Raw genomic sequence first — 71,477 nt, 5'->3', positions numbered from 1 at the left:
TTAATGGTCTATTAGATTTTATGTGTTAGATTTTAAAGTGCTATATTGGAATCATTTTATGATATATTTATGTGCACTTGTTTGATTTTAAAATGAATAAAGAATTGGGAAAAAAAATATATATAACTTTTGGGGTCTCATAGGGGTCTTCACCTTCACTTTCATGAAGGTCTTACTCCTGATTCTTCCTCAGTCTGGCAAGTAAGTGTCATTGATGTATAGTGAGAGTCACCTTCTAGGGGTAATCAAGCCCAAATGTTCTGCATGCTAGCTCATAGCTCTTCTGTTTAGAGTTGCCATACTAGGCACTTTTCTCCCTTCCTTCTATCACTTTTCCCAGCCTCTCTTACTATGTTTTCCTTTTCCCTTCAGGGTGGTCTTTGGCCCCGAGCTGGTGGTTCTTGGACCTGACGAGCAGTTCACAGTGATTAGTCTCTCCGGGGAGAAGCCAAAACGCTCCAATATCATCAAATCCATCTGCCTTCTGCTGGGACCAGACTTCTGTACAGATATTATCAATATTGAGACTGCAGACCATGCCAGATTACAGATCCAGCTCTCCTACAACTGGTGAGGGTAATGCAAAGGAGGCATCTGTTCACACTCTGATAGCCACCCACCTGTCCTGTGACGTGTCCTTTGTGATGTACATCTATCTGTAGTGCCTGGCACCCCCCCCCCCCTCCAATCCATCTAGTTATATCAGCTGCCCTTCACTTCTGTAACCACCACTGTGAAACACTTTATTTCTTTCTAATTTATTGAAATGTATTATTATAACACAGGTAAAGTAAATAACAGATGAATAAGTAGCACAATTTACAAAACCCACATCATACCCTTTTAGTTCACATTGAGCAAATATCTGCGTGAAACACTTTTTTAATGTTTCCCCTGAAGCCCTTGGAGTGACCTTGTTGAGACTGCCTGTAAGCCCTAACGCTATTGAAACAGTGTAGATTCAGGTTCAATAGGTATTTTTGTACCCCTGAAGAGCTCCCAATCTGAATTTGTACCCGAAACAATGGACTTGTACAAAATTATAAGGAGCTGGAATTTGAACCGGGTTCCCCAGGTTCTCAGCCGGCTGGTCTAACCATTAGGCTGCTTTCCACTCTGTGTAGGATGCCACCTGAGAGGACGCTTCAGGAGTGGATTTAAGCATTTTTTTAGATTACATTACTCATGTTTCCAATTCCTAAGTTAAGACTTTACTTGATTATCAGCGGTCTGTAGTTGTCTGCCCCAGAGAGCTTACTGCCTAGAGAGTTAATTTACTAACCTGCACTAATGTGCAGCTATCTCCTGTTGCACAGCATAGCCGGTCAGTGCCAAAATTCATTGGCTGACCAGCTGAGTCTAGCAGCGAGATAGACCCATCTAAAAAGCAAATCTATCTTTGGCTGCTGTGACTTAGCCAGCCAGTCAGTCAATGAATATTGGCACTGATCAGCCATGTCAATTGTGGCTGAACTTAGCCTGAATATTCAATGCTGGTGACAGGATATAGCCCCAGCACTGAATTTTCAGGTTCAGTGCTGACTGCGGGAGGTAGCTGGGCTGTCTCCCACTGTTTGAATATCCGGCTCAATGTGGCTAATTTACTAGCTAATGCGCAATAATGCAAGTTCTGTGCCTTTCCTGCCTGTTTAAACTATGCTAAATATTGACCTCCCATGATGTTTTGTACTAATTCTTTTTTTCCTTTCCCCATTATATGTCTCTCTTATCAGGCACTTTGACATTAAGGATAAGAATGACCCTCTAGAGGCTGCTAAGCTCTTCAGTGTGCCAGACTTCGTGGGAGATGCCTGCAAGGCTATTGCTTCCCGCATCCGTGGGGCTGTGGCTTCGGTGCAGTTCGATGACTTCCATAAGGTAACTTGAGGCCAGGAAAAACTAGACCTTTCCCATCCCTCTGCCTCCCAAATTAAAGTGACTGGGACATGTAAATTCATTCTCTCTGCAGAACTCAAGCCGCATCATCTGCTCTGCTGTCTTTGGTTTTGATGAGGCTGCCAAGATCCGCAATTCCTTACGCTTCCCACAGAACAACCTGGTGGTGACCAGTGTAGATATCCAGTCGGTGGAGCCTGTGGACCAGCGTACCCGGGATGCACTGCAGAAGAGCGTGCAGCTGGCTATCGAGATTACCACCAACTCTCAGGAGGCTACTGCCCGGTGAGAGGTGGCACGATTGGGGGACGGGGCAAAACATTCCACACCCTGTAGGGTATTTTTTGCCAGTCACTTCTAGTAAGAAGTCTGCTGCAACTTTCTCATCATATGATGTTTTGTCAGTCACACATTATCTAAAAGGAAAGGTCATAGCTGTTTCACTTTTTAGGAATTTTGGGAGACGCATCTTTGAACAGAGGGTTGTGCTTGGTTTGGCATGTGTTAGTGTGTCACAGGAAAGAGACATTTCAGCTTAAAAGCTTAAAATCCTTTTTTTTTTTTGATTGCATATTGATTTTCTTACAGATGGAGTCATGCATCTGGAGTTTCTGTCTGTATTGCTTGTAGATATCTACTTTAAAAATTTGACCAGTAGATATCATTTGCACCTGCTTATTAGTAGGTGCAAATATCCACTGTGACTTTCCTTCTGACCTCTTTCTGCCCTGACTCCATTCCTCTTTTAAAACCTGGAAACTTGTTTATCCAAAGGGGGGGAGGTCATTTTAGTAGGGATTTTCCCATGGGTAAACAGCTATTCATTCGTAGAAAAAGGTTTGAAAATTGCTCTTTTATATTTTAAACATTAGAATGCACTATTCCTTTATCCCTTATGAACTACATAGCCTTGGTCATAATAGTAATGATTCCCAAGCTGTTAGATCCCTTGCAACCCATTCCAGTCTGGGTACAACCCAAAGATTGCGAATGATCTGAACTAGGTTTATTTGGAGGGCCAAGGCTCTGAGAATTAGTTTCTATAAATTGATTCAAGAAAGATGTAAGGGGGGATAAGGGGTTCCCAATATTAGAGCATATAACGTAGCAGTTCTTCTGTGATAGATCCATGAAAGTTAAACCGGTTAAGCGAAGTTCACTCCAGGAGGATAGATGGGCCATCCATTTCAATTTCTAAATTTTTTACACCAGCAGGAGGGGAGCCAGGGGGATCTTCCCAATAAATTCAACTTTTTGTGGCCTTCCCATATTGCATCATAGGCCTCTCCCTTTATCTCTTTGGTGGGAAACTCTAAATTACACCCAGGGATGGGATATACTTTTCTAGATGGTGTGCACTAAAGGGCAGCCATTTCTTGAGTCACATAATGGATGATGAATTCAATAGCTTTAAATTGGGAGAAAGATGATAATTGATTAAGTAGGACCTTCATGAGACTGGCGTTGGCACAAGCCAGACATTATTGGACATCTTTGAAAAAACAGTACACCGAATCCTAGAAGTATTGTTCATGGGATATAAAAATTAAACCTAAGCACAATAAACTTTCAATACTGTATAATCTGATCAGATCTGAATTGATAGCAGAGGGAATGGACAAACTCCAGGATCAATTTACTATCCAACAGTTCTTAGATATGTTTGACAACTTTTTAATATGATGACTTCTACAGATATGCAGGAGACATAGTTTAAATTGTTACACAGAACATTTATTAATAGGGCCCAGAAAGCAAAATAGGCTTATTGTTTATTGAAAGTTTCTCAGAGTGGTTTACATGAACTTCTGTAAAGGTGTTGCAATCAAGAGTTGGTGTCTTCTGAGATGGTTCAACACAGACACAATACAATACAGATGACCAGTGGACTACTGTAAATGCAAACAACTCAGGAGCATGTTTGTCCACTCCTTTTTAGAATGTGTGAATATGCAAAATTATCTATCACTAATAAAACCCTAAGTGTGATCTCTGCCTCCGTGATCCGTAGCTTTGTGGCAGAGTAGGCAGAGATATGGTAGTAGCGGTGCGTGCGCAGATGGCGTTTTTAAGCGCTTTCCTACACTTTCTACAGCTGAGCCAGCGGCAGTTTCTGTGCGCCAGTTGCCCTTTGCACTCTAAACAAAAAAAAGGTACTTGGGAGAAGGGCCATGATTAAAGGGCAGTCAGGGGGCACGGAGATAGACAGACAGTCAGAAATAAAGACACACACACACACACACACAGAAAGACAGGTAGGTGGGAGAAGGGGCACAAGAAACAGACAGACAGTGGCCAAGGAGAGAGATAGCAGACAGATAGCGGCCAAGGAGAGAGAGAGAGAGACAGAAAAAAAGACAGACAGATACATCTATTCTAGTGAGAGGGTACTTTAAAGCAGAGGCAGTTGCACAGGTTGGATGTCTGCAGAGTTCTTTGCTCTTATGTGAAAAGGACTCGGGAGTTCATACAGTCAAATCATCTTTAGTCTCCTGACAGGCAGTCGTAAGGGGGAAGGTGCTTCTAAAGCTTCAATCATGCACTGGATCAAAAAGACTATTGCTTCAGCATACCACCTTCAGAAGATTTTCTCAAAACTCATTCCACGCGGGGTCAGGCGGCTTCCTGGGCTGAATCCTCTCTTGTGTCCCTGGTGGATATCTGCAAGGCTGCAGTTTGGTCTTCTTTGCATTATTTTGTACGTTGCTTCCGAGTGGACATTTAGGTGCATCGAGATGCTGTTTTTTTGGTGAGTGTGTTTATGTAGTGGCCCTTCGGGGTCCCACCCGTGATGGGTACTGCTTTGGTACATCCTATACATCTGTGCCAGTCTGGAGGAACAATAAAGAAGGAGAAATTATCTTACCTGCTAATTTTCTTTTTTTTAATCCCTCCAGACTGGCACAGAACACACACCGTGTTTTGTGTTTGTTGATGTGGAGTCGTTTTTTTTTTTTTTCTCTGGAATGCAGCCTTGTGCTTTTTGTTAGCATTGGTTGCCTGTTCCAATCCTTCTCCAACAGTTGTGCTTTGTTTTGCACTGTTAACTGTAAAACAAACAAACAAAAAGTAATAAAATTTAATATAGACAAAGCTTTTAGTTTTGAGTTCCTGTTTGGCTATTCATCAAAGACTAATTCTATGAGGGACCTCACAGCCCACTTGTACTGTTAGAATTCAATGTGTTCTCAGAATCTACCTTCTGGCAGAAGAGCATAAACCCATCCGTCTGTGCCAGTCTGGAGGGACTAAAAAGAAAATTAGCAGGTAAGACCTAATTTATCCTATGTGATTTAAGTGGAGGGGCTTTCCAATTCTTTGTACTTGATGCTTTCTATTTACTGCTTCATCCTTGCTGCTGGGAGAACAGAAACGAAGAAATGTGAGCTATTTTGCCTGCATTAATCAGGATCTTCTGAAACAGCTGATTGCAAAATGCATCAGGACCCGAGACCCATTTGTACTTATTCACACGTTTACATGCAGCTAAGTTTGGAATTTTTTTTACTTTTTGATGTGGTGAATTGACTTTTTGTCGTTTCATTTAAATATATTAAGTAATTTGATAAAAAGCATTTTATATACTCACTGTTGTGCAATGATTGAGAACTTGAGCCGTTTTCAAAGCTGGGCTTTCTAGTTCACTGACAGGGTGTTTTTACCTTGTAACGGTTCTCTGAGCACAATATAAGTGCGATTTAGTAAATGTTGTAAATATTTTGATATATGCCCAGAGTGTATCCTTTTGTAGATAACCATTATGTCACATATAATCTCAGATTTTAATTCCATAATTCCATCTCAGCATTTGGCTGGCATTTACTATCTGTTTATTGCATTTTCAACCAAAAAAGTAATAATAAAAAAAAACAGAATGGAGCTATTCCACCTCAAGAGCTTCTCTGTCAAATATTTTTAAAGGGGAAGATGTAGCTCTCCTACATGGGAATTTGTCAAACACATCCTGTAAAGAGGAGCGTTAAAACTGTTTTAGATCTCTTTTCTTTTAGGGGAGTGGAAGATAATAATAATGATAACAGTTTATATACCACAGGACCGTGAAGTTCTATGCGGTTTACAATGATTTAAAAAGTAACAGATTGAGTAGTACTAACAGAGTTCAGGTTTAGCGGTCAGTTATTGTGGTGAAAAATTGTACAGTGCAGCTACCTAAGTATTTTAGGAACAAATATTTGTAGTCTTGTGCTTATGCTTTTTGACAACTATTTGAATTGCCTTTAATGGAAGGTTGACTATTTCTCCCTCCACATTCTCAGACATGAAGCACAACGCCTTGAGCAGGAGGCTCGAGGTCGGTTGGAGCGGCAAAAGATCACAGATCAAGCTGAGGCAGAGAGAGCCAGGAAGGAGCTGCTAGAACTAGAGGCACTGAGGTATCTAGATGAAAATTTCTGTTTCACTGCACAGCACTAACTTAAGAATTGTTGCTGCATAGCAATAAGTTCATTTGTGTTTTATCACACCTGTTATCGGACACTACTGAAATTGTGAGATAATTTACTGTATTTGTTTGAGCTCATTGGTGGAAAGAAAATAAGTAACATCCTGTCTTGTGCAGTGACTTAATGATAATCTGCTTTCCTTGCTCTGCTCACAGTACTGTAGTGGAGAGCACAGGCGCAGCCAAGGCAGAGGCACAGGCAAAGGCTGAAGCGGCCTCAATTGAGGGTGAGGGGGCTGTGCAGCAGGCCAAACTGAAGGCTGAAGCACTGGAAATTGAGACGGTAAGAGAGGAAGGAGATACTTGTTACAACCACATTGTGATGTCGTCGGACATAGACATATGGTTAAATTATAGGCCAACTGCCCTGTCTTTTTAAAATTTTATACAAATTGGCATTTATTCTATTTCTCTTTCCCTTGCCCCCGCAGACAGCAGAGCTGGAACGGCTGAAGAAAGCACGTGAGCTGGAGCTGCAGTATGTCAACCAGCAAAATAAACTTGAAGTGGAGAAAGCTCAAGCGCTGGCTGTCATTGAGGTGAAGAAGTTCCAGCAGGTGATAGAGGCCATTGGGCCACAGACCATCCGGGACATCGCACTGGCAGGGCCTGAGTTGCAGGTGTGCTATAGCAGATGGGCTGGGGTGGGCCTGGGATGACACTTGTTAGTGACATGCTGCCTGCACTGGTTTACCTGTTGCTGTTATGGCTTCTCTTTCTCTTTTCACAGGTGAAGCTACTTCAGGGTCTGGGGCTACACTCCACTCTCATTACAGATGGCTCAACACCAATCAACCTCTTCGGTGCTGCCAGTGGACTCCTAGGGGTCCTGCCCAAAATCCTCCCAGGGGAACAGGATAAGCAGGAGTGAAGAAAAGGGGGTTCATAGTCCCAAAGAAGATAGGGGTAGAGGGAAATACAACCAATGTCCTAGTAAGATCTGAAGGGGAGCAGGAAGACCCTTATTCACCCCAACCCCAAAATCTCTTCCTCTCCAATAGATCCTGGATTAATTTTTGCACTTTTTCTATCTTGGGTAGTAAGACCTTCCTTTTACCTCTAAAGATTCAATTGTGCTAGAAGCTTTAGATCCTGCTAAGAAACCAAAAATATATGTCTTGAGTGAAAAGGAAGTATGGCTCATGTAATCAAAACTTTAAAGCATTAGATACATACGAAGGCGTACAGCTGCATTCTAGTGCTATCATGTCCCCACCCTCCATATTTTATTTAAAAGGAAGATTAATATAGGATGCATGTGATGCGCATTCTAGGTTTACATCTAGAAGATTTATAGATCTGCCTGCTAGTGGTAAGCAGGAGAGAGTTTTTTTTATCTATCAAGGACAATAGTGCCCCCAGCTGGATAGAATCCTCTGACAAACCCCTTAGAGGGGAAAAGGAGAGTCTGGGAAACTTACTAGTTTAAATGGATAAATAAGTAGCAGGGCTTCTTTGATCAGGTGGGTAGGAGGGACCTTCACCTCTCCCTACACTACCAATGGATAACTAGAAAAGGGGGGAGAAGCTGCTATGACTGTGGAACTGTGTTAGTTTGTCTTCTGCACCATGCCTTAAAGAAGGAAATAAAATTTCATATTATGGTAACTGAGGTGAGCATCTGCTTGATAATTCTTTGAGAAGGTTTATGGGAGGGATGGGTAGGCAGTGCAAAGAAGCTGTGTCTATTTATTCTTTGTTCCTTCGTTCTTGGTAGCTTGGTTCCCCTGTTAAACACAAGAAGAGCCTTTTGGTTGTACAACCGGAGATGGCAGCTAATAAAACCTCTTAAGAGATGAAGTTTAGGGATTGAAAATGAAAATTACAACTATCTGTTTTTGTCATGTGATTAAATACATCTTTCCTTATCCTACTAGACTAGTTTTGCATATGATGGAGACAGAGAACACAGCTTTGCAGTGAAATCACTATTGCTCTGTATTCTCTCTCCAGTAGATGGTCAGAAGAGCTATGGCAGCATTGGTTGGTTGCCCATCTTCCATCACTGAACCTTAGTATGTTTGCATGTGTAGTACTCTGTAGCTGGTTATGTGCACAGGAGACAGGCCAGAAGGACACTAACAGGTAAAAGGAGAGTAAATAGTACCAATAGATATTCCCCCTTTACCAGTATATGTATTCAGGGTTCTGGAATACTGATCCCCTGAGCTATATGCACAGAAGTAGCCAGCCGCTTAGAGAAATTCTCTCCCAGCTCTTACAAAACTATTAACCAGAAAGAGACAAACTGTTTCTCCCTACTCCTTTCCTCTTCTGACTCCAACTGCCTCTGCTCTCTGTACACTGTTTATCAAGGTGAAAAAAATTCTAACTTTTTCAAAAGAGCCAATAGTAGCTCTCTGCTCATGGCATGTGTGCATGATAGCTTCACTGTTGCTATGACATCAGAGGCCTGCCTGCTGAATCTCTGCACTTAGATAGATTCAGTGAACAGATTAATCCTCTCTCCTCATACATGATTTTGTTTCTGTGTTCTTATCTGTCTTGCCAGCAGCAATAAAGCTTAACAATAAAAATAAGACAAAACCACAAGAACATTATTATTTGACCCCCAGGAAAGAGACTCAGGAGTACTGGTCGACAAGTTAATGAAGCCATCTGCTCAATGTGTGGCGGCGGTGAAAAGGGCGAACAGAATGCTAGGAATGATTAAGAAGGGGATCACGAACAGATCGGAGAAGGGTCATCATGCCGCTTTACCGGGCCATGGTGCAACACCCCCCCCCCCTACCTGGAATATTGCATCCAGCACTGGTCACCGTACTTAAATAAGGACACAGTACTACTTGAAAGGGTCCAGAGAAGAGTGACTAAAATGGTTAAGGGGCTGGAGGAGTTGTCCTACAATGAGAGATTAGAAAAACTGGGACTCTTCTCCCTTGAAAAGAGGAGACGGTGACAGGTCAAAAACGCGCAAGACAATCGCGCGCAGACAATCGCGCGCAGACAAATAAGCGCAAAGACAATTGCGCGCAAGACAATTCAGCGCAGCGACAACTCCGCGCAAGACAATTCAGCGCAGCGACAACTCCGCGCAAGACAATTGAGCGCAAGACAACTCAGCGCAAGACAACTCAGCGCAAGACAACTGAGCGCGCCACTAGAGGCCGCTTGACCATCGGAGGACACGCGCACGTACAGCACGTGAACACGTCATCACGTCAACGTTGACTCTTTGCGTTTTCAACATAAATCACGTGAATGCATTTTCGTTACCATGGTTACGTTATCTCATGATATATATTCTCCGAACACGTCATCACGTCAACGTTGACTCTTTGCGTTTTCAACATAAATCACGTGAATGCATTTTCGTTACCATGGTTACGTTATCTCATGATATATATTCTCCGAACAGCATTTAAATACAAGTCACGTGAATGCATTTTCGTTACTATGGTTACGTTTCTACATTATATATGTCCTCCTTCCTTTCCCGCCTTCCTTTCGCTGCCTGACCGTGTCCGTTATAGGTAAAGATCTGGTTTTGCTGGTACTTGATCTATAACGAATATTTGTCTTGCGCGGATTTATCTCGCCTCTGGTGAGAGCGAACGTCCACATTTCTTCATTTACAGGTATGTTTATATTTACGCTTCACGCGCAAGAAAAGGGAGGGGGGGTATGGTTCATAGACAATTGCGCGCAAGACAATCGCGATCATAAAACTCAGCGCAATTGATCCTCAAGTTTATATAGGTATGTTGATATTTACATTTTCAGTTCTTGTATTGCGCGCAATTGTCTATGAACCAGTGATATTTACGCGCAATTGTCTATGAACCGCGATTTGGTCCCGTATTGTCTATGAACCGCGATTTGGTCCCGTATCTAAACGCACAGGTCCTTAAAAATCTTGTCTTGCGCGCAATTGTCTATGAACCAGTTTATATTTACGCGCAATTGTCTATGAACCGCGATTTGGTCCCGTATCTAAACGCACAGGTCCTTAAAAATCCGCGTTCTGCGCCACTTTTCGGGTCCCTGCCACATTTAGTCTCTGGCTCTGACAGAGTTGTATGATAATTTAACTCTGAAGGATCCTAATGCTTTCCCTTCCCCATGCTAGGATCCGTCAGAGTTAAATTCCCATACGGTGCCGGGTCAAAAGCGCGCCGGCGCGCCGGGTCAAAGGCGTGCCCACCCTATTGAGCGTAGCGCGCGACGCCGCGCCTTTCTAAATTACTGTTTTTAGGGCTCCGACGGGTTCATAGACGATTGCGCGCAAGCCGCGCCGCTCTAAATGACCGTTTTTAGGGCTCCGACGGAGGGCGAGGGGGGGAGAACCCCCCACTTTACTATAATGTGGAGGGTTACGACCCCCAAACCCCCGATAACGCCGGCGCGATGTCTATTAAGTAAACAGAAGGGGGTTCCCGAACAAAACCCCCCATCGGAGCCCCTAAAAACTGTAATTTGGTGCGGTGCGGCGGCGCGCCTTGCCTTAAATTGGCTTTCGTCTTTCGCGCCGTTGTCTATGAACCTTCTCATCCAGCCCTGTCAGGGGCAGGGACCTGAAAAGGGGCACGGAACGCGGATTTTTAAGGACACCCCGTCTTGCGCTTAGTTTTCCCGCATGTTAAAAGAGCGAGAAGGTTGAGGTATGGTATTAAGATTATGTATAATGTGATGATGGATATTAATTGGAAGCATAATTGGATGGAGTTATAGATTTTAAAAGTAATAAATATCTAAAAAAACTTGTTGGCATGAGGTAAAAACTCTTATGCCAGCAACACTAGTATCTGAATATGTTTAATTTGAGGATTGTATCATGATGTAATGATGCAATATTATTGGGTAAGTGCATGAGAAAAAAAAAAGGAAAATATCAGCACAGGAGTCACCATTCAACATATAAGTAATAATTTTAAAGTATCTAGTTTTGGGTACAATTCATTATGTCACATTATCAAAATGGAAAGAACAGTAACAATAAAAAAGGGAGACATTAACATCTTACTGTAATGAATATACACTATTTTCTATTTAAAGATACACTGTCTTATTGTTGGGAGGGTGTCTAAATTATACTATTATCATTCATATTGGGAAAAGTAAGAGTGGGGAAGTGGGTTGGGAAGGGAGGTACTTGATTGACATGTGATGTATTTCATTTTAATGTTTTGATTCTTGTACACATGATGTGTCATTTAAAATGAATAAAGATTTTTTAAAAAACCGAGTGTGCTCACGGTTTATAGTTTTATAAAGGCATTGGGTACCATTTTCTTTTGCAGGTATCATACATAAGAGGATATTCACATTTACAGGTATATGCATAGCTTCATTTTTTGGTTTTGCTAAATTGGAACAATAGGATAGGATAAATAGTCTGATGGTAGGGCTTATTGGGGTACACTTTTAGCCTTGGGTGTGTAGTGAGGGTGATTGTATACAATTGTTGTGGGTCCTTGTTTTGGGCCTCTCTGCCTTCCTTCTGTCTGCGATTAGGTATAATGACGTTCTTAATCCATGATGGTTGGCAAGCCAGATTTTAACTATTACAGGTATGATTGCAAAGGTAAGTACAGACATAGTGGGTGTTGTTTGTTATATCTATGTGCTAACCTTATAAATTTTAGTCTTGCAGTCATGTGCTGAGGGATATGAATTTGCTGAAACCCTAGTGTTGTCTAGAAGTTCAATCTTGGAGGCAACGTAAGTACAGAGGTATAGGGATTTGTATGTCCTATGTATATAATAACCTTATCTAATCTACTACTGAAGGTGACTACAATCAACAGAGGACATTCAAGAGACCACGATCAACAGAGGACACACATCTTCAGTGTTTTGCTGACAGGAATCGCACCCTTGCAGGTATATGGTGTTGTGCCATAGCACTGAACTTTACATATAGGGATTTGTATGTCCTATGTATATAATAACCTTATCTAATCTACTACTGAAGGTGACTACAATCAACAGAGGACATTCAAGAGACCACGATCAACAGAGGACACACATCTTCAGTGTTTTGCTGACAGGAATCGCACCCTTGCAGGTATATGGTGTTGTGCCATAGCACTGAACTTTACATATAGGGATTTGTATGTCCTATGTATATAATAACCTTATCTAATCTACTACTGAAGGTGACTACAATCAACAGAGGACATTCAAGAGACCACGATCAACAGAGGACACACATCTTCAGTGTTTTGCTGACAGGAATCGCACCCTTGCAGGTATATGGTGTTGTGCCATAGCACTGAACTTTACATATAGGGATTTGTATGTCCTATGTATATAATAACCTTATCTAATCTACTACTGAAGGTGACTACAATCAACAGACTACAATCAAGACACCACAGTCAACAGAGGACAGACATCTTCAGTGTTTTGCTGACAGGAATCGCACCCTTGCAGGTATATGGTGTTGTGCCATAGCACTAAACTCTACATATGTATGGCCTAACCTCACCTATTTGACCTTTGCATGTTTTTTTGTGTGCTGGAGATTGGTGGGGGGTGAACATTAAGTTTACATGCATGTTATAATTCTTGCAGGTACTGGTTCAGGGTTGAAGGTCGACTACAGTTCCTGAGGGTTTCATCGATATACTTCCAGTCTTACAGGTATGATGTTCTTTTGAGTAGTGCATTCATGATATAGGCAATTGTATATCAATTGCAAGTCAAAATAGGATAATGTTATTAATTGTATGGTTTCAGGAGTGATTTGACATAGACATGGAAGTAATAACTTCACAGCGTGGGAGAGAGCACTGGGTTAATGAGGGCTATCGATATCGGCGTGACCGAGTGATGGCAGACGGATCCACGTCCTGGAGGTGTGTGCGCCGTGACTGTGTGGGAAGAAGAAAGAGGCTCGTTGATGGATCTTCTGTTGAGATAACGGCGCATGTGCATGCACCCAACAATGCTAGAATTGAAGCTGATCGAATGATGGGAGACATACGTGAAAGAGCTGTGGCTACGGTTGAAAGGCCACGTCAGATCATTCATGGCACAACAGCTGGGACAAGTTTAGAAGCAGCTACATTATTGCCTGCATACACCTCCATGCAGAGAACAGTTAATAGAAAGAGAAATGCAGGCCATCTAGCAATGGGTAATCCCAGGTGCATAAGAGACATACAAATTCCTGAGCCGCTACAAAGAAGCACACGTGGTGAACAATTACTGTTGTGGGATTCAGGTGAAAATGATGAAAGACGCATATTCATTTTCACTACAGAATCTAATCTTGAGGTGTTGGAGCAACATGGACATTGGTTCATGGATGGGACATTCAAAGTTGCCCCCCATTTGTTTGTCCAAGTCTTTACCATCCATGCATTTGTAGACAATCGTGCACTTCCCATGGTCTACGTGTTGTTGAACAGTAAAAGGGAGGAGGACTATGAACGTGTGTTGAGGAAACTGCTGGAAACCAGAAACACGTTGGCACCATTGACAATCTTGATGGACTTTGAGAGAGCAAGTCTGCAAGCTGCCCGCACTGTATTTCCCAATGCTACAGTTTCTGGCTGCCTGTTCCATCTGGGTCAATCATTGTGGCGCAGAATTCAACATGAGGGACTGACCGCCAGCTATAGAGATGAGGAGAGAGTAAGAATGTTCACCAAAATGCTGTTAGCATTAAGTTTTGTTCCTGTGGATGATGTTGCTGAGTGTTTCCAGACCTTGGAGGAGAGTCGACCAGATGAACTGACCCTGGTGTATGACTATTGGGAAGACAATTACATCGGGAGATTGCGGCCAAATGGGAGACGGGTGCCACCTTTTCCTATTCCTCTGTGGAATATGCGCTCCCGTGTGGAAGATGGACTGCCTCGGACCAATAATTCCGTTGAAGGTTGGCACCATGCATTTCAATCCTCTGTTGCATGCCACCATCCAACCATCTTTAAACTCCTTGAACATATACAGCGTGAGCAAGATCACACAGAACAGTTGCTTGCTCGATTCCAGGCTGGTAACCGCGCACCACCCAGCAGTAAGAGCACGTATGTGAGAGTGACGCAAAGACTAACAACGCTGCTGCCAACATATGGTCAAACACCTCTCTTTCAATATCTCCGTGGTATAGCACATAATCTGGAACTGTAGAGTTTGATGTTGAAGTTCAGGTTTTCCTGTTGCTATGCTACAATTGTGTGCACTTTGAGATTTGAAATTTGCTTTGACATGTCCATATGGTCTCCCAAGCACATATGCTGCAGGAACAGGAGAGACACTTTGAAATGTCTATGTCCCCCTCTCCTTTTGGTGGCCCGAAAGCTACAGGCCTGCAAACTGTTGTGCTCAGGATCTCTCCCCCAGGAGTTTCTCTGAAGCCCTCCTCTGACCCCTACCTATCCTAGTATCCACTGCTCTGACATGTGCCAAGCGTGAAGGTTTTTTATGCCGAGCAAGGTAACCCACTCAAGCATACTGTACTCGCTTTGACATTTTCAAGGTGTTGTGGGTGGTGTTCAAAGGCTTTTTCCTTCACGTAGGGAAGGTCAGATGGTGTCTTGGATGGAGCGGCTTCAGGGAAAGCGTCTGTGTTAAGGAAAATTTGAAAAACTTGAAATTGTACATTTCCTCCCTTGTTTTTGGTGGCCTAGAAAGTACATAAGCAGAAATGTCAGTCAGGTGCTGTCATGAGATTCAGAAAAAGACGAGGACCCAGAATGGGTTGACAGGGGTGCAAACCTGATGGTGGCAGTCATGTGTTGGCCTTTGCAGGACCCAGAATGGGTTGACAAGGGTGCAAACGTGATGGTGGCAGTCAGGTGTTGGCCTTTGCAGGACCCAGAAGCAGAGTCCCCCCCCCCAGCAGAATGTCAGTCAGGTGCTGTCTCTGAAGCCATGAGATTCAGAAAAAGATGAGGACCCAGAATGGGTTGACAGGGGTGCAAACCTGATGGTGGCAGTCATGTGTTGGCCTTTGCAGGACCCAGAATGGGTTGACAAGGGTGCAAACGTGATGATGGCAGTCAGGTGTTGGCCTTTGCAGGACCCAGAAGCAGAGTCCCCCCCCCCAGCAGAATGTCAGTCAGGTGCTGTCTCTGAAGCCATGAGATTCAGAAAAAGATGAGGAACCAGAATGGGTTGACAGGGGTGCAAACCTGATGGTGGCAGTCATGTGTTGGCCTTTGCAGGACCCAGAATGGGTTGACAAGGGTGCAAACGTGATGATGGCAGTCAGGTGTTGGCCTTTGCAGGACCCAGAAGCAGAGTCCCCCCCCAGCAAAATGTCAGTCAGGTGCTGTCTCTGAAACCACTGCTCTGCCAATATCTCACTCTCCCACTACTGTTGGTTAACTGCTCTGCCAACTGTTGCTCTCACTCCACAGATGTTGGTTAACTGCTCTGCCAATATCTCTCTCTCCCACTACTGTTGGTTAACTGCTCTGCCAACTGTTGCTCTCACTCCACAGATGTTGGTTAACTGCTCTGCCAATATCTCTCTCTCCCACTACTGTTGGTTAACTGCTCTGCCAACTGTTGCTCTCACTCCACAGATGTTGGTTAACTGCTCTGCCAATATCTCTCTCTCCCACTACTGTTGGTTAACTGCTCTGCCAACTGTTGCTCTCACTCCACAGATGTTGGTTAACTGCTCTGCCAATATCTCACTCTCCCACTACTGTTGGTTAACTGCTCTGCCAACTGTTGCTCTCACTCCACAGATGTTGGTTAACTGCTCTGCCAATATCTCTCTCTCCCACTACTGTTGGTTAACTGCTCTGCCAACTGTTGCTCTCACTCCACAGATGTTGGTTAACTGCTCTGCCAATATCTCACTCTCCCACTACTGTTGGTTAACTGCTCTGCCAACTGTTGCTCTCACTCCACAGATGTTGGTTAACTGCTCTGCCAATATCTCTCTCTCCCACTACTGTTGGTTAACTGCTCTGCCAACTGTTGCTCTCACTCCACAGATGTTGGTTAACTGCTCTGCCAATATCTCTCTCTCCCACTACTGTTGGTTAACTGCTCTGCCAACTGTTGCTCTCACTCCACAGATGTTGGTTAACTGCTCTGCCAATATCTCTCTCTCCCACTACTGTTGGTTAACTGCTCTGCCAACTGTTGCTCTCACTCCACAGATGTTGGTTAACTGCTCTGCCAATATCTCACTCTCCCACTACTGTTGGTTAACTGCTCTGCCAACTGTTGCTCTCACTCCACAGATGTTGGTTAACTGCTCTGCCAATATCTCACTCTCCCACTACTGTTGGTTAACTGCTCTGCCAACTGTTGCTCTCACTCCACAGATGTTGGTTAACTGCTCTGCCAATATCTCTCTCTCCCACTACTGTTGGTTAACTGCTCTGCCAACTGTTGCTCTCACTCCACAGATGTTGGTTAACTGCTCTGCCAATATCTCTCTCTCCCACTACTGTTGGTTAACTGCTCTGCCAACTGTTGCTCTCACTCCACAGATGTTGGTTAACTGCTCTGCCAATATCTCACTCTCCCACTACTGTTGGTTAACTGCTCTGCCAACTGTTGCTCTCACTCCACAGATGTTGGTTAACTGCTCTGCCAATATCTCTCTCTCCCACTACTGTTGGTTAACTGCTCTGCCAACTGTTGCTCTCACTCCACAGATGTTGGTTAACTGCTCTGCCAATATCTCTCTCTCCCACTACTGTTGGTTAACTGCTCTGCCAACTGTTGCTCTCACTCCACAGATGTTGGTTAACTGCTCTGCCAATATCTCACTCTCCCACTACTGTTGGTTAACTGCTCTGCCAACTGTTGCTCTCACTCCACAGATGTTGGTTAACTGCTCTGCCAATATCTCTCTCTCCCACTACTGTTGGTTAACTGCTCTGCCAACTGTTGCTCTCACTCCACAGATGTTGGTTAACTGCTCTGCCAATATCTCTCTCTCCCACTACTGTTGGTTAACTGCTCTGCCAACTGTTGCTCTCACTCCACAGATGTTGGTTAACTGCTCTGCCAATATCTCTCTCTCCCACTACTGTTGGTTAACTGCTCTGCCAACTGTTGCTCTCACTCCACAGATGTTGGTTAACTGCTCTGCCAATATCTCACTCTCCCACTATTGTTGGTTAACTGCTCTGCCAACTGTTGCTCTCACTCCACAGATGTTGGTTAACTGCTCTGCCAATATCTCACTCTCCCACTACTGTTGGTTAACTGCTCTGCCAACTGTTGCTCTCACTCCACAGATGTTGGTTAACTGCTCTGCCAATATCTCTCTCTCCCACTACTGTTGGTTAACTGCTCTGCCAACTGTTGCTCTCACTCCACAGATGTTGGTTAACTGCTCTGCCAATATCTCTCTCTCCCACTACTGTTGGTTAACTGCTCTGCCAACTGTTGCTCTCACTCCACAGATGTTGGTTAACTGCTCTGCCAATATCTCTCTCTCCCACTACTGTTGGTTAACTGCTCTGCCAACTGTTGCTCTCACTCCACAGATGTTGGTTAACTGCTCTGCCAATATCTCTCTCTCCCACTACTGTTGGTTAACTGCTCTGCCAACTGTTGCTCTCACTCCACAGATGTTGGTTAACTGCTCTGCCAATATCTCTCTCTCCCACTACTGTTGGTTAACTGCTCTGCCAACTGTTGCTCTCACTCCACAGATGTTGGTTAACTGCTCTGCCAATATCTCTCTCTCCCACTACTGTTGGTTAACTGCTCTGCCAACTGTTGCTCTCACTCCACAGATGTTGGTTAACTGCTCTGCCAATATCTCTCTCTCCCACTACTGTTGGTTAACTGCTCTGCCAACTGTTGCTCTCACTCCACAGATGTTGGTTAACTGCTCTGCCAATATCTCTCTCTCCCACTACTGTTGGTTAACTGCTCTGCCAACTGTTGCTCTCACTCCACAGATGTTGGTTAACTGCTCTGCCAATATCTCTCTCTCCCACTACTGTTGGTTAACTGCTCTGCCAACTGTTGCTCTCACTCCACAGATGTTGGTTAACTGCTCTGCCAATATCTCTCTCTCCCACTACTGTTGGTTAACTGCTCTGCCAACTGTTGCTCTCACTCCACAGATGTTGGTTAACTGCTCTGCCAATATCTCTCTCTCCCACTACTGTTGGTTAACTGCTCTGCCAACTGTTGCTCTCACTCCACAGATGTTGGTTAACTGCTCTGCCAATATCTCTCTCTCCCACTACTGTTGGTTAACTGCTCTGCCAACTGTTGCTCTCACTCCACAGATGTTGGTTAACTGCTCTGCCAATATCTCTCTCTCCCACTACTGTTGGTTAACTGCTCTGCCAACTGTTGCTCTCACTCCACAGATGTTGGTTAACTGCTCTGCCAATATCTCTCTCTCCCACTACTGTTGGTTAACTGCTCTGCCAACTGTTGCTCTCACTCCACAGATGTTGGTTAACTGCTCTGCCAATATCTCTCTCTCCCACTACTGTTGGTTAACTGCTCTGCCAACTGTTGCTCTCACTCCACAGATGTTGGTTAACTGCTCTGCCAATATCTCTCTCTCCCACTACTGTTGGTTAACTGCTCTGCCAACTGTTGCTCTCACTCCACAGATGTTGGTTAACTGCTCTGCCAATATCTCTCTCTCCCACTACTGTTGGTTAACTGCTCTGCCAACTGTTGCTCTCACTCCACAGATGTTGGTTAACTGCTCTGCCAATATCTCTCTCTCCCACTACTGTTGGTTAACTGCTCTGCCAACTGTTGCTCTCACTCCACAGATGTTGGTTAACTGCTCTGCCAATATCTCTCTCTCCCACTACTGTTGGTTAACCGCTCTGCCAACTGTTGCTCTCACTCCACAGATGTTGGTTAACTGCTCTGCCAATATCTCTCTCTCCCACTACTGTTGGTTAACTGCTCTGCCAACTGTTGCTCTCACTCCACAGATGTTGGTTAACTGCTCTGCCAATATCTCTCTCTCCCACTACTGTTGGTTAACTGCTCTGCCAACTGTTGCTCTCACTCCACAGATGTTGGTTAACTGCTCTGCCAATATCTCACTCTCCCACTACTGTTGGTTAACTGCTTCTCTGAAGCCCTCCTCTGACCCCTACCTATCCTAGTATCCACTGCTCTGACATGTGCCAAGCGTGAAGGTTTTTTATGCCGAGCAAGGTAACCCACTCAAGCATACTGTACTCGCTTTGACATTTTCAAGGTGTTGTGGGTGGTGTTCAAAGGCTTTTTCCTTCACGTAGGGAAGGTCAGATGGTATCTTGGATGGAGCGGCTTCAGGGAAAGCGGCTGTGTTAAGGAAAATTTGTAAAACTTGAAATTGTACATTTCCTCCCTTGTTTTTGGTGGCCTAGAAAGTACATAAGCAGAAATGTCAGTCAGGTGCTGTCTCTGAAGCCATGAGATTCAGAAAAAGATGAGGACCCAGAATGGGTTGACAGGGGTGCAAACCTGATGGTGGCAGTCATGTGTTGGCCTTTGCAGGACCCAGAATGGGTTGACAAGGGTGCAAACGTGATGGTGGCAGTCAGGTGTTGGCCTTTGCAGGACCCAGAAGCAGAGTCCCCCCCCCCAGCAGAATGTCAGTCAGGTGCTGTCTCTGAAACCACTGCTCTCACTCTCACAGATGTTGGTTAACTGCTCTGCCAATATCTCACTCTCTCCCACTGTTGCTCATTTAATTTGAAGGGTGTGTATGGTCTTTCTTTTTCAAAGGTCGTATAGCAAAATGTGTGATTTCCACACATGGTGCATGAACAGATGATACACTTTAAATTGTCTATGTCCCCCACTCCTTTTGGTGGTCCAGACTGTTGTTTCTACTGTTTCACTTAAACTGTCTGTTAATTTGCTCCTGATGTTTTTTCACTGCTATAACCACATCCTTACTCACTGTCACTGATGTTTAACTGCTGTGCCACCTTTAATGGATATATTATTGCACACTTGTTTATGATTTAAAACGAATAAAGATATAATTCAGTATGTTGTACATAAAAGATCATGAATGGTGAACTGAAAGATTTTGTGTTGTTGACACTGCATTTGAACATATGTGTATTACATGTTTATCACATATGCAATATTTTAATAAACATTTACCAATGTTTAAAACATTTTGTTGTTTCTTTATGTTAGTATGACATTAATAACTATGCCATTAAATGTAAATTTGTATTGTACTATCCAACTAAGTAACACGTAAGGACACAATGGAAACAATTAAGTGTTAGAAAGAATTGCAAGTGCTGCATTTAAATTAAAATTTGTTTTTTTTTTTTAACACTTGATGTAAGATTAAAACATGAATAACATTTCCTGAAATCATATTTATTCCGACATAATTAAATACATAATTTGCCATAATACAATAATAAGTCAAGGCTACTGGATTGTCCTTCATCCTATTTATTTGAGGCAACATTGATTTCTAAACTAATAATATATATGGACAATACAATAAAAGATGATCTAATGTCCCAGCCTCAAGATGATAGTGGCAATATTTTTTAGGCCAAAGTTGTGGCCATTGAGATGCATCAATTGAATGCTTAATCTCAATGCTCCAAATGTCTCTTAGACCATGTTTTGTTGTTTTATTTACAAGTCCAGCTATTAAGTTATACCACCTGAAAGCATAAAATATTGTGATTTATTTAGACCAAATATATGTTGCAATTGTGAAAGGTCAAGCAGTTTACTATTAGTTATTACATCCTCTAAAGAACATATCCCTGCCAACATCCAATGCTTCCAAATGAATACATCTGAAGTTCTTCCACTAAATGTACATTTTCTAAAAGGTTTATTTCATCCATTTTCAAGTTCACAATTCCAATAGAAAAATATAATTTTCAATTCCTTCATTTATGTAGGTTAAATCATCTCCTGTACAATTGACCTGGTGGCATATTATCAGTGCAGAGTGACTTAGATTCCATTTTCATGTTAACATTAGGTCACTTAACTTTAGGACAAAGATAAGAATGAACAAACGACCCGATACACACCTTAGGATAATGATACCTACTTTCTGCATTGAGCAGTAAAGCACAGTTACTTACCGTAACAGGTGTTATCCAGGGACAGCAGGCAGATATTCTTAACGCATGGGTGATGTTACACACTACTCACTAGATATTCTTACGTCCCACCCTCCTCCCCGGGTTGGCTTCTTAGCTGGCTTATCCTAACTGGGGACCACGCTCTCCTCCGTCGGGCGTGAAGGCACTCGCGCATGGTGCGGCCAACTAGAACTTTCTAGTTAAAAAGGTCTGTACCGGGGCTCCGTCAGTGACGTCACCCATGCGTTAAGAATATGCCCGACGGAGGAGTGCGTGGTCCCCAGTTTCTTCGTTTCCTCTGATGTTGCGGACCTTGTCCAAACTCCGCAAGGACAACGCCACCATGATTCTTATCGCACCTCGGTGGCCTCGCCAACACTGGTTCTCACTCCTGCTCCAACTCAGCTCCAGGGAACCCATTCTCCTTCCTGTGTTTCCTACTGTACTTACGCAGCAGCATCAGTCTCTACTGCATCCCAATCTGTCTTCGCTCCACCTGACAGCTTGGTTTCTCTCGGGCTGACCTCTCCAGAGAACCTATCTCAGCCGGTCCGCCTCATCTTGGACGCCTCCAGGAAGCCGGCCACCCTCCAATGTTACCATCAGAAATGGACCAGATTCTCCTCGTGGTGTCTCCGGCATCATCAGGAACCCACCTCCTTAGCGGTGGAAACCGTATTGGAATATTTGCTCTCGCTGTCCAATGCTGGCCTCAAAACTACCTCCATCAGAGTCCACCTCAGTGCCATCACTGCGTTTCATGAGCCCATTCTCGGAAAACCCCTCACGGCTCATCCTCTGGTTTCCAGATTTATGCGAGGGCTCTTCAATATCAAACCACCCCTCAAGCCTCCTCCAGTTGTCTGGGACCTGAATGTGGTACTCTCAGCTCTCATGAAACCTCCATTCGAGCCTCTTGCCACAACTTCACTTAGACTCCTTACCTGGAAGGTGCTTTTCCTGATTGCCATCACCTCTGCCAGGAGGGTTAGCGAACTGCATGCACTGGTTGACGACCCACCGTTCACTGTTTTTCACCATGACAAGGTTGTTCTGCGCACCCACCCTAAATTCCTTCCCAAGGTGGTCTCAGCTTTTCACCTCAACCAGTCCATTGTGCTGCCCGTCTTCTTCCCTAAGCCTCACTCGCATCCTGGGGAACAGGCGTTGCACACGCTGGATTGTAAGCGTGCCCTTGCTTACTATCTTGATCGTACCAGAGCTCACCGAACATCCCCTCAGCTATTTTTGTCTTTCGATCCCAACCGTTTGGGTCATCCTGTCTCCAAACGGACACTTTCCAATTGGCTTGCTGCCTGTATTGCATTCTGCTATGCTCGGGCCGGTCTCTCACTGGAAGGAACTGTCACGGCCCACAGAGTCCGAGCTATGGCTGCTTCTGTAGCTTTCCTCCGTTCCACGCCCATCGAGGAAATCTGCAAGGCGGCCACTTGGTCCTCAGTTCACACATTCACTACTCACTACTGTCTGGATGCGTTCTCCAGACGGGATGGACACTTCGGCCAATCTGTGTTACAAAATTTATTTTCCTAATGGCCAACCATCCCACCTCCCTCTTTGTTAGCTTGGAGGTCACCCATGTGTTAAGAATATGCTGCCTGCTTGTCCTGGGATAAAGCACAGTTACTTACCGTAACAGGTGTTATCCAGGGACAGCAGGCAGATATTCTTACGTACCACCCACCTCCCCGGGTTGGCTTCTTAGCTGGCTTATCCTAACTGGGGACCACGCACTCCTCCGTCGGGCGGGAAGGCACTCGCGCACGCGCGGTGCGGCCAACTAGAAACTTCTAGTTAAAAAGGTCCGTACCGAGGGCTCCGTCGGTGACGTCACCCATGTGTTAAGAATATCTGCCTGCTGTCCCTGGATAACACCTGTTACGGTAAGTAACTGTGCTTTCTCTGCATCCCTCTTCACAAACATATGTGATGTATGACTGTATTAATATATTAGGAGTGGAAAATGATGTGTAATAATTACAATAATTTACTCATGACTCCCTGATCTTTTTAAAATTAATAGAATTTTATTGTTCTTATGTGTTTCCCATATTCAAACACTGTAATAGCTTATTTATTTATTTATTTATTCAGATTTCCCATTAACGCTAATTGTGTTTCAATCAATTACTACAAAACTATATACTATAAAATACACACATACTCAATTAATATGTGCATTTCATCACTACAATGTAGTAAAATCTGTTTGACTATTGACCATTTAACACGTGTTTTAGATAACCAATAGCAGCGCTGAAAAGGGGAAATCTCACGATATTCACACAACATCGGTCATGTGACTGGTATTTAAGCTTTGCAATTAGGCCCCCCACCCGCATTTACAAATATCACCATTTATTCAGATTTCCCATTAACTCTGTTCGTCCGCATTTTTAACTTGCGCTCATTATACTAAAACCCGTCAATTGCGCACTGGGAAACTAATCCGTCAATTGCGCGAAAAAGTACTATAACTTTAGTATGATGATATACGTCATCATTATGCACTAATGGAGACAAGCTGATGTCATCACGCGTTTCAACACATATGCGCGCCATGCTAACGCTAATTGTGTTTCAATCAATTACTACAAAACTTTATATTATAAAATACACACATACTCAATTAATATGTGCATTTCATCACTACAATGTAGTAAAATCTGTTTGACTATTGACCATTTAACACGTGTTTTAGATAACCAATAGCAGCGCTGAAAAGGGGAAATCTCACGATATTCACACAACATCGGTCATGTGACTGGTATTTAAGCTTTGCAAAAACGTCATAGATTCACAGAGAAGATGGCATCCTATGTGGGTTTCCGTGGACGTAAGCCCAATTTCTCCGAGCGTGAAGTACTCATATTAACTGAGTACTTCACGCTCAATGCTAAACTGCTTTTCCCCGTTAAGGGGAAAAGACGCAATATAGGTGAAATGGACAGGGCCTGGGGAGAACTTGCGCAGCTGTTCAACGCCCGCGCTATCACACCGCGCTCCGTAAGTATTTATCAAATACATGTTGTTCATAGACAATTGCGCGCTGACAAATTGGCGCGGATAAAGAATTTATTTTTTTGCGCGGAAGGCAAAAATGGATACGCATCTCCTGAAATCGCGCACTGCGTCATCATACATCTGCTGAAAAATTTTGCAGTTGATAATGGTGTCTCTCATGTACTTATTTGATTTAATTAGCTGTATTCCAGTCGGGTTTTCAAAATTTACATAATTATTATGCTTGCAATCTATTTCCATGCACTGCTTTCAATGCATATATATATATCATGTCTGCGCGATTTGTCCACGTGCTATTCTCTATGAACCATATATCATGGCTCACTCATGTCTCTCCATTATGTAATAGGTTGAGGATTTGAAGAAAAAAGCCCGCGAGCTCAGGCTACATCACCCTGCATGGGTCCGGGCTGTCCGCCGCAATCTGTACAACACCCCAGGTATGTTACAGTAAAATATCGGGTGGGTATAAGGTGTGCAGTCATAATATCTGTGTTGAACAATCATGTATTTTAAACGTTGACAGGTCAAAAACTCGAAAGACAATCGCGCGCAGACAAACATTTTAAACATTAACAGTTTTTCATATACTTCTGACACTACATGCATTTATGTCTTCAGATGCGAGTGAGGAGGAAGAGGAGGAGGAGGATCAGGAAGAGGAGGAGGAGGAGGAGGAGGAGGAGGAGGAGGAAGACACCCCTATCCCTGACCGGCCGTTCCTTATCCCCCGCAGACGCCCCACCTCCCAATCCCCTTCCACCTCCGCCCAGTCCCATCCAACGTCCCAACCCCCTTCCACCTCCGCCCAGTCCCATCCAACGTCCCAACCCCCTTCCACCTCCGCCCAGTCCCATCCAACGTCCCACCCCCCTTCCACCTCCGCCCAGTCCCATCCAACGTCCCAACCCCCTTCCACCTCCGCCCAGTCTCATCCAACTTCCCCCCACCGACGCCCTAGACCACCCTCTAGGATCCCCCTAAAAAAACGCCCCAAACCCTGCCCTGCCCCTTCATTCCCAATGCCCTGTTCCCCCTCCCTCCCACCCCCTAAACCCAAGTTCTGCCTTAAACTTTTCCCTGAAATTCGACCCTCTGTCATCACCTCTCCCCCAGCCCTCCCACGTACCTCAATGAGTACTGCCTCAACCCCCATCCTGGACAGATTTAGCGACCTCTCTGTCCAGTCCGGTAAGTGTTATGATATTTTTATTCTGTAATTTTTGTACTGTAAAAGCTTTTATTCATTTTTACAACGTACATCAAGTGTACAATTAATAAACACATTTATGATTTAAGACATCACTTGAATTTTAATAATATAATATAAAATGCTTAGGTTTGTTCATATGTAACAAAAACAACCAAGTTTGTCTCATAGATGCTTCCACTGTACATAATTGTCTTTTCAATGTCCACCTGCTTTTCATGCTCTTTTTCATTACAGATATATTGGCATCCCCCTCCTCTTCGCCGCCTTTGTCAACATCCCCACTCCCCATTCAAAGCCCCAACCGTTGTTCCACCTGTTTTGCCCCCCTCCGACCCTCAACCAGAGATTGTGGGACCAACCCTGCAACGGCCACCACCCCTGTTGCAGCGACCACTATTGTGGCTCACGCTGCCACAAACACAGATCCTCCGCCCAGTTCTGTAACAGTGGAGGACATTTACACGGCGGTGGTTACCATCTTAGCAGGGGTGGAGCACATGAACGACTGTGCTGAAGAATCCGTTCGACACATTCGTCACGTGACAGGGGCACTGCAGGTCTTGCTAGAAGCACTTCGCGGTACCCCTCCCACCCCGTGAATGGCTCCACTGTTAACGAGGGAGCTGCACCCTCTTGTCACCACTCCTCCCTCCCCTTCTTCCCCCCCTGCCTCACTCCCTCCCCCTCCTGCCCTTCGCCCTCCCAGAAAAAATACAAAAAAAGTATAAAAACAACTCCCTCCCCTTCTTCCCCCCCTGCCTCACTCCCTCCCCCTCCTGCCCTTCGCCCTCCCAGAAAAAATACAAAAAAAGTATAAAAACAACTCCCTCCCCTTCTTCCCCCCCTGCCTCACTCCCTCCCCCTCCTGCCCTTCGCCCTCCCAGAAAAAATACAAAAAAAGTATAAAAACAACTCCCTCCCCTTCTTCCCCCCCTGCCTCACTCCCTCCCCCTCCTGCCCTTCGCCCTCCCAGAAAAAATACAAAAAAAGTATAAAAACAACTCCCTCCCCTTCTTCCCCCTCTGCCTCACTCCCTCCCCCTCCTGCCCTTCGCCCTCCCAGAAAAAATACAAAAAAAGTATAAAAACAACTCCCTCTCCTTCTTCCCTCCCTTTCCATCCACCCCCCTCCACACTCCCACCCCTTCACATCCATTCACACCATACCCACCCCACTCCACCCACAGTCTCCAGCATCATGACTCGCCTGCCTCCTACCGTCTCGTGGGATCTTCAGTCCTCCTGTGAGTGTCTCTCTATCTCTCTCTCACTCTCTCCCTCCCTTCCTCCCTCCCTCTCTCTCCCTTACCACAGTGTTTTCTTTGCCCTCCAGCCTCCTGTGTCGCAGCAGTGGTGACTACAACTTCACAATTCATGTCTCCAGCATCATGACTCGCCTGCCTCCTACCGTCTCGTGGGATCTTCAGTCCTCCTGTGAGTGTCTCTCTATCTCTCTCTCACTCTCTCCCTCCCTTCCTCCCTCCCTCTCTCTCCCTTACCACAGTGTTTTCTTTGCCCTCCAGCCTCCTGTGTCGCAGCAGTGGTGACTACAACTTCACAATTCATGTCTCCAGCATCATGACTCGCCTGCCTCCTACCGTCTCGTGGGATCTTCAGTCCTCCTGTGAGTGTCTCTCTATCTCTCTCTCACTCTCTCCCTCCCTTCCTCCCTCCCTCTCTCTCCCTTACCACAGTGTTTTCTTTGCCCTCCAGCCTCCTGTGTCGCAGCAGTGGTGACTACAACTTCACAATTCATGTCTCCAGCATCATGACTCGCCTGCCTCCTACCGTCTCGTGGGATCTTCAGTCCTCCTGTGAGTGTCTCTCTATCTCTCTCTCACTCTCTCCCTCCCTTCCTCCCTCCCTCTCTCTCCCTTACCACAGTGTTTTCTTTGCCCTCCAGCCTCCTGTGTCGCAGCAGTGGTGACTACAACTTCACAATTCATGTCTCCAGCATCATGACTCGCCTGCCTCCTACCGTCTCAGCTCCCACATCTGGACTTGGCTTGCCAGCTCTCCTTCGATGATCAGAAAAATCTGACATCATATCTATGATACTTTTAAAAATACATTTTAATATACAACTTATTGAAAATAAAGGACAACTGCGTACTGGATAAATGCAAAACCTTATCAAACATAAGTGTTAATTTACATGGCTGTGTCAACTAGGTAGAATTTGTAATGCTACATGATTGACACCTTATCTTGTTTAGAGATGTTCTTAATAGAGTATAACACTTATCATGCTTAATCCTTTAAGTATAAATTAGATGAAATGCATTGAGGTGATATGTTAACATCTTTCCTTTCGTGCACACAAAATGTGATAGATGTATAAGGTGTACACCTGACATAATTTTAGTCACCCATCTCCCTGTATGCCTCTTGTAAGGAGATGCACATTTAGTTTGCTTTAAATCCTGAACTACTTACCATCAATAAAACAGGGGCACTGGTCTCCTGACGTAATAGCATGTATTTAATACGTACTTCCTGAGTGCTGTGTCAAAGCACTAGCATTGAACAGGTGCGCCAGTTTCCCCCAGACCCAATCGATTTCACCTATATTTCTAACTTTCCTCTTGATGGGGAATAGCAGTTTAGCATTGAGCGACATGTACTCAGTTAATCAGAGTACTTCACGCTTGGACAATTTGTGTTTCTGCACACAAAATCCATAATAGGAAGTCATCTTCTCTGTGTATCTATGACATTTTTGCAAAGTACTCAGTTAATCTAAGTACTTCCTGAGTGCAGTGTCAAAACACTAGCATTGAACAGGTGCGCCAGTTTGGCCCAGGCCCAGTCCATTTCACCTATATTTCTAACTTTCCTCTTGATGGGGAATAGCAGTTTAGCATTGAGCGACATGTACTCAGTTAATCAGAGTACTTCACGCTTGGAGAACTTGTGTTTTGGCACACAAAATCCATAATAGGAAGCCATCTTCTCTGTGAATCTATGACATTTTTGCAAAGTACTCAGTTATTCTAAGTACCTCACCACAATTGTGGCTCACACTGCACACAGACACACACACACTGACTGAATGAGAGCCAAAGAGTCAGTTTTCTCCACACTATGTCCATTTTTCAAATGTTCCTGTGCTTGATGGGGAAACAATACTTTAGCATTGCACAAAACATACTCTATCTGGACTAAATTTATGTATGTTTCTCTATATATGATCTTTTAAAGTTCATAGCCTTTTACATCCTCCAGTTCAAACACTGAATCTCAAGCATACAGAATACTTTTCTTTCTGTGAATTTATGCTTTCGCCCTCATCATCATCCTATTTTTAGACCAATTTCAAAATCTTTTCAATTTCAATATTCTTATAATAATCTTTATCATTCAATGTTATTATTTGCTGTTCACATCATGTTTACTTGTGTTCAATAATACTTACTTTGCATTTAACTTTGCCCTGGGAGATCTATGTTATCCATTCTATATGTTCACTGTATTATGCTTTCTTCAATAATACAGTTACTCAGAAATAAAAACATTATAACACAACTATTGATTCCAGAATTTATTTTACACTCACAAACTCCAATGACATTATGAACTTATAATGACTAACGTCATTTAACAAATTGTTTATTATTGTCTTTTAACATATTAAAACACTTCATAAAATCAATAACTAGAAAGCTGCAAACAAATTGTGGACAGTTTTGTTTGGGTTTTATTCGGTGGGGAGGGGCAGTGAAGCTTGTCTTTAATCTTTGAAATCTGTTGGGCCTGAAGACAACTCAGCGTGAAGACGACAGAGCATGAAGACACTTGTAAGTTTGAACATGAATAACGATTTAAACAAACAAAGAAAATGACATAATGATCGTCATAAACACTTAAAACATATATTATGTCATATAACGATTATTAAGCTAATTCAGCTTTACAAATTTTTACAATTCATACAACAAACATATCATGCAAGACAAACAGAAATAATGAAACTTAGCATTTGACAGATGGATCAGATGAATAGACACTGCAGGCATCAGACTATGGGCATTTCATTATGACCCCAATGCAAACACCCACTATGCCCATTTACCTTCCACTATTACAGGTCTCACAGTCCACAATTAATGTGTCTGGTAACGGGACAAAAACACCTGGGGAAAAAATTTGGAACTATCCCAAAATCTGCAGCCTGGAACTGGGTAACCTGGCCACCCTGTTACTTTGATTTATTAAACTCTTTTTTCCAATATGAGAATGACACGAACTAAATTCACCATCCTGTCCATATGAGTTATGTAGCTGTCCTTGTCCCTCTCCCATTCCTATCATCTCTGCTTTAACAGTGTCAGGTCAAGACCACACCAAGACAAAGGCCGCTGAGCGCAGGGCAGAGGCATGTGCCTAACAAAATTAATAATGCATTTTTAAGGTCTCCAAAATAATGAGGGAAGTTGCCTTGCCTCGCGCTGAGTTGCTCGCGCTCAGTTGTCAGTTGTCTCGCGCTCGATTGTCTGCGCGATTTTGTCCGCGCGCGATTGTCTTGCGCGCAATTGTCTATGAACCGTTTTGAGCTCAGTTGCTCGCGCTCAGTTGCTCGCGCTCAGTTGTTTTGAGCTCAGTTGTCTTGCGCTCAGTTGTTTTTGAGCTCAGTTGTCTTGCGCTCAGTTGTCTTGCGCTCAGTTGTTTTTGAGCTCAGTTGCTCGCGCTCAGTTGTCTTGCGCTCAGTTGTCTTGAGCTCAGTTGTCTTGCGCTCAGTTGTCTTGCGCTCAGTTGTTTTTGAGCTCAGTTGTCTTGCGCTCAGTTGTCTTGCGCTCAGTTGTCTTGAGCTCAGTTGTCTTGCGCTCAGTTGTCTTGCGCTCAGTTGTCTCGCTCGTGCACATTCATGAAAATAATTTGCGCTCAATTGTCTTGCGCTCAATTGTCTTGCGCTCAGTTGTCTTGCGCTCAGTTGTCTTCACGCTCATTTGTCTTGCGCTCAGTTGTCTCGCGCTCGATTGTCTGCGCGATTTTGTCCGCGCGCGATTGTCTTGCGCGAAATTGTCTTGCGCGCAATTGTCTATGAACCGAGGAGACTGAGAGGGGACATGATTGAAACATTCAAGATAATGAAGGGAATAGACTTAATGGATAAATACAGGTTGTTTACCCTCTCCAAGGTAGGGAGAACGAGAGGGCACTCTCTAAAATTGAAAGGGGATAGATTCCGTACAAATGTAAGGAAGTTCTTCTTCACTCAGAGTGGTAGAAAACTGGAACGCTCTTCCGGAGTCTGTCGTAGGGGAAAACACCCTCCAGGGATTCAAGACAAAGTTAGACAAGTTCCTGCTGAACCAGAATTTACACAAGTAAGGCTAGTCTCAGGGCACTGGTATTCGACCTAAGGTCCGCCGCGTGAGCGGACTGCTGGGCACGATGGGCCACTGGTCTGACCCAGAAGCGGCAATTCTTATGTTCTTATGTTGACCAATTTGACTTTACTGCCCCGGTACTCAAAGGATTTGGAATATTTGTGAAATGCTATTTTAATAGGGGGAATAAAAGCATTCTGCAAACTGGTACTACCAGATCCACCTTCCTTTGCCCAGTGGCAATCGCTGATAACACAAGCCTCATTAAAATGGAGAGACTTTTCAGTTCTTGACTCACCAAGAGGAAAACAATTTTGCTTCATTTTGAAAATTATTTTGAAATTCACTCAAACTAACTGCCCAAATCAGACTTTTAAATATTTAAACATCTAAGTTGCTGACCATAAGAACATAAGCATTGCAATACTGGGACAAATTGCAGTATCCTGTTTCCAAAAGTAGCCAACCCAGGCCACAAATGCCTGGCAAGATCCCAAAAAATAGAACACATTTTATGCTGCTTATGCTAGGAATAAGCAGTGGATTTCCCCCACATTCATCTTAATAATGGCTTTTGGACTTTTCTTTTAGGAAGTTATCCAAACCTTTTTAAACCCTGCTAAGCTAACTACTTTCACCATATTCCACAGCAACGAATTCCAGATTTTACACATTTGAGAGAAAATATTTTCTCCTGTTTGTTTTAAGTCTTAGTAACTTCAATACATGCCCCCTAGTATTTTTGGAAAGAGTAAACAAGCAACTTGCATCTACCTACTCCATTCCATTCATTATTTTATAGACCTCTATCATATCTCTCCTGAGCTATGTTTTCTCTAGACTGAAGAGTACTAGCTGCTTTAGCCTTTCCTCATAGGGAAGTTGTCCCATCCTTTTTTTATCATTTTCGTAGCCCTTTTCTAATTTCACAGTATCTTTTTTTTGAGATGTGGTGACCAGAATTGCACACTTTCATATGACTGCACCATAGCGTGATACAAAGACATTATAACATTTTCATCTTTGGTTTCCATTCCTTGCCTGATAATTCCTAACATCCTATTTGCTTTCTTAGCCACTGCTGTACACTGAGCAGGGGGTTTCATCGTACCCTTAATGATGACACCTAGGTCCTTTTTCCTGGGTGGTGACTCTTAGCTTGGAGCCCTGCATCACATATTATAGTTCAGATACCTCTTTCCCATATGCATCACTTTGCACTTGCTCATATTAAACATCTGCCGTTTTGATGCCCAGTCTTGCAAGGTCCTCTTGTAATTTTTCACAGTCCTCTTGTGATTTAACAATTTTGTGTCATCAGCAAATTTAATTATCTCACTAGTTATTCCCATCTCCAGATCATTAATAAATATGTTAAAAGCAGCACAGACCTCTGGGGAACCCCACTACTTACCCTTCTCCATTGAGAATATTGACAGTTTAACCCTACTCTGTTTTCTATTTTTTAACCAGCTCTTAATCCATAGTAGGAAATTATCCCCTATTCCATGACTATCCAATTTCCTCTGAAACATCTTTGAAAATCCAGATACACAATATCAACCGGCTCACCTTCATCCACATGTTTGTTCATCCCTTCGAAGAAATGTAGTAGATGGATGAGGCAAGAATTCCCCTGACTAAATCCATGTTGGCTTTGTATCATTAATCCATGCTTTTTCATTATTTGCTTTATAATAGTCTCTACCATTTTCCCCAGCACTGACATCAGACTTGCCAATCTATAATTTTCCAGTTCGCCTCTAGAACTCTTTTTTAAAAATTGGAGTTACATTTGCCACCCACCAGTCTTTGGCTACCATGCTGGATTTTAAATATAAATTACAAATGAGTAATAATAGCTCTACAAATTCATTTTTCAGTTCTATCAGTACTCTTGGATGTATACCATCTGGTCTAGGTGATTTGCTACTCTTCAATTTGTCAAATTGCTTTATTACATTTTATAGTATTAAGAGATTTGTTTGTTTCTCTGACTCATCTGCAATGAATACCATTCCTGGTATCTCCCCCACATCTTCCTGGGTGAAGACCGAAGTAAAGAATTAATTTAATCTCTTACACTATGGCCTTATCTTCCTGAGCACCCACTTTACCCCCTTAGTCAGCTACAGTTTAGCTGATTCTTTTCCCAGCTTCTTGCCTAAAAAAGGTTTTACTACGTGTTTGTGCCTCCAATGCAATCTTCTTTTCAAGGTCTCTCTCTGCCTTATCAGCACCTTGCGTTTGACTTGCCATTCCTTATGCTGTTTTCTCCTATTTTCAGTCAGATCATTCCACTCTCTAAGGGATTTCCTTTTAGCTGTAATAGCTTGCTTCACCTCTCTTGTTAACTATGCCAGCTGCCGTTTGGTCTTCCCTTCCTCCTTTTTTTAATACATGGAATATATCTGGTCTGGGCTTCCAGGATATTGGTGAATAACTTCCATGCCTGATGTAAACATAAGAACATAAGAATTTGCCTCCGCTGGGTCAGACCAGAGGTCCATCGTGCCCAGCAGTCCGCACCCGCGGTGGCCCATCAGGTCCATGACCTCTCATTTTACTTGATTTAGCCCTATAACCCCCTTGTTTTTATCTTTACTCTTTCCATACTCTTATCTACCCTTATCTGTATCCCACAATCCCACTATCCTTCAAGAATCCATCCAATCCCTCTTTGAATCCCCGTACTGTACTCTGCCCGACCACTTCCTCCGGGAGCGCGTTCCATGTGTCCACAACCCTCTGTGTGAAGAAGAACCTCCTGGCATTGGTTCTAAACTTGTCCCCTTCCAGTTTCTCCGAGTGCCCTCTTGTGCCTGTGGTTCTCCGTAGTTTGAAGAATCTATCCTTGTTTACCTTCTCCATGCCCCTCATGATCTTGAAAGTTTCTATCATGTCTCCCCTAAGCCGCCTCTTTTCCAGGGAGAAGAGTCCCAACTTGTCCAGCCTGTCAGTGTATGAACAGTCCTCCATGCCATTTATCATTTTCGTAGCTCTTCTCTGGACCCTCTCAAGTATCGCCATGTCTTTCTTGAGGTACGGCGACCAATATTGGACGCAGTACTCTAGATGCAGGTGCACATTGCACGATACAGTGGCATGATGACTTCCTTCGTCCTGGTTGTAATTCCCTTCTTAATGATGCCCAGCATTCTGTTAGCTTTCTTCGAGGCCGCTGCACATTGCGCTGATGATTTCATGGTTGTATCCACCAGCACACCCAAGTCTTTTTCAAGATTACTCTCCCCCAGCAATGTTCCCCCCATTTTGTAGCTGTACCTTGGGTTCCTTTTCCCTATATGCATGACCTTACATTTTTCTATGTTAAAGCACATTTGCCATTTGTTTGCCCACTCTTCCAGTTTGCTTAGGTCCCTTTGCAGGTCTTTGCACTCCTTTATGTTCCTAACTGTGCTGCAGAGTTTGGTGTCATCAGCAAATTTTATAACTTCACACCTCCTCCCCGTTTCCAAGTTGTTGATAAATATATTGAACAGCAGTGGTCCCAGCACCGACCCCTGCGGAACACCGCTTGTGACCCTCTGCCAGTCGGAGTATTGACCCTTCACTCCAACCCTTTGTTTTCTGCCGGCCAACCAGTGCCTGATCCATCTGTGTACATCCCCTCCCACCCCGTGGTTCGACAATTTCTTAAGTAGCCGCTCATGGGGGACCTTATCAAAGGCTTTTCGGAAGTCGAGATAAATGATATCTATGGATTCCCCTTTGTCCATCTGGCTGTTTATCTCTTCAAAGAAGTGCAGTAGGTTTGTTTGGCACGATCTTCCCTTGCAGAAGCCATGTTGGCTCGGTTTCAGCTGTCCATTTCTTTCCATGTGTTCACAGATGCTATCCTTTATTAATGCTTCCATCATCTTGCCCGGAATCGAAGTCAAGCTCACTGGTCTGTAGTTCCCCGGGTCACCCTCGATCCCTTTTTGAAGATAGGTGTGACATTCGCTAGCTTCCAGTCCTCCAGTACCTTCCCAGTGCTTAAGGATAGATTACAGATTTGTTGGAGTGTGTCCACTATTTCCGTCCTCAGTTCTTTCAGTACCCTTGGGTGGATTCCATCCGGGCCCGGTGATTTGTCACTTTTCAATCTGTCTATTTGTCGGAGGACATCCTCATAAGATCTCCAGTTTTTCATCCTGATCCCCACTTATGGTCTCCTCGGGTTCCGGTACATTGGAGGTGTCCTCACTTGTGAAGACTGACGAGAAGAACCGGTTTAGCCTATCGGCTATCTCTTTTCCCTCTTTTACCATTCTAATTCTCTCATCTTGTTTCTACAAGTGCAACACTGGGGATGGGGAGGGGGTGAATGTTGGGATAAATAGTTTAAAGTAATGAATAATTTAGTATCCTTTTGATTATATTATGTTAATAAAATATATTTTTAAAAACACAAGACAGAAGAGCATTGGGATTGACTGTTGATGGGGAAGAAGGCTTGCAGAAAGCATCTGCAGCAGTGGATAGTGTAGCTGGTTTTAAGAAAGGTTTGGATAATTTCCTGGGGGAAGCCACTGCTTGCCCTGGAGCAGTAGCATGGAATATTGCTACTCCTTGGTACTAGTGACCTGGATTGGTCACCGTGAGAATGGGCTACTGGGCTTGATAGACTATTGGTCTCACCCAGTAAGGCTATTCTTATGTTACTTTTTTTCTCTACTGTGAAGAAGGCAGTGCTAGGCCTGATTATGGGTGAATATCCTAGATTCAGAGAGGATGTTGGGCAGCTTGGAGCAAAGCATACCGTGATAAACAATCCAGGCTGACTGGTTATGCACTCCTACCATCTGCTGGAGACTGAAAACTCTTGGACTTCTGAATGAGCTATCAGTTTTATGCAATTCCCAGAGAGCCAGGGGTGGGGGGAGGGAGATTAAAGGGTCGGGACTTAGAGAGCTGCAGCCATATAACAGAAGATGACCCCTGACCTAGAATACAGGGGAGTTATGATTCAGACGTTCAAATACTTGAAAGGTATTAACATGGAACAAAATCTTTTCCCGAGAAAGGAAAATGGTAAAAACCAGAGGGCATAATTTGAGGTTGAGGAGTAGTAGACTCGAGTAATATTAGAAAACTAGTCGTTAAGCCCGTTACATTAACGGGTGCTAGAATTTATGTCTGTCTGTATTTTTCTTTCTGTCTCTTTCCTCCCTCCATTTCCCTGTGTAGCGCTGTCTCTGCTTTCTTCCTCAGTCTGCACTCTCAAGCTGTAACATTACTGCTTAGCTTTTTCTCCCTGCAAGCATCTCTGCTCTCTTTCTCATCCCCAGTCTCTTTGCTATTTTTCTCTTCTTGCAGGGGTCTCTGCTCTCCTTTCTCTATATGTTCCTGATTCCTGCAAACTTCTGTTTTCTCTGTATGCTCTTGATCCTGTGTTTCCCTGTAGGAGTCTTTTCCCTTTTTTTTTTTTTTTTTTTATTCCTTCTTCATGTATGGTTGATTTATTAAAAGTTTTTTTATTTTTCCTATTTGTTGCATGCCTGTCTCCTTGGCCGCTGTATGTTTCTAATTTTTTGCTTTGTGTGTTTGTTTGTGTTTTTTTGCTGATTGTCTACTTGGTCGCTGTCAGTCTGTCTGTCTCATTGGCTGCTGTATGTCTGTATGCCTTTTTTTAAGTCTAACTCCTTGGCCACTGTATGTCTGGAAGGTTTTTTTTCCTGAATTTATCCTTGGGCATTGTAATTTTTTTTTTTTCTGTTTGTCTCCTTGGCTGTTTGTATTTTTTTGCTGTCTCTCTGTCTGTCTACTTGGACGCTGTATGTAAGTATGTCTGTCTCCTTGGCTGCTGTATGTCTGTTTGTCATTTTTTTCCTGTGTCTCTCCTTGTCCTCTGTGTTTTGTTATTTTTTTCAATCTGTCTCTTTAGCCCCCTGTCCTTCTGTGAGTGTCTGTGTCACTCTCTCTCCTTGTCCTCTGTGTTTTGTTATTTTTTTCAATCTGTCTCTTTAGCCCCCTGTCCTTCTGTGAGTGTCTGTGTCACTCTCTCTCCTTGTCCTCTGTGTTTTGTTATTTTTTCAATCTGTCTCTTTAGCCCCCTGTCCTTCTGTGACTGTGTGTCTCTCTCTACTTGTGCACTGTTGTTTGTTTGTTTTTTTCAATCTCTCTTTAGCTCCTGATCCCCTCTCACTGACCCTTGCGCGACTACATGTAATTCCGGTTAGGTTTCCATGGCAACCCTGCTCGCGGGTCTGTGAGTGTAGGGCCGTTTTGTCGGGTCTGGCGGCGCCGGGTTGGGAAGAGTCCTGGCTCCTTTTTTGGTTTGGGCCCATGCAGAGGGGCTCAACAGCGCACAACCACCTTTCCTTCCCGCCCTCCATCAGGTGCTGTGCAGCTCCACCAATGTTAAAAGCAGCCGCGTCGAAATCGGAGCCCTGCCACTGCCGTAGCACTTTCCCCTCTGCCTTGGTCCCGCCCCTTCTCTGACATATGGGACCGCGGCAGAGAGAACGTGTTATGGTGGCGGCAGGGCTCCAATTTCAAAGCAGCTGCTTTTAACATAGGCGGAGCTGAACTGTACCTGATGGAGGAAGGGAAGGAACGGTGGGGCAAATTTGGTCAACGGCAGGAATTGTTTGGCGGACCAAGCACCGTGAAACCGTGAGGAAGGCCGCCGCAGCCTCGCAGCTAGGTAGGGGGACAACAATGGTGCTTATGCTCAAGCCCCCGCCGCAGCTCCTCTCTCGATCCTGGTGCGGTTCGAGAGAGGATTCGTGGCGGCGGCTTGAGCATAAGCGCGATTGTTGTCCAAGTTGCCGAGTTTGGTGACGTAAACCTGCGCATGCGCACTAAAAAAAACCCGACGGATTAGGGAACACGTTTTTTTTAGTGCGCATGCGCGTCCTACCATTTTATTATATTAGATTCTTTACAGAGAGGAAAGTTGATACCTGGAATACACTCCCGAGGGAGGTGGTGGAGAGGAAAACAGTGACAGAGTTCAAGAAAGCATGGGATGAATACAGAGGATCTTTAATTAGAAAATAATGGGTATATATTGAAGAACTAAGGCCAGTACTTGACAGACTTACATGCTCTGTGTCCTATATATGGCCATTTAGTTGAGGATGGGCTGGGGAGGGCTTTGACAGCTGGGATGGTTTACATGAGCTGGAGTGAGCTTTGATGGAGAGTCCAATAGATGGATCCTAAGCACAGTACCGGGCAGAGCTCTGGGTTTCTGGCTCAGAAATATCTAAGAAAAAGGATAATTTAAATCATTTATAGAAAGTGTACAGTTGGGCAGACTGGATGGACCATTCGGGTCTTTATCTGCCATCATTTTATTATGTTTCTCAGTCTCCAGCAGATTGTGGCTGGGATAAGCTTGTGCTGTCTCTGGTAGTTGGGTAGACTTTGTGAGGGAGTTACTTTTTTTCCAGGGGGTCCTTGTTCTCTATATTAGAAAAAAGAAGAAATAGCCTTTGTTACTCTCCTCTCCCTCTGGATGCTTTTCTGTGGAATGTGCTTTTCTGCTCCAAGGGTGTCGCACCCAGGTAGTCAGATCCCTCCCGCTTTTCCTCATCTCTCATATCTAGTGTTTTTCCTCCCCTTTTCTCCCTGTTTTTTTGGGGGGATTGAGAGTCACTGTGTGCTTGAGCTATTTCATGTTGCTTAGGAGATCTTTGAGTTCCATTAGAAATCAGCATTGAGAGAAAAAGAAAAAAAAAAAAAGGAAGTGAGCCAAAATATCTTGTAGTACTGATTAGCGGTGGGCTACAACTGAAAGGATCAGACAACCCTAAGTTATATGCTTCCCACCAAGGTGGGGCACTCGGCATAGAAGGAGTGGGTAAGTATGTTCATCCCAAGCAAAGTTATCATGAGCAGTTAAATTCTGATGTTATAAGGCATGTGAGCACCAAGGTGTTGATGGCTCTGGTTTCTCTTGTAAGACGTGTGGGATGCTTAAGGGAGCTGGACTGGCTGCATCTCAATCAGTTGTACCTTTCAGAAAGGAGAACTGCAGAGATTTCAAAACCGCAGATATGGAGCATGCAAGTGACATGGCAGCAGCTCAGATTTAACAAGTGGGGAGTGGGATAGAACATGTCAACCTTGAGACAATCTTTTATTTCTATAAACTCAAAAAGAAACGGGGGTTGGGGCTTCTTTGCTGTGGGGTGGGGGTGCGGTGGGTCCAGGGATGGCATAAGAGTCCAGCCCTCCGCGGTTGTTTGATGAAAATGTATACCATAGTTCTTTTTTCTGTTGTACAAATTTTTTCTGCTTAATAAAATAGATTTGAACATAAAAGTCCTATAAACTCGATCTCCTTATATTGAAAGGTTCGTGTGTCGGCCCCCAGATGGAGACCTGCCTCGGGCATGTCTAATGGTCCACTAGGTGTCACTTCAGGGTTGGGAATACAGATTGTAAGATAATCATTTAAAGACTAAATATATGGATTGTCCGTTAAAGTCCAAAATAAAAGATTGTCTTAAGGTTGACGTGGTCTCTCCCACCCCCTACTTGTTCTTTCTTTGTTGGACTTTACGTGGGGTTTCTGTTCCCTTTATTTTGTAGCAGCTAGGATTTGACACGAATCTCCACCACTTTGAATTCTGTTCTGGCCCTGGTCCAGCCACTGTAGCTGAAAGCTATGTCTCATTTGTGGCTTACTTGATCATCTATCTTTGAAGCATGAAATGGTTCCTGGCAAGTTTAAAGAGGCAGTAATTGCGCCTCTATTTGAAAAAGTGAAAAATCAATTTTTATTTGTATACTGCCAATACCTCTTCGAAGTTCACAGCAGTCCATAAACAATGAAATATTTAATATTGGGTGCTTGAAAAACATCCCTAACTGTCCAATGGGCTCACAATCTGACTAAAGCATCTGTATAAACAATTGTTTACATACTAAGGATATAAAAAAAGAGACCAAATAAATTAATAATTAAAACCCCTTAAGGGTTAAAAAGAAAACCAAAATAACAAAATTGAATCAAAATAAAAACAAAAGAATAATTAAAGTTAAATAAAATTAAAAATAAGACCCTGTCAGATTAAACAACCCACATTTCGAATACAATAGTCAGATTCTAATGTATTTAAAAAAACCGCAATCAACCCTTTCAATGGCTGGGAGTTGGATGAGTATGAGGATATGATGTGACAAGGATTTTGCACAGCAGCTCCAGACAGCACAGCCAGAGCACCCTTCTCCACCTCCTCTTAAGATCTGCCTCATAAACTCAACAGCGGAGCAGCCATTCGCAACACCATCACAGGAAGAAAAGGAGTGACAGCACAGCTACAGCCCCAGGCCCAATCACTGCCAGAGCCACAAAATCCTCAGATCAAATCAGGAGAGGGTTATTCATGTTGCTCATCCTGTTTCTAATTTGTCATTTCTAAGGTGCTTGAAAAGATAGTGCTTAGAAACATAGAAATAGACGGCAGATAAGAGCCACGGCCCATCTAGTCTGCCCACCCTAATGACCCTCCCCTACTTATCTCTGTGAAGAGATCCCACGTGACGATCCCATTTCTTCTTAAAATCAGGCACGCTGCTTGCCTCGATCACCTGAAGTGGAAGATTATTCCAGCGATCAACCACTCTTTCGGTGAAAAAGTATTTCCTGGTGTCACCGTGCAATTTCCCGCCCCTGATTTTCCATGGATGTCCTCTTGTTGTCGTTGGACCTTTGAGAAGGAAAATATCTTCTACCTCGATACGGCCCGTGAGATATTTGAACGTCTCGATCATGTCTCCCCTCTCTCTGCGTTTCTCGAGAGTATAGCCGCAATTTATCCAGCCGTTCCTCGTACGGGAGATTCTCGAGTCCCGAGACCATCCGGATGGCCATTCGCTGGACTGACTCAAGTCTCAGCACATCCTTGCGGTAATGAGACCTCCAGAATTGTACACAGTATTCCAGATGGGGTCTCGCCATGGATCTATACAATGGCATAATGACTTCAGGCTTACGGCTGACGAAACTCCTACATATACACCCTATGATCTGCCTAGCCTTAGATGAAGCCTGCTCCACTTGATTGGCAGTCTTCATGTCTTCACTGATGATTACCCCTAAGTCCCGTTCTGCTACAGTCCTTGCCAGGATCTCGCCATTAAGGGTGTAAGTCTTGCTTGATCAACTGCATAATTTTGTGGAGAAGACACAACTGATGCTAAGGTGTCAGTCTGGCAACAGCCAACTTCATAGTACTGAAACATTGTTACCACCTATTTTTAATGTTTAAATGTTTGAGAAAAATGCTTCAGGTTCAAGAAGGAATCAATGTCTCCGCTTTCAAAAATATCTACTATCTAAAAAAACAAAACAAAAAAACCTCCTTTACTAATGTGTAGCACGGTTTTAACGCTGGCAGTAGTGGTAACTGCTCCGACGATTATTGAATTTCTATGAGTGTCGGAGCAGTTACCGCCGCTGCTGGAGCTAAAACCCGCACTACATGTTAGTAAAGAAGGGGGGATAGTGTCTGATGAACAATATTTAGAGGGTGGCTGGAGATTGATATGTTAAATATTTCTTCAGTACTGGAATCTTTTTGAGACACAATCTGTTACTTTGGTTACTTTAATTATGGTTTTGGTCCTCCCTTTCAGATCAGAACTGGTTACTACATGTGCTTTTTTAATATACGTACCTTTTTGGGGTACTTTTTCCCCTGATGTTCAGAAGAGAAAGAAAAGCGGCCTAGAGGTTAGAGCAGCTCCCTCGGCACCATGAGGTTGTGAGTTCGATTCCTATTGCTGCTCCTTGTGACTCTGGGGAAGTCCCTTAACACTTCATTGCTCTGGGTACAAAATAATATCAGTCTATAATATGTAATATTGTAACTACACTGAAAAAGCATTATATCAAGTCCCATCCCCTTTATTTTGATTAAATCAGAAGTCATTCAAATAGTGGCCGTTTGTTTTCCGTAATTATCCTTGTAAATGTTTTGTAAAATTTAAATTGGTCAGTTATGTGCTATTTGAGCCTATGCTGTTGTCTGGCTTCATTGACAGTAAGAAAAGAGCATCAATTTTTGCTGCCTAGATCCACTGCATAACTTCACAAATAGTAGATTAGCTATATATGGTCAGCTGCTACTTTGCTTAGCCTTAATTTATTAGAATCTGGGTATGATTTTTTGCCTACAATTTCCTTAGCTTATCCTCCCAATATTGTGGACTACTTCTCATTTATTATTTCCTCTTGATTTCAGTCCAAGTATTTTTGTAGAAAATATAAGTTTCAATAAAGAAGTAGAGTTTTGTATTCTCTTGTCCTATTTTTTGTCTTTCTTACTCAGATCTCTCTAATTTTGCCTCATGTAACCTTATCCAAATTCTGTACTAGGATGGATGGGAGGGCATTTGAAGGGTTCTATTATTTTATGCGAATATAGTATCAAAACAAAAACACATCAACAGTTATAAGTTCATTTAGGATGTGCAGGAGTATCATAATGCTTAAAGGCCACTTCAGTAGTGAAGGAAATCAGTGCTGGACTTCTATGGTCTGTGTCCCATATATGTTGGGTTACCATATTTGTGAAGACAAAAACGAGGGTACATGACCCTGCCTATACTCCATCCACAACCTTGCCCACATGCCATCCATTTCTTTGGCCCCCCTTCCTGTCCTCTGCACCTTTTTAGTGCTTCTCTATCTCTCTTTCCTTTCCTCCAACCATCCACCCCATGAGTTCTCTCTCTTATTCCAACCTTCTCTCCTGCTGTTAGTCTCTGTCCTCTCATCCAGCACTATCCTATTCCATGCTCTTTTCTTTAGCACTCTCTCCATAATGCTTCTCTAGCCATCCCTCCATCCGTCCATGCTGTTTCTCCAGCCTCCTCCATGCTCTTTCCCTCCTTCTCTTTCTCCATCCATCCATGCTGCTTCTCCAGCTTACTTCTTCCCCTCACGACCTCTATCTCCCAACTCCCCCACCTTTCTCCTCCCCGGGCCTGGCTGCTGTAATTGAATCTTCGGGCAGATGCAGCAGCAATGAGGTAAGCCTATAGCCACCAGCCTGCCCCAGAAGTCGCCTCTCTAGTAATTTCCTGTTCCCACGTAGGCAGGCGGCGGTAGCAGGCTTACCTTGTTGCTTCTTCCAGCTGCCCAAAGATTAAATTACAGTAGCCGGCCCGAGGAGGAGGTAGGTGCAGGAGTCAGGAGAGCCGGCTAAACCCAGCCACACTCTCCATTTTAAAAAAATCATCCAGGCATTCGAACAGGCCTTGAAAAAAGAGAACATGTCTGGGTTTTTCTGAATGTCTGGTAATCCTATGTATATGACAAGATAGATCAGGATGGGCTGGAGAGAGCTTCAACTGCAACTCCAGCACTGGGAAAATGAGAACAATGCCAGATGGACTTCTACAATCTGTGTCCCATATATAGCAAGACAGATCAGGGTGAGCTGGAATACACTTCAACAGCGCTTCCAGTAGCTGGGAAATGGAGCCAAGGCTGGGCCCTGAAAATGGCAAGGAGGGATCAGGAGCAAGTATACATACAGTATTTTATACCATATTTAAATAATGTGTGTGTCAGTGGGGGAGGGGAAGACATCATATAGTGGAACTTAAGCAAGTAAAATGTTATAACAATGCTCTTGGTTTAATAATGCTTTGATAATGAATGTGACTACTGGGCTGACTGTATGGATTGCACAGATCTTTATCTGCTGTCATTTACTATGTTACTATAGAGGTGGCCAGAGGGCATCTGAATGGTGCATATTTTATAATGGGAAGTAGGTGCCAATTTTCTTTTAGGGAATACTAGCATAACCTGGTATATAGGTGCCTATACACTTAGGTGTTAGTACCTTGTGTTCCCGAAAATAAGACAGTGTCTTATATTAATTTTAGGCCCAAAAAACATACTAGGTCTTATTTTCGGGGTATGTACATGATCATCTCTCCCTTCTTCTCCTTCACCCCAATTCTTCCTCTTTCCTTTCTCTCTCCCACATGTGCAGCATCTTTCCTCCCCTCCCTCCCATCCCTCATGCAGCAGGACCCTTGCCTAGCTTCTATCCTCCCCTCCCTCGTGCAGCAGGACCCTTACCCAGCTTCTTCCCTTCCCTCCCTCCCATCCCTTGTGAAGCAGAACTCTTGAGCGAGCACTGCCCCCCCCTGAGCACCCGCCGCGCAGCCAAATCCCCATCCTTCCCTCCCTCCCATTGGAACCCCGCTACGAGCCCTAAATACTTCATTAAGTAGTGTTGGGTCGGCAGCACTCTAAACAAGCTTCTTCAGCCTTGTCCATCCATGAATTCACTCTGCCGCGATTCATGAGAATTCACTGGAGCCAGTCGAAGCCGCTGAGTGCCGAGCAGATGCACCAAAGTGCGCTCCCACTCATTGCCGCTCAGTGGCAGAAGAAACCAGCCGCAATCAGGCCAGAGGAGGTAGGATGACAGGGCAGGGTGCACAGCGAGCGAGTAGGGAGGGAAGGGGGCTGGGTGCAATCTGGCGGACCAGAGGGTGCAATCTGACAGACGGACGGAAGGGAGCAGAGTCTGACAGTGGAGGGAGATGGCTGGCTTGGGGGGGGATAGCTGGCTGGGTGCAGAGTCTGACGGGTGTGGCCGGCTGGGTGCAGAGTCTGACAGGGCTGGGTATGAATTTGGCACTATTTAATGCTTTAAGTTTGAAAGATTCAGCAATGTTTGGGTGGTGAGGTGACAAAATAGGGGTTTTTTACCTCCTGAAAAAGCTGATCTTTACATATGTATAGCATGATTTAAGCTTTATCTAGGCACATTTTCTGGGTAGTGCTCTGATATAATACATAAAGATGGATGTATGGCAGAAAGTGAAGGAGAGAAAAACAGCAAATGGATAAGGTGGCCCTGGATATATAGTTAAGAGCACAGTTAAAGGAAAAGACTGGGAAAAGAAGGTTTGAAAACCAAAATCACCAGACCATGTTAGAAGGAAATGATTTTATTTTCAATTTAGTGATTGAATTGTGTCAGTTTTGAGAAATTACATCTGCTGTCTATATTTTGCACTGTTCGGGAAGAAATGCATTTGTTTCTATTTCTCTGGAGGTTGTACTGCATGCAGAGTCTTGCATCTTAGGGTTTTGTTTGTATATATTAGTACTTTAGTTTCTGGTCCTGTATTTGCATCTGTGTTCTGCCTATGTGACCAAGGCCAGGTGTTCTGGTAGATAACATACAGCGTGCTTTGCATAGTTTTTGTGATTAACCATTATGTATTGTTAATAAGATTATATTGTATGCATATATGAAAAATGAATGGAAAAAATGGTATTACAATTAGTACTATTATGGGGCGGTGTCTGGGGCGGAGCTTACAGGCTCCCCCAAACAAAAAAGTGTTCTGCTGCCTATGCTAGGGTCCACCTTGGGGGTTAGCACCCAAGAAAAGGATCTGGGTGTCATCGTAGACAATATGATGAAACATTCCACCCAATGTGCGGTGGCAGCCAAAAAAGCAAACAGGATTCTAGGAATTTTTTTTTTTTTAATCTTTATTCATTTTGAAAGCCAACATAAAGTGCAACATATTATCATACAGTTAACAGAATAAACAGCACTCAAATTCAACAAATGATACAGTAAGTACATATCCCCCTCCCCACCCTTCCTGAGAGTGTAAAATACTCACATAGCCCAAAGAATAATACAAATGATCAGGACATATAAAATTACAATCATATGACAAGAAAAGTACATATTCCCCCCTCCCCTGGATGTGTATAACTTTCATTCAGGAATCAAGGGTAAGACTAATATTTACTTTGTGCAAAATTTTGTTAATGAGTCCCAAATTTCCTTTCATTTCTTATAATATCCCATATTCATTGAATTCATACGTTCGAACCTATAGGTTTGACATAAGGTTTCCCACCAAAAGCTATAGTTTAACCTGTCCCAGTTTTTCCAATTCTTCATAATAAGTTATATGGCAACTCCTGTCATGAGAAATAATTTGTTATTTGGAGTTATCGGACTCTTGGGCATTAATAACGTACCAAATAATACTGCATCGTATGTCAATGCCATTAGGATTTCCAGTATCCTATTAATTTGATTCCAGATGGATTGCCAAAATTTAAGTATCAAGGGACAAAAGAAGAGCAGATGATTCATTGTCCCTATATCGAGATGACAGTGCCAGCATCTATTTGACTTGGAACTATCTACCTTTTGTAGCCGAGCAGGGGGTCCAAAAAATTATATGTAACAAAAATAACCAGGTTTGTCTCATAGATGCTGATACGATGCATCTCATCCTCCAAGTCCAAATCTGTGGCCACTGAGTAGCAGAAATTTGCTGCTTTGTCTCAATGCTCCAAATGTCTCTTAGACTAGTTTTTGGCTTTTTATTCAGATGCTCAGATATTAATTTATACCACTTGGCTTGGGGAACCCCTTCTGAATGGCCTGCTTCAACTGCAACCACTTAAATATTTGAGACTTTGCAATACCAAATGTTTGTTGCAGTCATGAAAAGTCAAGCATCTTCCCATCAGAAAACACATCATCCAGTGTGTGTATGCCCACCTGCAGCCAATGCTTCCAGAGGATCTTAGATTCTAGGAATTATTAAAAAAGCAATGTGAATGGATGCATAGGAGGGAGCTCCTCTTGGATCGTGACACCACCAGTGAAATCAGAATGGTGAAGCGGAAAGGGAAGCTGCGCTCTTACCCAGCTGAGCCGGCTTCCTTCCTGGTGTTTATACAACGGATTCTGGAGGGTTTCCTCCTTCCTCAGGCGGAGAATGAGAGAATTTGGAAGCAGGAGCATATTGTGGGAGACTTAGCTTTAAGCGCCTCATACACCATGCTAAGCCCTGAATACCATGAGACTCCCTCTCAGCCAGGACGTGGTTTGCAGCACCAGTCAGAGAGTGAGGTATTGGATACCAGAAATGTTGCCTATCCTCATTCTGGAGCTGGGACACTGAGTGTTGCATCGCACGGGGAGATAAGAGGCCCAACGGAGGAGCAATGTGTTGGAGCTGAAGGTGGAAGGACCGAGGGTTTGATAGACCCAGGAGTCTTTCCTGGGGGCTCCAAGGGCTCGGATGCTGGAGATAAGACCACTTCCAGGCTGAAGAAGAGACCAAAGAAAATTACATTGGAGGAAGTATGGGACTACTCACTTACATAACATGTTGCAAATTCCAGAACTGGTAAATTCTCAAGTAAAGCAAGGTGGGGATTTAGAAACTAATTTAGAAACTTGGGTCTGGAATATGGAAGAAACTATTGAGAAAACAAGCCATCCAAATGACCTTGGTGAAAGGAAATTTGAATATACATCAGAAGCTAGAAATGGAAAATAACGTAGATTGAATTTGAGGTTTTTAAATTGTCCTCAGACTCCAATTTTGTCTTCTACAGAAATGCTTAAGAAATATATAACAGAAAACTTACAAATACCAGCTGAGATGATGCCATCAATTACCAAAGCTTATTATATTAAATCTGGAAATCCAATAGTTCAAACAGCTAAAGAACAGAAAGAGGGAACCATTTTTGATCTTACTGGTTTTCTGGAAGACTCAACTTCTGTAATGACTTAAGCAACCCATCTTGCAACTTTTGCTTTGGAATACTATAGAAATTGGATTCTTTGTCTCTATTTTTTATTTAAATATGTTAAGTTTCTGCGTCATTTGGTTATTACTTTTTTCTGACCTTTATAGAGCCACACAATTGAGGAGTGAGGCTTTTTTTAGCTTTTAAATCCCAAATGTTGGCTCTCAAAGGAGCTTTTTTCCTTCAATTCCCATGTAAATGTGTTAAGATTTCAGAGAAAACTTATGTTTTTCTTTCTCCCCAAGATATTTTATTAAATAAGTCATTACAATTGAAATATAGAATGATAATAAAAATACACCAATACAGTTTAATTTAAAAATACATAAATAAAATTATATAAATAAGCTAAATAAACTAAACATCAGGGTTGTCATAATATAATGAAAACAGAAACATTACAACCCTTTACTCCTTCATATTGCCACACTTAATTGCATATATTTTCTCATATTTACTATAGAAACAAGCCATATTCCACCATATGTTATAATCCAATTTAGAGAAGTCTTTCCAATTAAATAAAATTGATTTGATTGCAATCACTATTAAATTCTTAAATAACTATTTATTATATGTGTTTAATATAGATTTAACACTACCAACCTATATATATGCGCTGTCACACAAACATATGCACACTATCATAGGATTATTAGAGACTAACAGGGGTCTCCTATGATAATGTGCATATGATAATAATCCTATGATAGTGTGCATATGTTTGTGTGACAGCGCATATATATAGGTTGGTAGTGTTATTCACAACAGAATTTAAGTGGTAATATAGATTTAAGACAATATTCACCTAAAATAATTATCTGATAAGTTAGTGGTTCTGTTATGGATAGTAGATCTGATACTGTTGACCTTATCTTATTCCAATATGACGCTACATATGGGCATATGTTCTAAAGTTCCAATTTCTACTTTACAAGACCAACAAATATTTCCTTTAGAATTATCTAATTTAGCTAGTTTAACTGGAATCCAAAATATCTTGTGCAATGAAAAGAAGGAAGATTGCATAAGATTTGCTGAGTGTAATGATATAGCTGATTGCCAAACTACTTTCCTCTGATTTTCGTCCAATTTAATATTTAATTCAGATTCCCATATACTTTGAATCCCTCTAGGCAATCCACATATATTTAACTTAAATTGTTTGTACCATGTAGCCACTGCACCTTTACAGTTCACTAAAGAGAACCCAAGTGTTATAAGCTCTAGTTGTGCATCATGAACCTTATTTTGCAGATGAGCAGCTTTTATACAATGCACTAGCTGAATCCATCTATAATGCTGTTGGATAGGTAGTTTATATTACTCCACCAAAACAGAACAGGGCGCCCATGCTTTTTGATATCTCTATGGTTTAACTTGCCAAATGCCCGCTCTTTTTCATATTTTCCAATCAATAGTTGATCCTTGAATGTTATATCTTGAGTTATTCCAAATTGGAGCCCATAAAGAATCATTCCATTTAATATCTACAGTCTTTTCTATTTCGTGAATTGCTTCCTTGGTAGCTATTAACACAGGATTACTGCTCATATCTCCTTTGACCTCAACACATGGTAACATCCATAATGGGGTTCCAAAAGTTGCTTCTTCAAATTTAATCCAAGCCGGTATAGGATCTTGCAAATCTGACAACACCCATTTAAAGCTTTGTCTTAGAATAAATGCCAAAAGAAATTCATAAAAACTTATGTTTTCTAGACCCAGAACATTTAAAGAATTTCCTGGAATCAAGGCAACCTCCAACTCCTATAGCTGTATTTACTCCCTTAGATGTATAATTTGAAGCGGATGTAAAATGATTCTCCGCCTTACTCCAGGTAAGAATTTTCCTGTATAATTTCCTACCCCCAAAAGAAAGATTACTTGTAAGTCTTGTCTCCACCTTAGGTTATTTCTTATTTACCTTGGGGTTGAAATAGAAGCTTGCTGACTGTTTAGCTGATTATATATTTGGGGATTGTTTGGTTTTTTTTCATTGTAAGAATCTATTTTCTTGAACAAGTGATATGTCTCATCTGAAGTAATGCTTTCAATTCTGATCTCCTTACCTCAAGAAAGATATAGCAGCACTAGAAAAGGTTCAAAGAAGAGTGGCCAAGATGATAAAGGGGATGGAACTCCTCATGTATGAGGAAAGACTAAAAAGGTTAGGATTCGTCAGCTTGGAAAAGAGATGGCCGAGAGGAGATATGATTAGAGTCTACAAAATCCTGAGTGAAGTAGAACGGGTACAAGTGGATCGATTTTTATACTCTGTCAAAAATTACAAAGACTAGGGGACACTTGATGAAATTATAGGGAAATACTTTTAAAACTAATAGAAGGAAATATTTTTTTCACTCAGAGAATAGTTAAGCTCTGGAACGGAGCTCTGGAACGGAGGTTCTGGTAAGAGTGGATAGCATAGCTGGTTTTAAGAAGGGTTTGGACAGTTTCCTGGAGGAAAAATCCATAGTTTGCTATTGAGAAAGACATGAGGGAAGCCACTGCTTGCCCTGGATAGGTAGCATGGAATGTTGCTACTCCTTGGGTTTTGGCCAGGTACTAGTCACCTGGATTGGCCACCGTGAGAACGGGCTACTGGGCTTGATGGACTATTGGTCTGAACCAATAAGGCTGTTCTTATGTTCTATGGTTCATCCAGCTTACAGAGAATTTCAAGGTTTGTGGCAATTCTGAACTGCACTGTGACAGCACACCATGACCTCATTGGAATGGCCTACATCAGGCAGTGATGTCACAAGGTATGACTGTGATAACTGCAATTCCATCATCTCTCTTCTAAGGACCCAAGATTTTCCTCCAGGAGCCCAGGATGACACCGCTGAGTCTAGTCAGGCTTGTTTTGTGACACCAGCTGGAAGGGGTGGGGGTAGGGGGTAGGAAAGCCCTGCCATGTGAGAAACGAGGATCCTAGAGGCTGCTTTGGGATTTCACCCTGCAAGTTTCAGCCATGGCTGTGCCAGGTGAATGCCTGTCCTGGGCTGAGAAAATGTGGGCAGTACTAGAGATAATATAAAGAGCCTGAAATAGGAGAGATACTGTTAGATAAATACAATGAATATTGTATAGATAGATACAATGGACAGTATTACACAGTGGTTGTTTGAGCTCCTCCAACTGCAAATCTCTAGCCCTGCCTTCAAGCTTTCTAATTGCTGATGCAGTGCTGGACAAAATATTGGTGGGGCTATGACCTCAGTGGTTCATCCCATTCTATTGCTTACAGATGCAATGACATTAAAATTATTAAACATAGATTAAAATTATGGTAGAATGAGACTACATAGAGACAGATTGAGATGGATTGCTATATTCTCTATGGTGACAGTGATATTACAGGTGACAATACAGAAAAAGAGCAACAGCCATCTTTACATTAAAATCCATGTATGAATATAGAAAAATCTGTGAAAGCTAAAAGATAGACTGAGTTTGTACCTGGAGAAATATCCATTTATGCTCTGGGTTCAAATCCTATTTGGGCAATCCTTTAGGGTCCTATATACATGGCAGTAGCTTTTCTTTCTCTACAGTGCTCCCTAGATCTGTTAAGTGTTATTTTTCCTGTATTCTTATCCCCACAGTTCCTCTCCAGCAGCTGGTATTAATAAGCAGCTTAGTGATGCCACCTCGTTTTCCCTTTCCCTCCCTTCCCTCCCCATTCAACGTCACACGTGAAGAATTACATTCAGGTAAGGAAAACTGACCTCTGGGTGAAAGAAGTGAGAAGGGAAACTAGGACTTTACTAGTATCACTATTTATTGTTTCTATAGTGCTACCAGGTGCATATAGTGCTGTACATTAAATATATAAGAGACAGTCCCTGCTCAGAAGAGCTTATAATATAATTATGACAGACTGGACCAAAAGGGAATCGATACATGTTGCTCATGTGGAGCATAAGAAGGGGGGAAGATGTGGTAGAAAGGATAAAAGACTAATATGTGGTAGGATTAGGATTTAAATGCAGCCTAAAAAAAAAGTGGGTTTTCAGCCTGGACTTGAAAACCACCAGAGACGAAGCCTGATGTCCGAGTCAAGCAGGTTGTTCCAGGTATGCAGCGTAGCAAGGTAGAAAGAGACAGGAGTTGGCAGTAGATGAGAAGGGTACCGACTGTCCCTCTTCCCCCAGCCCTCATTCTTACCATCATGGAGCTAAGACCACTAACATTAAAGCTTGCCCATATTATTCTCAGTCAGGATACCTGGTCTAGTTTTAGACCAATGAAAGCCAGGGTTTAGTAATTTGGAGATGTCAAGGCCTTGGCACTGGAAACTGACTCATTGTCATGGGATACCAGGAGATTGTCAAAAGAACTGGTTTAAACTAGAGAATGACATGGACAATTTTTTCCCATCCCCCCAGGAGCTCAATTTACCTGTCCCGTCCTGTGAATTTTGTCGCTATCCCTGTCCCATTCATGTAAACTCTGCCTTAACTGCACAAGCCTGGAACACTTATGACGTTAAAGTGTTTGAGGCTTGTGCAGATGAGGACAGAGCTTGCAGGAATGGGGCAAGGACAGGCAAAGAACTCATGGGGACAGGACGGGAAGGGAAAATGAGTTCCCAAGGGGAAGGTGAAAAATTTGTCCCCGTGTCATTCTCTAGTTAAAATGTACTTTGAAAAAGATAATTACACTCAGTAACTAGATAATTACACTCAGTAACTAGATACATTTGCAAACAGTCATTTTGCATACAGGAAGGCCAAAAGTTTAAATTACAAGCCAAACATTAGATATTGATCATCATGTTGTTGAGCAACTTTTCCTCATATCATCCCCTATTTCCCATTTGGGTCCAGTGCTAGAGATAAGTTTTAATCCCTTATTTGCACCTGAAGAGAGATCTTGTGTGATCATATCTTGCAATATGGCCTGGTATTAGATAATTGACATGCAGGGGCAAGAATTTCAGTAATTAGGAGATGTTAGGGCTTTAGTACCATACACCATGAGATCTGACATAACATAATGGGATAATTCATGATGTGATAGGAAGTGAGATCACTAATGTACGACAGCAGTCAATTTTTCAATTATTTCCCGTATAGTAAATCTTCATCAAATTCACAACAATCACTATACATTATAAACCTCAAGAATAGAAACGTGTGAGAATGGCAGAGGCTTTAAATAAAAAAGGGGGTGTTTAGCCTTGAAACAGCTATGGAGAAACATGCATGTCGGTGGAATGATCCCCGTTGTCGACAGAATCTAAAGCTAAGTCACGAATCTTAACTACTTTAAAATCCTTAAAATGTATTTAAGTTATAAAGTTTAAAATGCAATTGAATTAACTTATAAAATGTAATGGATCAGTGAAGATCTTGTGCACTCTTCCTGTCTGCATCATAGAAATTGCGTTAGCAAGGAAGGAAGGTACACCAAACTGAGATCCAAAGGCTTATAATGTATAGTGGTAGCTGTGAGTTTGAGGAAGTGAGATCACAGCAGCAATGGAACCTTGAACCTGACATACCATGAGTACAGTTCCTTCATGCAATTTATCCTGAAACAGTAAAGTTATAGGAACACACATTTTACCCAAGATAAAGCCACACCTTATCTCCAGACTTCACATCAGGACTGCCTCCTCAAAATCCAGTTTTGAACTAAGATGTGGTTTGCTGCCTTTGCTTCATTTGTCAAATACTTGGCTGTCTTTCTAACTGTTCCTGTCTCTCAGGGATTATTTCTGACCATCTATTTCTTTTATTGATTCCAGCAATATGGAGAAGACGAAGGGAACAGAAAGTGATGGATGAATATGAACTGGACCTTGACAATAACCCCATGTGGTTCGACTATCCTGACTCGGACACAAACAAGAGCAATGCTGTTTATAAATTTATCGGGGAAAAGCCCATGTTGAACAGCTCAAGTATGAATAACCAGCAACGCACTGACACCAGAGTTGTGGCTCAGGGAATACCATAGTAGATTTGAGTTTGTGATCTGTTCAAGAAAGTGACCAGGGGAGGGAGGGGAGGGGAGGGAAGGGGAAGGAGGGAAGAAACCTAGCGCTCTCGTGATGGTACTGGTGAAGAGTGTTAATGAGGCTATTACAGTACACAGAGTTCCCTCCAATACTCACAGTTAGTGAAAAAAGAGATTAGGTTCTTACCTTGCTAATATCTTTTCTAGTAGATAGGTGCGTCATTCTGGATGATAAAGTATTCTCCCTATTAGAGAATGACACGGGAACAAATTTTTCCCCATCCCTGCAGGAACTCATTTTCCTGTCCCGGAGAGTTATTTTTCTGTCCCTGCCCCATTCCTGCAAGCTTTGTCCTCATCTGCATAAGCCTCAAACACTTTAAAATCATAAGTGTTTGAGGCTTGTGTGGTTAAGCAGATTTTATAGGAATGGGGCAGGGACCAGGACAGTGACAAAACTCGTGGGGATGGGACAGAAAAATTTAGTTCCTGTGGGGACGGGGAAAAATTTGTCCCTGTGTCATTCTCTACACCCCATGCTTATAAGCTGTGCAGAAGGAATCCACTCCAGGTTTTCTATTCTTCCTCCTTCACCAGAGGGCTCTGCTGCCTCCTAGAGTTTATACCAAAGCAGGCAATAGCCTTATATAGTAACACATAACAAGGAGGGGTAACATAGTAAATGATGGCAGATAAAGACCTGAATGATCCATCCAGTCTGCTCATTAGTTATATGTATTAAAATTACATGATTAAATTAACTTGTATCTTTTCTTTGATATTTCTGGGCCATAGACTGTAAAGTCCACCTTGTACTGTCATAGGTTCCAACTGCTGTAATTGCCGTTCAAGCTTACTCCAGCCTATCCAACCATCCCATTGTTTGCAGGATACCCACCATAAAGTCTGGCCAGTAATGTCCTCATGTGGAGTTCCCAATGATACCCTCCCCAGCCCATCCTACACCATTTATGGGTCACAGAGAGACAGATTGCAAGTCTGTCCAGTACTGGCCTTAGTTCTTTTATTTAAACCATTCATTTTCTAATATTCCTTTGTGTTTATCCCATGCTTTTTTGAATTCCATCACCATTTTCCTCTCCACCACTTCCCTCGGGAGGGCATTCCAGGTATCTACCACCCTCTGTGAAAAAGAATTTCCTAACATTACCCCTAAGTCTTCCTCCCTGCAACCTCAATTTATGCCCTCTAGTTTTACTATTTTACCTTCTCTGGAAAAGATTTGGTTCTATATTAATACCTTTCAAGTATTTAAACATCTGTATCATATCTCCTATGTCCCTCCTCTCTTCCAGAATATACATATTTAGGTCTTCCAGTCTCTTCTCATACTTCTTTTGGTTCAAACCCCTTACCATTTTCGTCATCTTCCTCTGGACTACTTCAAGTCTTTTTATATAGCCTCCAAAACTGAACACAATACTCCAAGTGCGGCCTCACCAATGGCCTATATAAGGGCATCAACACCTCCCTTCTTCTGCTGATTACTCCTCTTTCTATACAGCCTAGCATCCTTATGGCTACAGCCACCACCTTATCACACTGTTTAGATGCCTTTAGATCCTCAGACACAATCACCCCAAGGTCCCTCTCTCCATCTGTGCTTAGCAGCCTCTCACCTCCCAGCACATACAGTTCCTCAGATTTCTATCTCCCAAATACATCACTCTGCACTTCTTTGCATTGAATTTTAGTTGCCAGATGTTAGACCATTCTTCTAACTTTTGCAGATTCTTTATGGGGTTCCGGGTGTGCCCCTGTGGGGTGTCCACTCTGTTACAAATCTTGGTATCATCCATAAAAAGGCTAACCTTTTAAATCTTCAGCAATGTCGCTCACAAACATATTGAACAAAATCGGTCCCAGCATCAATCCTTGAGGCAGTCCACCAGGCCCGAGGAGAGGGGGGTGCAGCCGGTACATCGCTCCAGGGCCTATGAAACTCAAGGGGGCCCAATAAAGCTCAAGAAACATCACCATTGTTAGAAATAAATAATGATATACACACATAGCATGTGTGTAGAATTTTGTATAAGGTCCCACACACCTTCTTTGTACCGGGGCCCAGATTTTCTCTTGGCGGCCCTGCACTCCACTACTCACCTTTCCCTCCTTCGAATGAATTCCATTAACCACCACCCTCTAGCTTCTGTCCATCAACCAGTTTCTAATCCAGTTCACCACTATGGATCATAACTTCAGCCTGTGGAGTTTATTTAAGAGCCTCCTATGAGGAACCGTGTCAAAGGCTTTGCTGAAATCTAAGTAAATTACATCTAGCACACGTCCTTGATCCAGTTCTCTGGTCACCCAGTCAAAGAATTCAATCAGATTCGTTTGGCATGATTTACCTTTAGTAAACCCATGTTGCTGCGGATCTTGTAATTCATTAGATTCTAAGAATTTCACTATCCTTTCCTTCAGCAACGTTTCCATTATTCTTCCAATAACTGAAATGAGACTTACCGACATGTTTCCCGCTTCATCTCTACCACCACTTTTGTGAAGAGGGATCACATCCGCTCTTCTCCAGTCCCGCAGAACCTCTCCCGTCTCTAAAGATTTATTGAACATCTTTAAGAGGATCCGCCAGAACCTCTCAGAGTTCCCTCAACATCCTGGGATGGATCCCGTCTAGTCCTATAGCTTTGTCCACCTTCAATTTGTCAAGTTGTTCATAAACACTTTCTTCCATGAATGATGCAGTATCCATTCGATTCTCAGGTGTAACTTTGCTGACCAATTGCGGTCCTTCTCCATGTTTTTCTTCTGTGAACACCGAACAGAAGTATTTGATTTTTGCTCATCACTCTTCATATAGCGGTTCATACCTTCTTTCAGTCTCATAATTCCATTTTTTGTCTTCCTCCTTTCACTAATATACCTGAAAAAATATTGAATAAATCGGGCACGCCACTATTCACCTGACCTTCCTCTGAGCGAATTCCATTTACCACTACCCTCTCGCATCTGTCTGTCAACCAATTTCTGATCCAGTTCACCACTTTAGCCCACGGATCTTGCAATCCATTAGATTTTAAGAATTTCACTATCCTTTCCTTCAGCAATGTTTTCATTATTTTTCCAATAACTGAAGTGAGGCTTATCACCCTGTAGTTTTCCGCTTCATCTCTGCAGTCATTTTTGTGAAGAGAGTCCTCATCCACTCTTCTCCAGTCACACGGAATCTCTCCCATCTTTAAAGATATATTGAACAAATCTTTAAGAAGACCCACTAGAATTTTTCGGAGCTTCCTCAATATCCTGGGAAGGATACCGTCCAGTCCCATAGCTCTGTTCACCTTCAATTTTTCAAATTGTTCATAATCACTTTCTTCTGTGAAAGGTGTGGTATCCATTCCATTCTCAGGTGCAACTTTGCTAGCTAATCGCAGTCCTTCTCCAGGTTTTTCTTCCATGGACACTGGACAGAAGTATTTGATTAGCACATTTGCTTTTTCCTCATCACTCTCAACATAGTGGTTCATACCTTCTTTCAGTGGGGAAGGCCTCCAAGTGCATCTCCAATGCTGTGATACAAAATTAACAATTGATTCCCAGAAAAGTAGATGCAAGATTAATCCCATAAAATATGTCCCAACATAGCATTGGGCTAGTAACATTTCAGGCACTGATCATTTTACTGAACGGTGGCAATAAAAGCTCTGTGGAGTGAAATATAAATGAAGCATGCATTTATAATGCATTTCCCAAATTGATTCTTATTGGTATTTTGCCAGATTTAGTGGACTCACTAGTGACGGTGTTTTAACTGGTCTCTAGTGAGTACACTGGTGATATCCCTATTCAATTTACAGATATATATGAGTAGCTCATAGTCTACTCTAGATCTTTCAATTTGTCCTACAGATGATCTTTGTGATAACGTTTCAGTGGGCTTAATAACTGTGCATCTAACCAGTATGCCTCTGGGAGGCAGTGAGGCTACATAGTGACTTAATTGCATACATTTAAAAGTATTGAGCCTCTCTAAGTCAAACTCCTCACACAAAGATGTGAATGATTTCATTTGACCCGTCTCAGTTACTACCTGCAAAATGTATACTATACCTTGCTGGTTCCAATATACAAATGCCAATCCATCAAAACCTGGGAGAAATTACCCATTGCCACAAACAGGCATTAATGAAGAAACTTCTGCAATGAGCCCCAGAAGCTTTCCTATCTTACACCAGACTGTGTGCGGGAGTACATACAAAAGGAACGTGATTCGATCTAAATCAGTATCTCATATGTTAAATTTGAGAGCTATTTATTTAAAGTTCCTTAAGCTATGTATGGGTAATTGTAACAACAGTGAAACTAAAGTAGATAGAATAGAATTGCTTATCAGTGCAATGGATGTGCTTGTTTTTTAGTGCAAATTAACTCAAAATGTGGCTCAATAGTTGACAAGCACACTCGCATTTCATCATTCACCGTCTGTAGTTTTCTCTTTTTTTTTAAATTTATTTTCTGTTAGAACTGAAAATTCAAGTTCACCTTGGTTGCTTAAGTTTGTTTATTGAAAGCTTCTATTCTTCTACTAATGACTCTGAACAAGCTTGTTCATGGCCTGCCCTGTCACTGATAACCCGACAGAGGGAAGTCCTGGCAGAGCAAGCACGAACAAACCTGTTCAGAGCCTGCATCTGCTAGCCGTTCACCACTGCTGTTGCTTTAGGAGGCCATGGAGGTATATCAGGCCTCAAGGGGGGGGGGTCTGTCGGTCTGGAAATGCTGCACAGGGGGGTGGGAGGGATGGAAAGCCGCCGCACAGTGAGATAGGAGGCTGAATCAAATCAAAATTTTTCCCTGAATTGGGCAACACTAGTGGCCAGTCTACTAAGAATCTTAATGGCTTGTTTTTGTGCATTTTTCCCTTAGACATTTTTTTTCAGGACTGGTCCTAAAAGATAGATGGATTGAGTTAAAAAAATGTCTAGCAAATGGCCATTTTCAAAACAAAAAGTTGGGACTTTTTTCTGGTTTGAAAATGGCCATTTTCTCTACGGAAGTTTTGGATGTTTTTCACAAAACGTCCAAAATTGGATTTAGAAGTCATATTGAAAATGCTCCTATAAATTTATTGGAATTGACGGTTATGATACTGGGATGCTGGGATATTAATGATTTTATGTTTCTTTTTTTTTTTTTTAATCAAATTTCAAATTATATTACAAGAATTAATTTTTGCGACAGTAATACAGCATGAAATAAACAAGGAAATCTTAATGCAGTTGAAAGAAAACAAGTAAAGCTCCTTAGACCTCAATCAGTGGAGGAGTAATTCCAAATAAGTGAAGAGAAACTTATTATATAATTAATCAGGAATAGGCTTAACAGCAAAAGAATTCCATTTTAACTAATTACTATTCACAATAACTACATATTTCCTGTAGCCATCTTCTTCAGATCCAAGAAGGCTCGCAGCTGTTCAGGAGAGTAAAATACATATTTAACCCCTAAATATTTAACTAGACATTTGCATGGGTAAGCTAAAAGAAATGTACCTCCCAAAGACACTATTTCAGGCATCATTACAAGAAACAATTTCCTACATTCCTATGTCTGCCTAGCTACATTGGAGTATACAGTAGATACACTTTTTTTCCCCATAAAACAATAATTGTGAAGATCGAAAATATAGACAAAAAAATGTGCATTTATGTCTTGTTCAAAGACTTACAAAACTAATAGCGTCATTCTTTCAGAGGATACAGATACAGTTGACTCTAGGAAATCTGTAACATGTAAAACTTATATATTTACATTACCAACTTTATATCAACAATTTTGACGTATCTTTTTAGGGAACACTTTGGAAGTTAGAAATCGGATGTCTATCTATTTGTATTCCTAGTCTTTGTGAACCACATAGAACTTAATGGTATTTGTGGTATACGAGTGAGTTTTATGTTATGTTAAAACACCTTCAGTATTTAAATGGACTTGTTCGATCTCTAAGTTTACCCCTGCTCCTTTTTTTGATGGAAAATAGTATATCCTACTAACAGGTGGTATACATTCAGGGGAAAATTTCAGAATTTCAATAAGGTATTTTTTAAACATCTCGATAGGAGAGACCCCCAGGAAAATTCAAAAGGCGAAAATTCAGACGACGATTAAAGTTTTCTAATTGTTCAAACTTACAATTTAATTGATTTTTGTTCTTAATAAGTTCAAAAGATAGGTCTTGAAGTTTTTCCACCTTTTAATTTACTTGTTTTAAGTTATTAGAGAAATCTTCTTTAGTCCCTTATAATATGAGTCCCAAAGCATCAACTGTACTTACTAAAATTGTGATTTCTTGTGAAGACTTGGTTATGGTAACATTCAGGCTGGAGAGAGCATCCCAAATCTCCAATTGGAGATTTAACCAGCTGAGAGCTGACTTCTCTGTCAGCTCCCAGGTCCCCCTGCTCCTTCGTTGCTCTGGCGGCTTCTGCCCCTCGAACTGGGGTTTCCTCTGCAATCTCCATTCGGCAGGGCTCCTCAGTCAGTGCCGCGATTGAAGCAGGGCGCGGTGGAGGATAAAGATGTCTCCAAGGTAAGATCCTCTACTTCTCCTCGAGCGGGGGATAGCGCCGTTGTCACCCCAGACAACTCAACGGGGTTCAAAGTAGTCATGAACTCCCGAATCGACCGCTGCATCGGGGAGGAAGTTCTCAGTGTCGAGGGATCCACCCAAACTATCCCCTTGCGCTTAGCATGCGGCTTCTTGGTAAAGGTAGGAAAAATTAAACAGAACGCTCTCGGATCAGCTCAGGAGCATGAGTAACAGCCTACCGCCATCTTAAATCCTCCTCTATGCTTCTTTTATGTTAACACATTGTTTGTATTTTGTTGTAAACTACTAAGGATGGTATATTGATTTAAAAAAAAAAAAAATAAACATCTACAATTCTTGAGTAAACCTTGCCCCCTTTCAGCCATGTGACTGAGTCTGCCCAGTTTGTGTTCATTGTAACTACCAGGAGAGATTGGGCTAGATTCACTAAATGTACTGATCCTGTAACGACGATCACAAAACTAGTTTTACTGGTTATGCGATCGTTCCCCAACCCGATTCACTAAATGGCCCACTGCCTAGTTTACGATCCCATCCAATCCACCCATGCAAATTAGTAAAACCCCACGCAAAATAGCCAAGCGATTGATTCAGCAACAATTGCTTGCCTATTTTGAATCGGATTTTACTAATGTCAAACCCAACTGCTGCCCATTAAAAAAAATGAAAAACAAAACCCCACTGCTGCCGACAGCCCCGACACCCCACACCCACACAAATACGGTGGTAGTCCCCCCCCAAAAGTGGTGGTGGCAGCCCCCCTCTAGAAAAAGGCAGGAGGGATGCCCACTTCTTCCTGCCATCAGGCCCAGCTTGCGCTCCCTGACAGAAAAAAAAATACTCCACGAACAGCACGAGCGATGCCCACTCCCTCTTGCCATCAACCTCCCCCTCCCTCTATCTTTCCGTTGGGAGCAGGAGGGGTGCCTCCTGCTCCTCTGGCTCCTGGCGCGAACTGCAGGCCTTAGGCCCTGCCCCTGGTGCATCATGTGATGCGTGGGGAGGGGCCTAAGGCCCTGAATGGCTCAGGTGCCTTAGGTTCCTCCCATGGGATGAGCCCAAGGTGCCTGAGCCAATCAATGACTTCCTTAGGAAGTCTCTGGGAAGCCTAAGGAAATCCCTGATTGGCCATTGTTTTGGCATGCTAGATTAAACTAAGTCATTAGGTAATTGCAGTTTCAGGTCATGGAAGAGAATAGAGGAAGGGGAAAAGCATCATTTTGTCACATGTGCCCTTTCTAATTTGTTGATATTCTTTTAGACCATATTCTCCTGTCCTGCAGTAGTCCTGAGGTGGCCATACTGATCAAGTGTGTAACACTGCACATGCTCGTAGTCTGTTTTGCTGATATGTTGGGATGATATACTTCAATCACATGCAGTTATTTAATGGGTCTGTGCATAATACGTACTAACACAATATGGGCAATTAGATCCTACTGTGGTTTTACTGCAAAAACCAGCCAGTTGGACACCAGAGTATGTGAAAAGAGATGGCTGAGGGGAGATATGATTGAAGTCTACAAAATCCTGAGTGGAGCAGAACGGGTACAAGGAATTGATTTTTCACTCTGTCAAAAATTACAAAGACTAGGGGACACTTGATGAAGTTACAGGGAAATACTTTTAAAACCAACAGGAGGAAATGTTTTATCACTCAGAGAATAGTTAAGCTCTGGAATGTGTTGCCAGAGGTTGTGGTATGAGCAGATAGCATAGCAGGTTTTAAGAAAGGTTTGGACTATTTCCTGGAGGAAAAGTCCATAGTCTGTTATTGAGAAAGACACGGGGAAGCCTCTGCTTGCCCTAGATCAGTAGCACGGAATGTTGCTACTCTTTGGGTTTTAGCCAGGTACTAGTGACCTGGATTGGCCACTGTGAGAACGGGCTACTGGGCTTGATGGGCCATTGGTCTGACCAAGTAAGGCTGTTCTTATGTTCTTATTTCTGACATTCCTTGATATCATGGGTATGTTAACAGGAAAGAGTTTTAAAACAGAATAACTGTTGTCATTCTAAGGAAAAGAAGTGACACCACCAGACAGACACAGTAAGATAAAATAATAGTTGTATTTTTTGCTAGCTTATAATTATTTTTCTCCTCTTCATTTTATTTTCAGAGGCAATTGGAAAGCTTTTGCGGCGGATCATGATAGGGGCCATCATTCTGGTGCTAATACTCCTGGTCTACCAGCTGCTCAAGAACTTGTAAGGAATGGCTATGGGGCAATTATTGGGGGATCACTCTACCCCCCCCCCCCTTTCCATGTCTCTGAAGTCACCATTAACTCTGAGCTGTGAGGGACAAATGAGCTAGCCCTCCAGGGGAAGGAGAGTGTGGTGTAGTGGCTAGAGCTACAACCTCAGCATCTAAAGGTTGTGGGCTCAAACCCCATGCTGCTCCTTGTGACCCTGGGCAAGTCACTTAATCCTCCACTGCCCCAAGTACATTTATTTATTTATTTATATACCACTTATATCCCGGTGGGCTCAAACTCTATCTAGTATACCCAGTGGCGTACCGGGGGAGGGGGGGGGCCGTCCGCCCCGGGTGCACAGCCGGCCAGGTCCGGGTCCTACTGCCCTTCCTTTCCCCCAGTCCGCGCCGCTGCAATCTTACCTCCCTGCTGCTGCTGCTAATCACCGACAAGAAGTCTTCTTTCCGACGTCAATTCTGACGTCGGAGAGGACGCTCCGGGCTAGCCAGGTAGTGATTGGCTGGCCTGGAACGTCCTCTCTGACGTCAGAATTGATGTTGGAAAGAAGACTTCTTGTCGGCGATTAGCAGCAGCAGCGGGGAGGTAAGATTGCAGTGACGAGGACCGGGGGAGAGGCGCTTTTTTATTTTCCCACGGCAGGGAGGGAAGGATGTAGGCAGGTAAGCTGGCTGGCTTTAGCACGGCAGGGAGGGAGGGAGATAGGTAGGCAGGCAGGCAGGCAGGCTGGCTTTTGGGGGTGGACAAAATCTGGAAGGCAGTGGAGGGACATAAGAAGGAGGCACTAAAGACGGGAAGGTGGCACCATGGACACAGGATGGAGGCACTGGGGGCACCATGGACACAGGATGGAGGTACTGTGGGCACCATGGACACAGGATGGAGGTACTGTGGGCACCATGGACACAGGATGGAGGCACTGGGGGCACTAAGGACACGGGAAGGAGGCACTGGGGGCACTATGGACACAGGAAGGAGGCACCAGGGGCACCATGGACACAGAATGGAGGCACTGGGGGGACCATGGACACAGGAAGGAGGCACTGGGGGCACCATGGACACAGGACGGAGGCACTGGGGGCACTATGGACATGGGAAGGAGGCACTGGGGGCACTATGGACACAGGACGGAGGCACTGGGGGCACTATGGACACAGGATGGAGGCACTGGGGGCACTATGGACACAGGATGGAGGCACTGGGGGCACTATGGACACAGGACAGAGGCACTGGGGGCACTATGGACACAGGACAGAGGCACTGGGGGCACTGGACACAGGACAGAGGCACTGGGGGCACTAAGGACACAGGGCAGGGTACTGGGGGCACTATGGAGGCACTGGGAGCACTAAGAACATGGGAAGGAGGCACTGGAGACACTAAGGACACAGAACAGAGGCACTGGAGGCGGACACAGGATGGAGGCACTGGGGGCACTAAGGACACAGGATGGAGGCACTGGGGGCACTATGGACACAGGACGGAGGCACTGGGACATGGGAAGGAAGGAAGGAAGGAGGGAATAGAAAGGGACAATTGTTGGGCCTGAGTGCAGGAAGAAAGAAATGAAAGAAAGGATATACAGTCAATTAATAGATGTCCCCTTCTGATGAAAAAAATAAATGGTCACGTTACCTCTGACTTACTTTCTCTGCAGCAGAGTCAGCAGCTGCACTGAGATGCAGGAAGGTCCCACGATGACTCATCTGCCGGCTCTGCTCTGGAAGAAGTAAATTACGGCGTAGGGAGTAGACCCCGCAGACGCAGTCATTGTGGGACTTTGCCACAACTCCCTGCGTCTGCCGGGTCCACCCCCTCCGACGTAACTTATTTCTTCCGGAGCAGAGCCAGAAGACGAGTCATCACAGGACCTTCCAGCATGCGGCTGCTGAGTCCACTCCAGAGCAAGTACGTCGGAGTGGGGTGGACTGGCAGCCGGCAGCTACAGTCATCATGGGACCTTGCTGCATGAAGGGAGAGAAAGGAGCAGGACTGCTGGAATAGAAGAGTGGTAGAGGGAAAGAAAGGGGCAGGGTGATATGGAAGGGTGGTGTTGATGGAATTGATGTACAGAGAAAGGGGAGAGACATAATGGGGAAGGATATTGGAGGGAAAGAAAGGGGGCAGATGCTGATTGAAGAGGGGTGGATGGCGAGAGAAAGAACGGACATTGGATGGTAGTGGGGAGCCTATGCTGGATGGAAGTGCAGATGGGAGAGATAAGGGAGCAAATGCAGGAAGGAAATGGGAGGAGAGAAAGATGGAAGGAGGGGATAAATAAAAGGAGGGCACATGATGGGGAGAAAAGGATTGAATTAGGAAAACATTGGAGGGGTGAGGGAAAGAGGTGGCAAGCTTTAGGTAGATAGTAAAAAAGGACATTGATGAGAGGGTAATAAGAACGTAATCTAGACAAATGCAGAAAATAAATTGAAAAAGAAAATGAGGGAAAAAAGGGAAAGGGATTGCAGAGGAGAGGTGTGGGAGAGGGAAGGAGAGGAGAGAGATGCCAGACCATAGGGGGTGAAAGGAGAGATGAAAGGGGGAGGCATACAGTTTCTGGAAGGGGCATAGAAGGAGAGAAGATGCCATATAGGGGAAGAGAGACGGCAGACAGTGGATGGAAGGAAGAGAGTTATAAGAAGATGAGGAAAGCAGAAACCACAGAAGACAAAGGTAGAACAAAATTTTTCTATTTATTTGTTGCTTTAGGAGACATGTGTCACTGTTTCTGTGATTTTGCATTGTATGCAGAGTACAGCTTCTTGCTGGTTCAATTTAACCTTTGTCTATGTATTTCTATTTTATCCCCCCTTTTACAAAACTGTGGAGCGTTTTTAGCGCCAGCCGTGGTGGTAGCAGCTCTGATGCTCAGAATTCTATGAGCGTCAGAGCTGTTACCACCGTGGCTAAAATCCACACTACAGTTTTGTAAAAGGGGGAGGGGTTAGTTTGTGATGACATATTCCTTACTAGGCGAAAGTGTTTTCTGTGTTCTATGTTCGAAAGACATGTTTTTTTTTTGTTAGGATTGACTGCAGGATTGATCTGTACTAGTCTGGCTTGTTTAGTTTTACAATGGGTGTATTGATGTTGTACTGCTCACTGCAGTATGTAAGATGCTGCCTTTTCCTAGGTACTCATGTGTGACGTGTGGCTTGTTACTAAATATCATGTTTTTTGTACAGATGGGTACGCCACTGAGTTTACCTGGGGCAATGAGGGGATTAAGTGACTTGCCCAGGGTCACAAGGAGCAGCGAGGGATTTGAACCCACTGCCCTGGGTGTCGCTCATCCTTGCTATGCCACTGCCCACAGTTTTATAATAGGGTTGTTGATGTGTATAACTTAGGAGTCCTTTTACTAAGCTGCAGTAACCACTAATGCAGTGTATCGCAAACTGTGTGCCATGGCAAGATTCCAGGTGTGCCAAGAGATGCTAGCGAAGAGGAGAGACGCCGGCGCTGCTTGACTGCTTACAGGAAGTGCTTCTTGCACTGTACACCAGCACCTTTACCTCTCTCTGCACTTCTCCTCCTCCAGCACTTCCCCTCCCCCCTCCCCCGTAATAATAGCAGGCTCAGGACCCGGTCCAAAGGGCCTCCATGCATGCGCAGATGTCGACGTGATGTCACGTATGCTTGTGATGTCATCGCATCAACGTCCACACTTTTCCAGATGCCCTCCAGCTATGGCCCCGTGTTTAGGGTGCTGCGGCTTCAAAAAGTTTACAGGACACTGCACTAATGTGTACTTAGTGCTTATGAGCTCTACCGTGGGGTGTGCTTAGGCATTTCGTGGTATTTTTTGTACATGTGCAGGGGACATGTTTGGGGGTGAAGAGTGGGCATGGTTATGCTAATAGGTTAGTGCGTGGTCATTGCTACGTGCTAATTGATTAGCCTCTGGTTAGTTGAGGGAGTCTTTACCGCCTAGACGATAGGTGCAGTTAAGGGTTTATGCACTAATGGCCATACGCTTATGGGAAAATTAGCGTCTGGCCATTATTGTAAATATGGGAAATGTGGCCATTTTACAGCCATGCGAAAAGTGGCCTTAGCGCAAAGGGAAACCCATGCGCTAATCATAGCATGGGCCAATTTTTAGCACAGCTTAGTAAAAGGGCCCCTTAATTAGCTAAATGGCACTAATTTGGCACTTAATTGGTGATAAGTACCAATAATTGGCCTTCAAAAGAACTAAGGGCTAGATTCATAAAGCAACCCGATCGTGTACCGATTGGTTTGCGACCCCTTTGCGACCAGATTTCTCTCGGGCCCCATTCACTAACCTCTCCTGCAATCTGCTTTGAATCTGTGCATGCAAATGAGGAGAAAAGCATGCAAAGTAGGCAGGGACGTGATTTTATAACACAAAATTCTCAATCCAACTGGGCTGGCCGATCAACTGAAGAAGCGACTGCTGGGGAGCAGTCGAAAACATCTTTCTGACTCTGGAAGCCCTGCTCTCTGCCCTGCTCGCCGCCCTCTTCTGTTTGCTCGCCGCATCGCCGCCCTGCTTCTCCTACCCTGACATCCCTGAAAATCTCCTGCCTGCTCGCCGCATCGCTGCCCTGGTTCTCCTGCCCTGACTTCCCTGAAAATCTCCTGCCCTTCCCCGCCCTGCGAGCCCGTGGTTTTAACCCGCGGGTTTAAAGTGGGTTAAAAACACGGGCTCACAGGGCTAAAAACTAATTAAAAAGTTTAAAGTTAAAAAAAAGATCACGACTCTGATGGGCTTGCGCAGACCATCTACAGATAGTCTGCGCATGTGTGGGAATCGCAGAAAAGCAATCCATGCCGGCAGATGGGGGCGTTCCTCTGATCGCCTCCATCTGCATATTTTAGCTTCCAGAATTCGTAGGACCTGCCCGGATCAGGCCCGATTGGGCAGGTTAATGAATCTAGCCCTAAGGGGGGATTTCTTCAAGTGGCACTAACTGCTTTAGTGCATGTTAACTACGTTAGCATGTGCTAAACACTTAAAGATGCCCATTATATTCCTATGGTTGCCTTAGCAGTTAGTGTGCGCTGACATGATTAGCACCTCTTGATGAATTCCCCTTAAATGTCAAAAATTTGTAGTTACACACAACTGTTTATCACTATTTCACAGTTTGTGTGCCTAAAATCCATCATATGCAACTCGATCTGTGGATCCGTGAGGGGCATGGATGAGTCGAAGATGTCTTAAGCTGATAGAGTGGCGTAGTAAGAGGGGAACAGGGGGTTGGACTGCCCTGGGCACCTCCTTGGTGGGGGTGCCAGCACCTTTCCACGCCATGCTTGCACTGTACCTCTTTAAATCTTCACCAGTGCGAGCAACGTCTCCAGCCTGCTGCTTGCGCCGGCCTGGATCCCCTCTGAAATCACTTCCTAGTCGTGGGGCCAGGAAGTGGCTTCGGAGGAGAAGCCAGCATCGGCGTGAACAGCAGGCCGGAGAAGCTCCTTGCGCTGGTGAAGATTTAAAGAGAGATGGGGGTGGTGGGCAAGGGAGATCACGAGTGTAGCGGGGGAGGGAGGACCAGGGAGGGAGCGGGGGGAGGTGGCGCCACTGCCCCGCGCTATCCCACTAGGCTGATATGCACACTAGTTATAGAATATTAGTATTTATGAACCTAGCTAACTACACTTGGGTGTGAGCATTTATACCAGCCATTCTAAGTGCTTGCAACTATTTATTTTATTTATTTAAAAATATTTATAACCCTCTTATCCACAAATCGAAGCGGGGAACAAAATCACATACAAAGTAACTATAAATAATACATACAATTACAATACAACAAAACAAAAGCAGCATAAAAAAAAACAACCAAAGTAATCCAGTTCTTCCCCAAAGTCTGACGTGTAAAGCGTATGAAAGTTAATTGGGCTCTGAATGGTACCGCTGAAGTACTAGAGATCTACATCTGAAAACCTGGTTATTCTCAAAAATGTAACTCCTCCTCCTTCTCTGGTTATTCTAGTCCTCTAAATTTTCTCTTCATTTTGCCTCTTCCCTCCACTGGAGTTCCTTTCTACCCTAACTCTTGTTAACCGTGTCAAGCTTTACGAATGTAGAGATGATGCGGTATACAAACCTAAAGTTTAGATTAGATTAGATTAGATTAGAGATAACATTGATAGTATGTTTGATCCCTGAACATATTGTGGAGTAGAGCGCACCAAAAGTTAGGCACACAAATGCAGACGTACGCTCTATTCCAGGGGTGTCCAACCTTTTGGCTTCCCTGGGCCGCATTGGCTGAAAAAGTTTCTGGGGCCGCGCAAATGCTGCAGCAAGACAGAGGAGGGAGCCAGCAAGACAGTAAACATCCAGGAGCAGCAGAAGAAAACACTGCATCGCCCTTGACTGGGGCCGCACAAAATACTTCACGGGGCCGCATGCGGTCCTTGGGCCGCAGGTTGGACACCCCTGCCCTATTCTATAACAGCAGTTGCACGCACAACTTCTGTTATGAAATTTGAACTTAGCATGCATCATCCTGGTATCTAACTTCAGGCAGCCTTTATAGACTAACACATTAAAAACCACTTTACCAGTGTTAATGCAGGATGCCAACGTGTGCCGTGATTATCTTGCTCTTTTCACAGATGCTGTAACTTCCAGGACTAGTGACCCAGCCGGAAACAGCTCGATTCCAATAATAAATAATTTTATAGGTTTACAAATCGTTTGCATCATTTATTCAAGAGTAATAACTAATGTAAAGTGGCCTTTTTGACAGATGCTATTTACTTTAGCTGTTTTTCTGTGATTGGGTTTTGCGCATGCTAAATATTAGTGCACGCTAAACGCTAACGCATCCATAGAATATAATATTTAGCATGCACTATAACAGCTAGTGCGCCTTAGTGAAAGGACCCCCTTGTTTGGAGATGTTAAACTGAAAAAACATATGTCATAAAACTTGTGTTACAGAAGGCAAATAGCTATAACTCTTAGAACAAGGGTTCTCAGCCAGGTACACAGCCAGGTAATCAGGGTTTCATGATATCATAAAAACATGATAGCAGATAAAGGTTGAATGGCCCATCTAGTTTGCCCATCTGCAGTAACCATGATCTCTTCCTCTAAGAGATCCCAAATGCCTATCCCAGGCTTTCTTGAAATCAGACACAGTCTCTGTCTCCACCACCTCTACAAGGAGATTGTTCCACGCATCTACCACCCTTTCTGTAAAAAAGTATTTCCTTAGATTACTCCTGAGCCTATCACCTCTTAACTTCATCCTATGCCTTCTCATTCCAGAGCTTCCTTTCAAATGAAGGAGACTCAACTCGTGCGCATTTACATCTCCCCTCTCTTGTCTTTCCTCCAAAGTATACAGATTGAGATCTTTATGTCTGTCCCTATACGCCTCATGATGAAGACCACGCACCATTTTAGTAGTCTTCCTCATGTTTATATGCATTATTTCATTCCATGCAAATCTATTTAATGCATATTCATTATAGATATCCTGAAAACTTGATTGAGTAGGTTTGACCCAAGGACCAGCTTCATAACTCCTGCCTTAGAAAGAACCGAACAGCAAAAAGCCCCAAATGTTGTTGCAGCAGTACTGATAAACAGAGAAGCTCCCAAGTGGTAGAAGAGAGAGAGTTCCTTTCTCTTTAAATTTCAGCTTCTTGCAGCCTCCCTTGCAGCCTCCCTTTCTTGAAGTCCTGCTAAGTGTTTTGATATCTCTGGCCAGTTCCATTTCTAAACTATGGAGCCGATTCCGAAAGCTGCCATTAACAGAACTGTGAGGTGTATGCACACATTACTGGGTGCACAATGCACAAAGGTGGTTCAATGCAGAAGTTAACTCACACAGGTTACATAGGTACACAGTATATTAAAGGGCATGGTAATGAAGCCATAAGGTATTCTTCCACAATGTACAGCTGTAATCAGGGGATTATAATGTGAATACCGTGCAGGAAATTCCCCACCAGGTTTAAGGCAGTGTAGAAGGGTTAGTTGAGAAGATATAATTGCCTTTTAAAAAAAAAATTATTTGTCTCTTTTTTTTTTTCTGCGACTTTAAAAGATAGAGCGGGAAGATGGCCGGATATTGACTTTTGCTGACTTCCGGAAGCGATTGGCGAGCCATCCCTCTGATCTTTTTGCTTTTTATCAGATTTCACATTATATACACTCCTTGGGTATGTACCACTTGTCCCCTAGTTTGGGCATTTTAAAAGGGGATGAGGAGGGACATATGTCCGTATCAGGCCTCCATAAATTATTTCTAAAGGCGTTCCCCAAAAAGGACGATACTGCAGGCAGCATGGGCTAGGGATTTAGGGGCGCAAGCATAATCCCTCAATTTTCTTTCCTTAATGTCTCAGATTCCTCACCTCGCATATAATGTGGAGTTGCAACAGGGCATACTTTTCCCAACATTGCGCTTTCTTGGCTGGTTGTGCAATTACCTCAGTCTGTAATAAATGTCCCTCGGACCACAATACTTTCTATCATGGTATTTGGCTCTGTCAGAGAATTCAGGCATTCTGCCTGGCTCCGTTTATTTATTTACAATGGGTCCCGAAACATGCTTTAACTTATTCGGAGTTGGGCATCATATTTCATGATTCTCGCTTTTCGGGTTCAGCGGGGGGGGGGGGGGGGGGGGGGGGGTGAACGCTACAGGAGCAGCCCCCATTTTTTTGGTATTGGCACAACAAACTCCATGCTTTAACCCCTAATGATGTGGGAATCCTATGGGGTTAGAGGTCATCGCAAAAAGCAAAAGGCATTCCTATAGGTTTGGGATAAATATATTCAAACACTTTCACCAAGAGCATGAAGCCTGGTACTTAATAGCACACACTACTCTTAATTTGTGGGCTATATCTTGGGGGGGTGGAGAAGGGGGGATTTTGGGGAGGGGGGTTAGTTTTCTAGAGGGATTTCAATAGAGGTTTTGCTCATTTGCTGGGGTGCCATAAGAGTAAAGATACCTTGGTCATTCTGGTCAAATAATGGGATTTGCGGTTTGGTTACTGTAGTAGGGATATAAAATGGGGTTAAATGTTGACTTGTCTATGCAATATACCTGACTAAGTTATTTCTTTGGGTTTTCGGATTCCTTTGTAATTTTGTACAGTTTATGCATATTTAGTCATTAATAAAAAATTTAAACTAAAAGATAGAACGGGAGCGGTGGAGCAGTAAGGGGGGGACTGAGGGGGGAAGT

At 43.4% G+C, this 71,477-nt stretch overlaps 4 protein-coding genes across 8 annotated transcripts in view; all 4 read left to right on the top strand.

Moving 5' to 3' along the window:
• MVP (major vault protein) overlaps positions 1–7,970 on the top strand; it is a 55,931-nt gene extending 47,961 nt beyond the window's left edge. For both annotated transcript variants that reach the window (XM_033945737.1, XM_033945736.1), the window contains exons 11-17: positions 373–570; positions 1,734–1,878; positions 1,970–2,181; positions 6,174–6,290; positions 6,515–6,641; positions 6,790–6,978; positions 7,089–7,970. In XM_033945737.1, the coding sequence (XP_033801628.1) occupies positions 373–570; positions 1,734–1,878; positions 1,970–2,181; positions 6,174–6,290; positions 6,515–6,641; positions 6,790–6,978; positions 7,089–7,229 (1,129 nt within the window). In that variant the 3' untranslated portion in view covers positions 7,230–7,970. The remainder of the gene's footprint in view (positions 1–372; positions 571–1,733; positions 1,879–1,969; positions 2,182–6,173; positions 6,291–6,514; positions 6,642–6,789; positions 6,979–7,088) is intronic.
• A 1,944-nt stretch (positions 7,971–9,914) lies between these two features.
• Positions 9,915–15,105, top strand: LOC117361478. 3 transcript variants are annotated; one of them, XM_033946866.1, is made up of 4 exons: positions 9,915–12,202; positions 12,662–12,754; positions 12,896–12,964; positions 13,061–15,105. In XM_033946866.1, the coding sequence occupies exon 4, from the start codon at positions 13,079–13,081 to the stop codon at positions 14,459–14,461; it is 1,383 nt and encodes a 460-aa protein (XP_033802757.1). In that variant the 5' UTR covers positions 9,915–12,202; positions 12,662–12,754; positions 12,896–12,964; positions 13,061–13,078; the 3' UTR covers positions 14,462–15,105. The 3 variants fall into 3 exon arrangements, with proteins under 3 accessions (XP_033802757.1, XP_033802758.1, XP_033802759.1); XM_033946867.1 differs by lacking the exon at positions 12,662–12,754; XM_033946868.1 differs by lacking the exons at positions 9,915–12,202; positions 12,662–12,754 and adding an exon at positions 12,370–12,386.
• Positions 15,106–23,212: 8,107 nt separating this feature from the next.
• LOC117361209 (extensin-like) lies at positions 23,213–26,361 on the top strand. Its single transcript, XM_033946241.1, has 2 exons — positions 23,213–25,590; positions 25,847–26,361. The coding sequence occupies exons 1-2, from the start codon at positions 25,011–25,013 to the stop codon at positions 26,209–26,211; spliced, it is 945 nt and encodes a 314-aa protein (XP_033802132.1). The 5' UTR covers positions 23,213–25,010; the 3' UTR covers positions 26,212–26,361.
• A 16,655-nt stretch (positions 26,362–43,016) lies between these two features.
• Positions 43,017–68,954, top strand: C5H16orf92 (chromosome 5 C16orf92 homolog). Of its 2 annotated transcripts, XM_033943943.1 has the most exons (6): positions 43,017–43,432; positions 49,234–49,352; positions 51,123–51,230; positions 53,270–53,425; positions 62,194–62,281; positions 68,887–68,954. In XM_033943943.1, exons 2-6 carry the CDS (start codon positions 49,331–49,333, stop codon positions 68,906–68,908), a joined length of 396 nt encoding a protein of 131 aa, XP_033799834.1. In that variant the 5' UTR covers positions 43,017–43,432; positions 49,234–49,330; the 3' UTR covers positions 68,909–68,954. The 2 variants fall into 2 exon arrangements, with proteins under 2 accessions (XP_033799834.1, XP_033799833.1); XM_033943942.1 differs by lacking the exon at positions 43,017–43,432 and having other exon boundaries at positions 46,329–49,352.
• Positions 68,955–71,477: the final 2,523 nt, after the last annotated feature.

The sequence above is a fragment of the Geotrypetes seraphini genome, chromosome 5 (genome assembly GCF_902459505.1).
Source record: "Geotrypetes seraphini chromosome 5, aGeoSer1.1, whole genome shotgun sequence".
Lineage (NCBI taxonomy): Eukaryota > Metazoa > Chordata > Amphibia > Gymnophiona > Dermophiidae > Geotrypetes > Geotrypetes seraphini.
The sequence above is the reverse complement of the archived record's forward strand: the minus strand, read 5'-3'. Positions and strand labels throughout refer to the sequence as shown.

Bases quoted from the DNA above. Each gene is read 5' to 3' on its own strand.
- LOC117361478 (XM_033946867.1), top strand. From the start codon at position 13,079: ATGGAAGTAATAACTTCACAGCGTGGGAGAGAGCACTGGGTTAATGAG.
- LOC117361209 (XM_033946241.1), top strand. From the start codon at position 25,011: ATGTCTTCAGATGCGAGTGAGGAGGAAGAGGAGGAGGAGGATCAGGAA. The intron at 25,591-25,846 runs GTAAGTGTTATG...TTTTCATTACAG, and splicing joins CGACCTCTCTGTCCAGTCCG to ATATATTGGCATCCCCCTCC.
- C5H16orf92 (XM_033943943.1), top strand. From the start codon at position 49,331: ATGATTCTCCGCCTTACTCCAG. The intron at 53,426-62,193 runs GTATGAATAACC...TTTTATTTTCAG, and splicing joins GCCCATGTTGAACAGCTCAA to AGGCAATTGGAAAGCTTTTG. The intron at 62,282-68,886 runs GTAAGGAATGGC...CTCTTTTCACAG, and splicing joins TACCAGCTGCTCAAGAACTT to ATGCTGTAACTTCCAGGACT.